General features: G+C 40.8%; 4 protein-coding genes across 4 annotated transcripts in view; 2 read left to right on the top strand and 2 right to left on the bottom strand.

Moving 5' to 3' along the window:
* The window catches only part of GLIPR2 (GLI pathogenesis related 2), a 25,869-nt gene extending 23,018 nt beyond the window's left edge, over positions 1 to 2,851 (top strand). Inside the window, exons 4-5 of the mRNA XM_027643890.1 lie at positions 120 to 197; positions 1,250 to 2,851. Coding sequence (XP_027499691.1) covers positions 120 to 197; positions 1,250 to 1,410 — 239 coding nt within the window. The 3' untranslated portion in view covers positions 1,411 to 2,851. The remainder of the gene's footprint in view (positions 1 to 119; positions 198 to 1,249) is intronic.
* A 24,683-nt stretch (positions 2,852 to 27,534) lies between these two features.
* Positions 27,535 to 31,509, bottom strand: LOC113947413 (interferon alpha-inducible protein 27-like protein 2B). The gene is made up of 3 exons (XM_027643945.1): positions 31,248 to 31,509; positions 28,310 to 28,456; positions 27,535 to 27,713 (listed from the first exon to the last, which is right to left on the bottom strand). The coding sequence occupies exons 1-3, from the start codon at positions 31,393 to 31,395 to the stop codon at positions 27,685 to 27,687; spliced, it is 324 nt and encodes a 107-aa protein (XP_027499746.1). The 5' UTR covers positions 31,396 to 31,509; the 3' UTR covers positions 27,535 to 27,684.
* Positions 31,510 to 50,321: 18,812 nt separating this feature from the next.
* ALG2 (ALG2, alpha-1,3/1,6-mannosyltransferase) lies at positions 50,322 to 54,826 on the bottom strand. Its single transcript, XM_027643944.1, has 2 exons — positions 54,419 to 54,826; positions 50,322 to 52,476 (listed from the first exon to the last, which is right to left on the bottom strand). Exons 1-2 carry the CDS (start codon positions 54,773 to 54,775, stop codon positions 51,577 to 51,579), a joined length of 1,257 nt encoding a protein of 418 aa, XP_027499745.1. The 5' UTR covers positions 54,776 to 54,826; the 3' UTR covers positions 50,322 to 51,576.
* A 162-nt stretch (positions 54,827 to 54,988) lies between these two features.
* Positions 54,989 to 60,462, top strand: SEC61B (Sec61 translocon beta subunit). Its single transcript, XM_027643946.1, has 4 exons — positions 54,989 to 55,143; positions 55,245 to 55,342; positions 56,003 to 56,104; positions 60,127 to 60,462. Exons 1-4 carry the CDS (start codon positions 55,141 to 55,143, stop codon positions 60,212 to 60,214), a joined length of 291 nt encoding a protein of 96 aa, XP_027499747.1. The 5' UTR covers positions 54,989 to 55,140; the 3' UTR covers positions 60,215 to 60,462.
* The last annotated feature ends 10,970 nt before the right edge of the window (positions 60,463 to 71,432 follow it).

Below are 71,432 nucleotides of genomic sequence, written 5' to 3' on the forward strand. Positions count from 1 at the left end.
TCCATGTTTCTAGAAGTTCTTGACAGCTTTTAACAGAAGATCTTGCTGGCCAGGCTGTAAGTGAGCTACACTTCTGTGTTTATGTCATGATTTCACAGCATATTTGTTTTGTCTTTCAGGAAAGGATGTGGCTGACAGATGGTACAGTGAAATAAAAAATTACAGCTTTCAAAACCCAGGGTTTTCTTCTGGGACAGGTAAGTTCAAACTGGGCACTATCTCTTCAAAAATACAGCTATTTTAAGAAGTTGCTTAGCCAACCTGTTTGATATGTTTAAAAAATCTACTTTTTTTCTTAGAAAAAATATTAGAAATGGAAAAAAAATTAGAATTTCCCTAAAGTTTTGTGTAAAAACTGGCAGAAGGTAAAAGGAAACTGAGAAATGAGAAAGTTAGCAAAATCTAGTGACTTTTTTTAGTACCATATTTTTCCTCCAATTCCTAAGTTTTTAACAGGCAACTTATTTTTAAGGCAAATTAATTTGTAGGAAGTACTAAATTGGAATCATATAGGTGTCTTACTAAATGTACTGTGGTGTTGTTTATATTGACATGTGACCTCTACTGAATGATATCACTCTGCTCACAGAGATCACTTGAGTTAAAATTTAGAGATCAGGAAGAGGCCATTGGCTGCATATTGACAATCTGGTGTGGAATGAACTTAAGGACATTGTTCCTGGAATAATGTTCAAGCAAGAGAGATACCTGAGCTTGTTTCAGATGAAGAAAATAATGTTTTTCTCCCACGGGATTTGTCTATGCATAGAGGGAACAACTGATGAAGCAGCACAATGCAGGGGTGGTTATTAAACTAGGCAGAAGAAGCCACAAAAACAGTGTTCTTTTGAAGAGTTGCACATGCAAACACATGGGGGAGTATGAAGTGGTTAAAGCAAATGAATAATAAGTCACTCTCAGAATTGCTGTTCACACTGCAGAGAGTAAAGACCATATCTTTGTCGAATTTTATGTCAAATACTTCCCAAACTACTTCTTTCGTGATTCTCCAAGTAGGTATTCTTATTTGGATATAGGACATGGAAATGGGAATAGTAGTAGGGAACCAGTATGGATCAGGGTTTTTCAAGACAAAATGCAAATGTAGGGTTCTTTTTCGTGTCCTTACCTGTTAGAAAAAGAAGCAGCTTTGTATTGTTTTTTTCTTTCCTAGCACCTCACATGGTAAAGGGGATGTTACAGATTTAGTACCTAAAGTGAATGCATATGTTTCTCTCTCTTTCTTCAGGTCACTTCACAGCAATGGTTTGGAAGAATACAAAAAAGATGGGAGTCGGAAAAGCATCTGCTAGTGATGGCTCAACGTTTGTGGTGGCTAGATATGATCCAGCTGGCAATGTAGTAAATCCAGGCTATTATGAAGAAAATGTCCTTCCTCCAAGAAAATAACTTTTTTTTTTAAGGTCATCTTATTGCTTAATGACAAGTGAACCTGGATTTGGACCTAACAGTGTTTGAAATGAAGCACTATTCGATGAAATTTCCTGTTTGATACTGCTGTTCACTTCTCATTACAGAGGAAGCAATTACATGTTGCTTGAGTCAATGTGCACATTAAGTCCCTATTGCTTCTGAGGGGGCCTCAGTTTATTTGATGATGAAGTATATGCATCATTTCTGAAGGGTAAAATTTATGGTGGTTTTTTTTTAAATAGTTTGCATGAACTCCATGTCAGCATGTGAGTAGGCACATGTTGGATGTCTTTATTTTTTTTAAACAAGCAAATTTATAGCCTTCTGTATACTGAAGATACCAGCTTGTAATTATATGATTACTCTCAATATTTATGAATTATATGAATACTCTCAGTTTTCCAGTATTTTTTTAATAACTGTAACTTCTTTCCTCTGTCTTTACCTCCTGCTACTATGGGACCTTTTCGCTGCAGATGGAACATATGCAGACTTCCTGTATGAAAGGCATACGTGTAAAATGTAGTGGCATTCAGACCTGTGTGTTTTGATTAAGAGGATCTCACAGAACACTAAAAGGTTGCTGAGAAATTTTATCCGTCAAGCAAACCATAATTAATGCATGAACTGAAATCGACCAAAATTGTTTAAATCCCATTTTAGGTGCTAATATATAAAATATGTTTGAGATGAGTGTACTTCAGATTCAAAGTCCACCTTACAGTTTACAGTATGTACCTTGTCTTATAATCAAATTGTTTACTTCTGTTACAGAAAAGTAAGATTCTACTTTTTGATATTTACACCAAAAAAAAAGTTTCTTTGACAGTGCACTTTGGATTTTATTTCTCAGTAACTTATTTTTATTTCCTAAGGAACATTTTTCACAGGTGTCGTGCTTTACAGAATAACATTCTCAGATCATCTCGTCTCCTTTAATAATGTCACAGTAGGAGGTATTCACATGGTTATAATTAAGAGATGTTTGCTCTTTGTGCATATCATTCAATAATAGCGATATTTCACATGCTGGATTGATGCTATGAAAAAAATGAAGACTTAATTTCCTTAAAAACAAGCCAAGCAAAAATGCTGAGGATACTATTTTCTCTGATGAAATGTGGATTGGGCCGTTTTGGCCAGGTTCATACACACCGCTTCAATTTGTTGTTTGTTTTTTTCTCTTCAAGTGTTTCTTTTGACTTTTGCTAAGATTCTGTATGCCATAATTTGGTTCATGAAGAGTGCCATTACAGAAATACTTCTTTTTGTTTACACAGTTATAATAAACTGCACTGTTATGGCTTGATTATATGTCACTGTGATGCTGTTTGTTACAATTTTTTGTTGTAACCAAGAATTTAATACATACCATGAACAACTGAAAAATAAATATTTTTGCATATGAACTACTCAAGCCTTTGCTGTTACCTGATTCATTGTGGAATAATCTTCAAATTTTATTTCTAGGACATTAACGTATGACATTATTACTTTAGGAACATGGGGCAAATAAAAGCAGCAAGTATTCTAGTCCAGGAAATAAAAAAAGAGGCCTTGTAAGAAAGGATAAATCATACAGCAGATCATAAATCATCCCTTCATATAAAGATTGAGCAAACAGTTGAAGCTGAAGAGGCGTACCTCTTTCTCTCTCAAACTCCTGCTTTGTATCTCATTTCATTTCTGCTGCTCCCTCTCTCGGCTGACGTGTTGCCAGTAAAGAATACCCACTCGACTCCCACTCAGGCTTGTGTGTTTCACTAACTGCAGCCTTGGGACCTTCCTTCCTTCAACCCTCAGCTGACAAGTGAGATGGGAATGAAAACAGGACTTTGTAAAAAAACCAACAGGCTTGCTGCAACTGACATAAAGCTAAAAGCAGATGTTAAATAAATTAGTGGTATTAAAATACTCTGGTTTTATCCTAATGACACTCATGCTATTGACCCTATAATTCCTTGAATGGTTGATGTAAAATGCTATTGGCCCTATAATTTCTTGAATGGTTGATGTAAAACTGTATGTATCCTAGTTGAGTGAGTCAAGTCAGAATCTTACTCTGCTGCCACCTAGGTTTTATTTTAATGTCAGAACTGGGAAGGTAGGTAAAGAGAGGACAAAACAAAACAAAGCCTGTAGTTATCTTTATTTAAAATGATAATGATGAATGAACTTCTGGAGGTTTTTAAACAGAGCATTTTGAGGGGGCTTCAGAGGTAATTAGACATGGAAGAGGCACAAAGCCACTCAAATAGCCTCAATGGGTCCATGTAAGTAAGTATGATTGTAACAATTAAAAAACCCCAAATCTAATTTAATTCTTCATAACCAAAAATTATGATATTGATACCTTCTACAAATGAACTCTGGCTTCACAGCAAGCCATGGTGCATGTAGGAGCCCAAAGGGAACGGTAATGTTGCTGATATGACTCACTGAAAAGCCATATGATTTTGGGGAATTGTACACTGACACTTGACTTAGCAGCCATCTGTGTTACAAGACTCTCTGTGGGTATATTGCTCCACTCTCTACCACATCTTGGAGAGTTGTAGAGATTAGGAGAAAAGAAAGGTTATCTCCTGTTGCGTTAGACCAAAACAAGATGTTTAAGAGCTTCCTCAGATGGTTATACAGATACAAGTCACGTTTGCCCTGGGAACAAAGATTAGGCAAACTGTCAGCTCTGATACTAGAGGAAAATACCTATCTCTAGAGGCCTGCAGATGGTTTCTAAGGTCTCTATGCAGCAGCAGAAGAAGAAGGAGGAGATGAACTGAGGTTCATTTCCAGTCTTCTGGGTTAAAAAAGCACTTGGGGAAGAACTGGGACTGGTCTTTAAAAGGTGCTGAAGAGGGAAGTCTGTATTAAACACTTTAGTTTGCCAGCTTCTCTCCTTTATATTCCCAAAAGAACAAAACCTCTCCCTGAGGAGACTTGAGGGTGTTGGTTGACTAGAAAACAAGACCCAAAAACGTGCGCTTGCAGCCCGGAAAGCAGCTGTGTCCTGGGCTGCATCAAAACCAGTGTGGCCAGCAGGTCAAGGGAGGGATTCTCCCACTCTGCTCTGCTGATACCCTCTCCTTGGAGTACTGCTTCCAGCCCTGGGGCCTCCAGCATAAGAAGGATATGAACCTGTTGTAGTGAGCCCAGAGGAGGCCACAAATATAATCAGAGGGCTGGAGTACCACTCCAAGAGGCAGGCTGAGAGATTTGGTGTTGTGCAGTCTGGAGAAGAGAAGGCTCCTGGGAGACTTTGTAGCAGCCTTCTGGTATGTAAAGGGGACCTGCAAGAGAGCTGAAGAAGGGCTTTCTATGAGGGCACGTAGTTATAGGGGTGATGGCTTAAAACTGACAGCTGGTAGGTTTAGGTTAGATATTGGGAAGAGATTCCTCACTGTGAGGGTAGTAACCCACTGGAACAAGTTGTCCAGGGAAGCTGTGGGTGCCCCGTTCCTGGAAGTGTTCAAAGCCAGGCTGGCTCTGGCTTTGAGCAACCTCGTCTAGCGGGAAGTATCCCTGCCCCATGGCAGAGGTGAGTTGGACCTAGATAAGCTCTAAGGTCCCTTCCAGCCCAAACCACTCTGTGATTCTACGATCAAATATCCCCTTACTTTAGCACTTAGTCTGCCTCTTTGACGATCGCCCGCGAAAACCCTGTGAAAGGACGGCCCTTCCCACCACCACCCTGCCCGCCCCCCGCCCTCCCAACCGCGGGCTCGGCTGGAGCACCACCCCCGGGGCAGGCCGCCCGCTCCAGCGGTGTGCCGGCCCTTTCCCGGGAAGCGCCGTTCCCGCCGTTCCACGGCCCGCCGGCAGGGGGCAGCCTCGCCCCGCGGTTCCCGCCTCGCGCCGCCCCTGAGGGGTGCAGGAATTTGACTGAAAACGTGGTTTGGAAGGGACTTACCTGAGCCCATCCAAAATACAGAGTGATGTGGCGATGGGAACGGGGAGTGAATTTATATTCAGTCCTTTTTTTTTTTTTTTTTTTTTTTTGGTGAGCACAGAGTCTGCACCTGTGGCTCAGGGTCTGCTGCTCCATCCACGCCTGCATCCAAAATTCACATTAAGCTTCAATGCCAGTAAACAAAGTAATAACATGGCAAATCATTACACAAAAAGCCTGTGTTTATTAGACTGTCCCGGCTAACACAGTTCCCAATGTTTTTTGTAGTCCTGACTCAATGGCTAAATGTCCTCTCTGGCCTTGGGCAAAGGGAGAAGAAGGTGCTGGATACCTGTACATATACAGATGGCTGTCTGTCACTGTGTTGGGAGTGGAAGAACACAGAGGAGGGAATCTGTGGTCACAGCTCCAGGGGGAATCACTTCCCCCTGGTAGCAGGACCAGGGCCTGGAACGCTGCTTCTGAGTGGCTTAGCTGGATCTGTAGTGCTTCCTCCCATTTGAGGGAAAGCAACGTCCTGCCTGGCCACATAGGGGATGTAGATGGCTTCCCCATTCCTTCTGCCTCCACTTTTCTTCATTTCTCCCCCTCCCCTTCCCCCCAATTTATTTAGGCTTTCTGCAAAATAGAGAAGAAACACCCTGCAATAGTGAGCTGGCTGTTGATGGGGTATTGCCAAGAAGGGTGTTTCATTTGCCTTATGACTCTGGCAAATCCCTGCACAACTCAATTATCTATCCTGTATGTTTCTTCCACAAAACAAATAGCTTACAGTGCCTTGCTTGCTTTGTGTCCATGTTGTGCATAGGCTGTCTCCTCAGAAGCCTCAATAAAAAAGCTATGACAATGTAAGAAGCATGAGAGGATTTCCCCTGTCTTTTCATCACAGATACATTACCAAATGCCTCACTCCAGACAGAGTTACGTTGTGGGAAAAGTATTGAGTCACCATCCCTGGAGATATTTAAAAGAGTTGTAGATGTGGCACTTAGGGACATGGTTTATTGGTGGACTTGGCAGTGCTGGGTTAATGGCTGGAATCAATAGTCTTAAAGGTCTTTTCCAACCTAAAAGGTACTATGATTTTATGTTTCTATGAATTGTTGCTCTAACAATCAGGCTTTTTCTCTCCTATATTTGATAATTAGTGATATATTGTGTCCCTTTTTTGCTGCTTGCTCACTTCCCTTAGCAAGTGTAGAGCTGGCATGTAAAGCTCAAGGAGACTTATTCAATTATTTTGGTTTGTGTTCTCTCCTTTTCTTAGCTGGGAATTGCTAGTGAACACAGTGCCTTCAGGCTGTAATTTCCTGTTGCATATTTTCTGAAACCATGTGAGGGATTGTTCTTGATGAGCTTTCCAGGAGCCTGCTACAATTGTACTAGTCTCATTATCAGCCAGATATTGCCTTCAGCTTCTTGCCACCCTTTTTCTCTTGCCATTCAGGATTGTTTTATAATCCCCTCCTGGGATTTGAATGCTAATATGGGTCATGGAGTCTCTGATGGTAGGTGTCACAAATTTGTCTGGGCTAGCACAGAAAAAGAGGCAGGAAGAGAGGGCTCTGAGCACTAGGAATGTCTCATAAAGGATTTATACAGTGCTTATATCCTAGACTGGGGCTTACCAAATATTGGTCCAGGAGACAGTGATGACTGTTCATGAGGTTGTACCACCCTTTTGCTACTCTTCAGCAGGGATATGATCGGGTGGGCAGAAGTCATTGTGAAATTCCTGGGGCTGAAGGTGGCAGGTGGCCCAAAGAATATAGTAGGATTGAGAAAAACATCAGCAGGGCTGCAAAGGATCATTCTGTGTATGTCTGGTTCAGGCAGAGGAGCAGACTGAGGTGATGGCCGAGCTGTACCTGAATTGAGTTAGTGATTCTTAGGGTAGAAGGAGCGTTCAGCAACATAGAGTTGATTTTGGCAGACCTGTGTACCAATATGCCCTGCCTACCACACCGTCAGCTGAAAGGTGCATCATTTCAAGGAAAGTGATCATAATTTCTGGAGACTGCTTCATACCCAAACAAAGCAGTGTCCACTACCATGTATGCAGGTGGCTTTTTTATGAGCTTTCTTCTTAGCTCAGCTGCTTATTCTCCCACTCTCCTGAGTGCAGTGCTTCAGGTTTTTTTTGGGCCATGCTACAGCGTGTAGAAGACTTACTAGAAGAGTCAGCCTGAAGGTGATGCTTTCCTTCTTTACTGAGGACTTTTTTAGAGAAAGGCAATTTATGATTGTGTTTGTGGAGCTACACATCTATCTGAAGGCTGATGTTGGGAACCTTGCCCTGGTTTTAAGTAGTGTAAATGGCCTGGAATGGTCTGTAAGAGCTTTGAAATGTCCTCTTCTGACTGCTGAGAGATTTCCTCCCTAAAACAATAGGCACTGTGGCACCATCAGGGACTGCAGTTACTCTGGATAAGGAGAGGTACTGTCATGAATTCCCACAAGCGCCATCATCTCCTGGATGCTCTGAGGGAGGCTATGATATTCAGAGCTTTGAAAGATCAGGGGCAACTTGAAAGTTTATAATTCTTTTCTTCAGCCCCTGGACTTCAAGCTTTGTGCTGTTGCAAAGCACCACTTAATATTGCTGTACCTTTACAAGGTAAAACATGGTCTGCTTGCCAGCGTTGTAGCTTTCACACAGCAACTCTGTCCCTCTCCTCTTTCAAATAATAGGACTAATGAGCAGAGCTGAGCATTTGTGTTTATGTATAAAATATTCCATTCATTTATCAAGGATGTGTCCAAAAAAATTAGAAAAAGAAGAAAAAAAATTTCTCTCTCTGTCTTGTAAAATTCTATACAACTGAATACAAGAATAACTCAGTGATTGTTTCTGCCTCACTGTAACGTGTTTCAGTGTGCCACTGTATTCAGTAAAATGTATTCTATATGTTAGTAATTGTTTCTCTATGCCAATCTCTATAGCTGAGGAGTTAAAATTGCTAATGATCTTTCCAGCAGCCTAGCTATTTTTCATCTCCTCGCTGAGGCCATTAATCAACATATCCAGGATCGCTTGAGCAACATTTACTAGCAATTAACCTATGCATATGGGAATTTTTTTCCCCATTACATTTCTCTTCTAGTTTGTACATCAAATAAAAGATGTATCCTAACACTGCTTTTGCTAATTGAAAAAACTAGAAAACAAAATTCTCAGACCTACATGGACCAGCTTGATATGAGAAAAGAGGGCATCCAATATGCTGGAAAAATGCTGCATTAAAGACTTTCCCAGATTGTTGAACATTAACTAACCTCTTGCTTTCCACTTGCTCTTCCTAACATTACATAGATGATAGAACAGACATCTGAGCTGTGTTGCAGTTAGTTACTGTGTATTTTAAAAGACTTATTGAAATACTCCCTTGGGAAGAAAAGTAACTGCATATGCGTTCTCCTGACCTTTACACTGCCCCACTGTTTCTCTGTTCTCATTTCTCAAGCACTCAGTACTGGTATCACCTCACTTTGCTCTAGCAAGATGCAGGACCAAAATATTTCTAGTGTTACTTCAGTAGTGTTAGCAAAGTTAAACCTGGGGAAATCTGCACCTCTAATGTATTCTGCTGTCTACAAACTCTATTTGACTGGCAAATGTTACTGTGTGGCTTAATAGAGTTTCTTTATGTCACGGAAGAAAGGAAGCAGGAAAGTTAGTGAGAATTGAAGAAAGTTTGCTGTCAAAATCATTGCAGGAGGCTTTTCTGGTTTACAGGACTTTGCAAAGATGGCAAATTAGACGTCCAAAAGAACACAGCATGTACCATAAACAGAGCTGGTGCATATCCCAGATGTATTGATATGACTGCAGAGGACCAGTATATCCTATCCTAGCATCTACTGGCAGTTCTATATGGAGATGGTCTAAAAGCCTTAATGTTGCTTAAAGCTAAAGGAATGTCAAGTTCTGTAACTGTGATCAGAAGCAGCTTAGATAAAGTAGGACATGAACCAATGGCCAGTTTGCACCAGCACACCCACTGTTGTTAGCCTTAGTGAGCAGTGAAGGGAGACTTCTACCCAGAAAGGAGTCTTTTTCCTGTGTACATCCTTCTGCTGACTGTGTTTCAGAAGTGCAAGAGGAAATAGTTCAGTCCTCTAGTACTGCCAGTAGTAGCTTTTAATCCTAGATGCAGAGGAAGGGCCAGTAAAAAAATTAATCACCTGCCATGCTTTACAGCCTGTTTGCATCACTAATATCTACTTTTAGTTTAATATTAAAAACTGGAGGATAATAATAAACTTATTACTAAAGTATCCAAAAGAGAATGACTTTATTTTTTTGTAAACCCAAAGTTTCATTTTTGCTGTTCATTTTCCTTCACCCCAGACCCGGTGGGGAATGTATTCATTCTCCGTCTCAGGTTAGACCGAAATTCAGCATCACCAATTTTTGCAGCATTTGTCATTCAGCCATGCAATATGAATACACAGGACTGTAAGAGAAGCCTAAATATAGTGACTGAATTGGCCCTAATTTATGTCAGAGACAATGCCAGTTTCTAGCCCACATCTTGTGGGGGAAGGAGGCTTCAACACGTGAAACGAAAGGAAACAAAAAAAGATGTCTCCAAACACATTAAACATAACTCTCTTGCTTTCATTTGGAGTATGATTCATGGATTTAAAATGATTATTAGAGCCTCAACTTCAATATCCACTCAAAACAGCCCTGTTACCTCTGATAAGAGAGGAGGATGTCACTTTACTGAGTGTAGTGGCCCTTCTCATGTGCACTGGAGTGAAAAAGAAGGCAAAAGGTGGGCAGGGCCCATGAAGGGAAAAGAGACATTTTGGTTCCCCTGTTACATCTGCTGAGCTCATTTAATATCTTCAGCTCTGGTGAGTGTGAGATTTGGGGCTGAGGGGCAGACCTTTCCGAGAGAGCCATACAAGCTGAGTTAAAGAAACAGAAACTGACACCAGGTCTGAGTGTAATGCAACCTAATTAAAATTAAGAGTGGTTGGAAATGTGTTTGGTTATATTCTGTAGGTAACAAAAGGCTATTTTCCTAAAAATACTATCTTGATGATTTGCCCAATTTATATTCTTGTCTTTTCATTTATTAATTACCTAAACCTTATAAAGCAGAGCTTTCTCCATCCTCATGAGGCAGGTATGTATACAAATGGCAGGTACTGATGAAATGTTTACTGAAAAGATTAGCTTGTCAATGAGGCAAAGGATGGATATTGATCCTCCTTCTATGTTTGTCAACCTGTAACCTGTTTAAGAAATGGCCTACGGCAATGAAATCCAATCAAGCACTCTCTGCAGCTCCAGTTTTCTTGTAATATAGGGAGGGGATTCAATCACAATAAAGGAAATGAACCACTTATCATATAAATGAGGGTAAGGCAATTAACAGGTTACAGGTTCTAAGTGAGGAGAGTTCTGACTGCAATACAGGATTAAACAACGGCTATTCTGTACACCTGAGCTTTTCTGTGGTCTTTCTACAGGGAGAGATTGTTATGTGGCAAAATATGTTGCAATGCTGAGTTAACAGTACTGAACACACTGTGTGTCTCCCCTAACTAAACCCCAGCTTGATAACTTTGTAATGGAAATGTTTTCAAAGAGGTGTCCAAAGCAGTCTTCTAAGTAATTAATACCACTTGTCAGTCCATAGGGCCACCTGAAAAAGAACTTTTTAGTTTTATGAGAGATGTGAAAGATTGTATAATTTTTATTTTATTCAAAATCAGAAGAAAATTGAGCCTTTCCTAATATGATCCTCCTAACCCTATCTCCCCCCAGGTCTAAGTTGTGTTTAAGACAAGTGCTGCAGCCATCAGGCTGCAGATACAGTCTTCAATTGCCTGTCTTTTTCTATTTGCATGAATGAATAAGAGGGCAACATAATTTACAGATAGGCTGACGTGGACCCTCTCTTCCCTCCAGTAGAGTGGATACCCATGTGCAACACCCAATTTGTAGGTTCAGATCCCTGCCCTGAAACAAAGGAAATGACAGCTGATATTGAAGCATTTGCCATTTGAGACGAGTGATCAATCCTTAGCATTCTTAGGTGTGGGTTTCCTTCTCCAGAATTACAATACCAGATGTTGCTGGGAAAAGATGAGATCAAGTAATTTTTACATTGAAGGTTTAGGTCTTGTTGTTTGTAGAGGGCTGACTTTGGCTGGATATCAGGTGCCCACCAAACTGCTCTCTCACTCCTCATCCTCAGCAGGATAGGGAGAGAAAATAGGACAAAAAGGTCATGGATCAAGGTAAGGACAGGGAGAGATTATTCACCAGCTACTCTCACTGATGAAAGAGAACTGAGGAAGCAAATTTAATTTATTGCTAATTAATAATAGAGAAAGATAGTGAGAAGACAAAAGTGGAAACTCAAAACACCTTCTTCCTGACTTCACCCTTCTTTTCAATCTCAATTTCACTCCTAACTCCTCCATCTCCTCTCTCCAAACAGTGCAGCGGATGGGGGCTGCAGTCAGTCCGTAACATTTTGCCTCTGCCACTCCTTCCTCTTCATGCTGTTCCCCTGCTCCAGCCTGGGCCCTGCCTACAGGCTACAGTTTTTCATGAGCAGCTCCAGTGTGGGTCTTTTCCACAGGTCACAGTCCTGAAGGCTCAGACTACTCCAGTGAGTCCCCTGTGGGGTCAGAAATTCTGCCAGCAAACCTGTTCCAGCCTGGGCTTTCCACAGGGTCACAGCCTCCTTCATGCACCCACCAACTCTGTCATGGGGTCATCCACGGGCTGCAGGTGGATCTCTGCTAGCCTGTGGACCTCCGTGGGCTGCAGGGGCACAGCTTCCTCACCGTGGTCTGCACCACGGGCTGCAGGGGAACCTCAGCTCCGACACCTGGAACACCTCCTGCCTCTCCCTCTTCACTGAGCGTGGTGTCTGCAGAGATGTTTCTCTCATATTTTCTCACTCCCCTCTTACAGATGCTGCCCAGTGTTCTTTATATTTTCTTAAATATCACAGAGGTATCACTAGCATTGCTGAAGGGCTCAAATTTGCCCACCATTGTTTCCATCTTGGAGCTGGCTGGAACGAGGGCAGCTCCTGGTGTCTCATCACAGAAGCCACCATGCAGCCTCCCATGCTACTAGAACCTTGACATGTAAGTCCAGTCCAGTACTTCAGTGTTTTCCAGTAAAAAAAGTGTGTCACTGCAAGCATCTGATCAGTGCTTAACCTAGAGAAAGTAGTATCCTGTATCTCCAGTTTTTTCCCTTTTCTAAAAAATATTCTTCCTGATGGATAGACTGTAATAGACTTCATTAGATAAGCATCCTTTAAAGAGGATATCGGTCACAGCTCATGCATGACACTCAGTAAAATGTGAGAATTCAGAGAACTCATCGACTTGGGGAAGGTGATGAGATACACAATCCTCAATCCCCACTCCCAGTGTCAGGTAGACATCTGTCTTAGGTACCTGACACAAGTCTCTTAAGTCCAACCCAACAGTTTCTAAGTTCATCAACTCAGCTGAAGGTGCAGAGAAGCCACAGCTGATCTAAAAGCATTTCTGAAAATGTAGCTTACACTGATCTGCCAGTGTGACCCCCAACCAGGGAGAAGAACAAGCTCTCACAGTAATCTGTCATCAGTGAAATGTTAGTTTAAATTTTCCAACAATTTACCTTGCTGAGGAAAATTGTATTTTAAATATTAGGAGCTGTTGTAGGTGTACAGTTACTGTGTATCTTAGCAATATCCACTCTTCCAGTGATGACTACTGCAATGTATACCCTCTTCCAGTTCCAACCTAAACAATCTCTTTCCAGTGGAGTAAAGAGTCCTTGAACATTGTCCCTTCTTTCACAGAATCATAGAATAGAATTACAGAATGGTTTGGGTTGGGAGTTTCAGCTCCCCTGCCATGGGCAGGGACATATTCAACTAGCTCAGGTTGCTCAAAGCCCCATCCAGCTTGTACCTGAGCACTTCCAGGGATGGGGCATTCACAACTTCTCTGTGAAACCTGTTCCAGTGCCGCATCACACTGACAGCACAGAATTTCTTCCAAATATCTAATCTGAACTCACTCTTTTGGTTTAAAGCCATTGCCCCATCCTATCACTACCTGCCCTTGTAAAAAGTCACTATTAAAAGCAAAATGATAATTTAATTATTAAAATTAGTAAAATAAATAAATGGAGCTATTTCTCATGAGCTTGAAACCTTAGTTTTGTGACTTGAATGGACTAAGACAGCAGGAATAGGATCGCAATTAAGAGTAAATTTGAAAAGGTTGAAATAAAGGGTTTAATCTTTCATATGCAGTAGTGCTGAATTTTTCATACGTAAGAAATTTAATGTGAAATAAAATGCTGAAAAAGCTGTGACATGGTGCTTCCTTTTCCAGGGACCCTAAGTACAATAACAATGCCTCAAAATTAGTGTAGATGTTGGAATACTGAGGATAGAATCAAACCATTTCAGGTTGTTATGGCATTATCTTGCGATGCAGATACCTTGCTGGTACCAGTACTATCTGGTCTGGCGTTCCCAGGTGGAGGTGTCTGCCACTCATTTGTAGGAGAGAGGAGAAACCCACATCTGGTTCCTTCTCTTCTCCCGATACCACGTTCCCCCGAGACTTACTGTCTGCTTTGTTAATGATTAAGAGCTAACTACAGAAGGGCACGTATCAAGTATGGACATATTATATTGTGTCAGAATTGAGGAGGAAGCCTCAGGCTTGTGTCCCATGTGCCTCTCTCCAGTATTAATCTTCTCAGTACATGAAATATTTTTCACCAATACATAACCTCACTTATTACTTCCTGCCATTAAGTGCAGCAAATACTCAGACACTCTTCTGGAACATTTCCAAATGAAATCTCAGAGTCATTACATTAACCTTTTACATTATAGAGCAGAAGGAAATTAGCTATTGGCACACAGAGAAATACTTAGAAAGTGGTACAATATTTCACATAATTGTATTTTTATACTTTCCAACAATGCAAAGAGTTAAACAAAAGCATTAAAAATCCTGCATGCTTCATTAAAAACTCTCGATTTCACTATTTTCAGCAAAATAAGCCATCAGTGTTAGATTCTATAATTGACACCATTGCTTAGGGAACAAACCTATGAATCTTATTAGAGACAAATTCATTACTTTAAGTCCACCCTTAGGATGCAGAGCTCATAAAAGAAATCTCTGGAGGGTTCAGCTTAGGGGATGAGACGATTTCAGGCTGCAAATCTACAGATTTGCTGTAATTAACCTGAACTAATTATTGTCAGGCGATGGGTCAGACATCCTGGATAAAAGCCCCTGACTGGTTTTGTGGTCTACTGGGTTTTCAGCAAGAGAGCTGCTTGTTAAACAAAGAAAAAGTACTGAAAGCACAGCCCTATATATTCTTAAAGCAAAATAAATCTTTCCACTGGGAGAGAATAGCAGAGTCTATTTAAAATGCACAGTCAATTGGCACACTGAAATATATCAATGTTTAATACTTTTGCTAGCTAGCTCGCTGCAGGCAATGATCAGTAGCAATGGTCAAAAGCAACTCCTGGGTGGGCTATGCTGGTCTCCCTCCATATGAAGCGAATGACTGCCTGCTTGCTTTTGCAGATATCACAAGAAGGGATCCATTTAAGCAACTCTTCGTGCACTGCAGGTGCACATTACAGTCCTGCAATGGATGCTGCCCTGTCACTATTCTTCTGCGGCTTACAAGAAACAAGGTAGATGCACAGGTGCACCTACAGAAGCTTCTATGGCTCACATAGGGCAGAAGGAGTAAGCTAACCTGTACAAGATATGCTGATAACTCTGTAATATAGATTATGGAGATTTAATTATCATGGCTTCAAATAGCAGTGACTATTTTTACCAGTAGTAGAAGAGCTATTTAGTTTTATTGTTTCAAACAAAAATTTTTGTATGAATTTAAATTTCTAAATTCTGTTGAAATCAGTGGCCATGACGTGTGAAAATGTTTTGAGACACCTTCATCCTTTGAAGTTTCCAAGACTTGGTTGGGCAAAGATGACATGGTCTAGTGTGGACTCCAGTGAGTCCCTTCTGGTCAGTGTTTCTATGACCCAGTGGGGTTAAGAAGTGGTTACAAGGAGAACTGTGTGCTCAGGTGCCATCCTCACCCTCTCAGAAGATGCTTATGGCTGCTCCTTGCTAAGGAGTTCTTTTCGCTTCAGTCCAGAGGTTTGCTGCCATTGCTTTTTCTCTCATAAACATACACCCCTTTCATCTCTATTCCTCTTTATTCTGCTGCTGTGTCTCAGCAGGTGGTCATATATTTTTACTGTATGTTTCACTGATATTGGGCAATTTGTTCTTCATTTCCTCTGTGTGCAACTGATACTGTGGGACTGGGTTTCTAATAGAGGACTCTGAACAAGGGAAGCCTATGTATGAGTGCAGCATAGGTAGGGCTGATTATGGCAGTGATCACCTGGATGGACCCTGGAACACACCAGTGAGGGAGCGAAGGGTTGAGCAGTGGGGATAGGCAATGAGTCTTGTCATGTGAGTGACTCAAAATATCGCTAGTCATACTTTATCACTTAAATGTAACCTAAATTATTTTAAATTTTGAGCCTCTGTGACTCCCTAAGGAAAAAAAGGTCTGTGTCAGTGCCACCTGATAAATCCCAGGTCCCTCCTGTACTGCGTGGCTGTAGAGTTTCTTCAGGTTTCTCATGCACTCAGTTGTTTCCAGATAAAATTTTCTGCCTCACAGGGGTACTGTGAGTGGAAAGGTGGCTCACATCTGCTAACTTAATGTGGTTTGTCGAGACACAGAGATCCTGAACTTGACAGAAATTGTGACTAGACCCTGGCCTGTTTTTCACTCTCCCAGGCCTGCACAGAAGCAGTGAGATGCGTGTCATGTGTCCGCAAAATGTAGGTAGAGGTCCCTCTATGTGACCCGGCAGATGATGAGCTCTGACTTCAGAGATCTCACTGCACTTCTGGGGCTGGCGTGGGCTGGATGTTATGAAGCGCTTTGTCGAATTGGTCTGTTTGAGCTTCTAAGGATCAATATTTAGTATGAGATAATCTTTTGCTTCTGAACATTTCTAAGTAAGTATTAAACATAGGGTTACTATGTATTGTTTCACTTTCCCGATTTTGGATTCCTTGTAATAACATTGTTTGGAGGGCAGGAAGAGGGATGCCAGATAAAAAGTGCCTTTTTGCCATCCTTCCACCAGGTCCTCTGCTGACCTAGCTGTATTTTGGTCTTCCTGAAACATGGGCCTTTTGATCTTGATGTAAACAAAACCTTCTTCAGTGCTGACTGCTGTTGACTGTGCTCCTGTTTACAAATAAAACCTGGTCCTGTAGCATTTGTTTTGCTGTGTCATGCGGTCCTTTTCCACTTGTACTTGGTTCGTGCCATCTTATTATTTCTGATATAAACTCTTACAACAGGAGGAAAGTCTCCAAAACCCTCACTTCACTGCCCTGATTAGCTGTGACTGGTGTTTCAGGTGTGGCTTCATTAAAAATCAAACATGACAGCAGAACTGAATTACCGAGTCATCCCAGATGGAATGGCAAGATGGGATGAAGGAGTCCAACTCCTTTCACATGGGTATACTTATTTAGCAAAATGAGAGGAAAAAGAAGAAATTTTGATGATAGTAGAGCAGGAGATGATACTCTTTTTGTTCTATCCTGCAGACAGCACAGTATCCATCACTTCTGGCCACCCTGGGCTAAAACAGGCAGTATCACTAGTCCTGGAGTGTAGTAAGAGTGGCAGCAGATAGTATTTGTAATTCTGCTATATGAGAGAAAAGCAAGCAAATCTTTCCTTGTTGATTTGGATCAATATAGGATTGTGCTTTTTTCATCTGGGATAGAGTCCATTTTCTTCACAGTAGTTGGTATGGAGCTGTGTTTTGGGCTCGTGCTTGAAAATGTGTTGGTAACACAGGGATGTCTTCATTATTGCTGAGCAGTGCTAGCATGGTCAAGGCCTTTTCTGCCCTTCACCCCACCAGCAAGGAGGCTGGGGGCGCACAAGGAGTTGAGAGGGGACACAGGCAGGACAGCTGACACCAACAGACTCAACGGATATTCCATACAATATAATATTATGCTCAATATCTAGAGCTGGAGAAAGAAGAAGGAAGTGGGGTACATTTGGAGTGATATCCTTTGTCTTCAAGGCACCATTAGGCATGATGGAGCCGTGCTGTCCTGGGAATGGCTGAATACCTGCCTGCCCATGGGAAGGGGTGAATGAATTCCTTGTTTTGCTTTGTTTCTGTGTGTGGCTTTTGCTTTCCCTATTAACCTGTTGTTTTCTCAAACCACGAGTTTTTTTCTGGTTTACTCTTCCAATTTTTTCCCCCATTCCACCTGGGGGAAGTGAGGCTATGCAGCACTGAGTTGATGGCTGGGGTTAAATCATGACAAAGACCCTTTGAGAACTGTTCTCTCCCTAATCAGCATCAGCTTAGGGCAAGAGCATTGCAAGCTTGCTCTATGCCTGCTTATAACGGATATTACAAATAAAAACTAGTTACCAGTGAATGGAAAATCCTGTGTCAGGAAAAGCTGCAGTTATCATGCGTCACCACTGTATGCCACTACAGACTAATTACTCTAGTGGATGCCAGAGATGAGGCACTGCTACAGCAGACCCTCAAGAAACACTTAGTTAATATTAAATTGTAATCCTATTACCTTTAGATGTTCTCAATGCTATTAATCTCATGGTTTCCAAGTCAGCAGTTTAAAAACAGATTATCTGAAAATCGCAACGCTATTAACCTCTTTGTGTGTATACCATTTTTAAGCACAGGAGCCAACAGGAGTAAAAATAATAATAAATTTATATTTTCAGTGTCTTTCTGCTTAAGAATATTCCATGTATAATTCAAAATTCGTCAGAAAAGCATCAGCCATGGAACAGATATTTTTCATAATCTATTCATGCTAAAGATAAAATAAACATGAATAATCAGAAATGAATTATCTCATCCACTGTCTTTTGTAAGTCCTCTATTGGACTGGTACAAAATTATAATCAGATTTACATTCTTGCACCAAAAGGAATAAATAAAATGCACTACAGAAGAATTATTGGTTGTATATCTTGAAATAGATTTCTAGAGTTAATTTACATCCTAATAAAATCTTTGTTGGAAACTTACTAGTGGTTTTGCAAAAAAATCTTTGCAACACAAACTAACTGGCCAAAGTCAAAATTGACTTCATGGTGAAGAACATGACGAACTTCTTAAGCATTTGTATATAAATGTTTAAGTAAGGTTGTAAGTTCTTAAGTTAATACTTACATGTTTTTTAAATCATATCCAAAATTAGGTCTCCATTTCTATTGCTTTCTCCTACAGGTGGAAATCTGAAAGAATATTTTCCTTTTTGGTCCCTTCAATTTTCTGATCATTCCAATTCATTGTTTCTGTATCTGATTATCAACAGATTTAATCAACTTCTTGTTTCTGTCTCTTAGAAACCTCTATTCTTCTGCTTTCTTCAGTTTTTATTCTGTCTGCAGTTTAAAATATTATTTGCTCCAGAAAAATCCCTATCAGATGGGTGGGAGAGGGAGAATGTCCAGGGCAAGGACTCCCAATGAGTAATTATAGAAATTATTACCTTGACAAGATGCATTATTCTTAGAATTTTTAGTATCTCTTACAGAAATTGTAGGGAATGTTTCCTTCATCTCAAGAGCAAAAGCCAAGTAACCTGGAACTGTAGCCTCACCAAGAATTGGGATGTTTAAATTCAAAACTTCACAACAAATTACTCTTTTAGAGGCTGCATCATCACCTGTTCCAGAGAAATTGCAGACACTCTCAGATTACCTCCTTTCTATTCCCTGGTCAGTGAGGAAGATGGATGGGGCAACTCATGGAGTGTGTTTCCTTTTATTGCTGAGATGCATCTTTCAGCAACCTAGAGACATCTTTGTTTTGCCTTTGTAAAAAGACTGTGTGACAGCAAGTTACCGATACACAAAATGGATTAATATTAAAAGATGCATTAAAGAGATTAAATGGCTGGAAAAAAATAAAACACGAAAAGGAAATCTTCTCTCTTTAAAGGGTATTCTTAGAAGGCTGAGAGCTGAACTTTATCACTAAAGTAACATCCATGAATTGTTTCAGTGCTGAAGATCTCCAGATGATTTTACAAGAGCTACTGCTAGGGCCTGATGATGCTACTTCTGCTACAATGCCACAGCAGTTGCATGGAGATGGCACAAACTGATGTATTATTTCTAACAACCATCCCTTGTCCTCTGGGGTTTCTCTGGGCATTGTGACCCATGATTGCTACCAGCAGACTGGATCCAATCCAAATATTCAGATCTAGATGTGACTACAATCATCTACTGAGTTATGTCTATCCAGTTGTTAGTAACTACCATTATGTTTCCCATCGTAGTTTACACATTTGTAACAGTTCCTTTTTCTGGCTGCAGTGTGATATTTGAGCTCTGGAAGGGGTTATTCCAAACCCATAAGTGAATGAATCCCTTCCACAAGAGTTACCCTCTTAAATTAATTATTGTGAAAAATGAAGGTGTGATCATTAGTCCAACAATGACTCTAGTGGAAGGAAACATAAATTGTCATAGTAGTTCTCTTACACATTAGATTAGGCAAATTAGGCTTCTTATTTTTCTTTAGAAACCTAAATCTATAGCAGTACTAAAACAGTGCAGTGCCGGATGTGAGAGGAAAATAACTATCAGTTGTGAAATATCTTTGGACTGTTTAGTAACATTACCATTCACAGCCACGGAATACATTATATTTTATTGTAAACTTTGTTCCTTAGAGAAGTATAAATCTTGAAAGTGTGTCAATACTTGGCAAAGTAAGCAGCCTCAGGAGGCAAAGAATGTTTAAGACCATCTATCAAGTATAAGAAGTTGATAGCAATTAAAATCAGGGCTGTTTATGTATAAACATAAATTGCAGAGGTAGCTTAAAACTGCCCAGTAAAAATCTTGGCTGGGTGAAAATTCCAATTGCAAAAGACTGCAAAAAGCAACATCTGAATTTTAAGAACTGTTTTTGTAGCCTACACCTTTTCTTTTTTCTTTAGGGATGATATTTTCTATGAAATTTTATTACATTAAGGGTAATCTATCTATTTATTTATTCTCACATCCAGGCATTTGTAAAAAAAACATCACAAGCAACAAAAAAAAAATCACTGAACAATCGGTAAAAACAAGATATCTTAGATAAAATATTGCTTGTATTAGATGAACACTAATCCAGGTTATATGTCAGTGTTCACTTTTCCCCCAAAGTGATACAGAGAAGGATGCGGAAGTTAATTACTGTAATCATGATGATGATTTTTTTATAAGGGGATGAGTTTACAATCTTTTTTATTATTGTGTATTTAAATGGAATTAACTGTGTCTCTTTAACACATGAGGTCCGAAGGAAATAGACCATTGTATGGGCAGCCTGCAAAATTTTATTGCTTTTCATGATGGTTACAACACTCAAAACTCCAGGGAATGAAAGCCCACAGAAAGAGTATTGGGATGTCTTCCTCTCCAGAAGAGGGAAGGGGCCAACCTTCATAACCGAGCTACTGACTACCTAGTTCCTGGTTTGAAAGGAATGTGTTGGTCTTGTTCCAGGTAGGCTGTCAGATCTTCTGAGCTGTGAAGTTCTGCCTTGGCTCATCCTTGCACTGTGTCCAGCAGAACATTGTTGCTGGCTGTCCCACACAGTGCTCAGTGCAAGCACACACAAGCTGTGTATCAAGAATAAGGTGTGCACATTTCCTGGTTTTGGTCTAGTGGTCAGTCTTGGATCATTGTGTTTGGGTCAGTCCTTGAAGAGGTGCAAGGAGCATAGCCAGAGCACTGGTTAATGGGGTGGTGGAGAGGATGTGTTGTGATGTAGGTGGACCCTGCCCCATCTACAAAAAATTCCATGATTTTGGGGATCTGTTAATAGGCACCCTGTTTCATATGGTAAATGGAGTCAGAGAGGCTGTCTTCTTCCTTAAACATGGGGAGCTGTCAATAAATCACCAACTTCAAATGTGACAGTCCTGAAGAAGCTTGAAGTGGAGGGGTACTCTGCCCACAGTGAGTTTTGCTGCAGCAGGCAACAAGGAGTGGTCTCCCAGTCCATGCCATGGACATGGGGAACCTTGCTGGGAGCAGGAACAGTGCCAGGCTGCTGGGTGGAAGGGAGAGACTCTGGCTACAAAAAGTGAGACTGAATGCTGTTAAACAGAGCATAATGTACAATGTTTATTTGAAATTAATGATGCTTGCATGCCTTCCAACTGCATTTTAATATTTAAATTGCTGCAAAAGTAAATTATTAAAATAAAGTGTCCGTGAATTATCACCCCCGATCTCCTAAGCTACAGTGCTAGAAAATGAGAGGGAAAGAGTGTGTAGGTCAGCTAAGTAAAGGAAAGATTCTCCCCTTCTCATTTTTAATTTCTTCCACTGTAAGAGAACCTCTTTTCACTTCTGTTCAGCTGTGGAAAAGTTACGTTAGGTGGTCTTAAAATGGAATCCAGATGAGGAACTGGTATGCGGCTGAGGGATTTTAGTGTTCCAGAAACTAATATCTGCCACTGAGGGAATGTAGTGAATCCACCCACATGAGTGGATTGATTCTAGCATTAGACAGGGAAGAAACATCCATGTCAAGAGCTTCCTCTCATCTTCCTTACTTCCAGAGGAAGATCAGTCCAGCAACTATTTCTACATCTCCTCCAGAATGGTGAAAGAGAGGAAAGCTTTGTTAAGTGCTTCCAGCTTTCCTAGAGGAAAACAGAGTCTGAAATTCCTCCCAGATTCACAGGGCTCCTGCTGCTTGCACATACTGTGGAGAAACCATAACACAGGTAAGATGGTGAGGCAGCATTTCATTGCAGATAGCTGTTAGACCTTGGATCTCTCCCATCCCTTGTTGGAAGAGTCCTTGGACAACGGAATACTCTTCATTTGTTTGCTTCCAAGAGCAGGGCTACTGATGGGTCCCTTAGTAAAACAAAGGGTAAAGGGAAGCCCTGGGAAATAACAAAATTGTTCTCATATTTTTAAACTTAGGCTTTCTATTACACTCTCTCCTCCAAGAATTTGTGAGAATTTCATAGAACAGGACTTGAACAAATCAACAGAGGAAACAGTATCTAAACCACAATGCAGGAATTTATTTTCTCCTTGTGCATTAAATTACCCAATTAATGTTTCCTGTTGCCTTAGCCTGTTCTAATAAGGCTTGACTGTCGCTTATCAGCCCCTAATCTTCTAAATGATGAGCAAGAACTGCAGCTGGATTTACAAGAGCCTTTGGGGCACAATACCAAACTCCCAGAGTGCCAAAGATCCATCCTTGGAATTATGCCTATTAGGGTTTTTAATTCGTTATCATTTACTTAAAACAGATACCCACTAATAGGATCAGATTGACTTTATTATTTATTAAGTACTATTAAAATAGATAGACTGGACAACCAATCTCTATGTACAAATCATTCCTCAAAAAATAAGACTTCTTCTTGCATAAAAATGTTATTTCAGATATCAATACTCCTTTGAGTTAACTGAGTTTGCCTCCTCTTTGGGTTTATTTTTCTTGAAATGTTGATCTATAGGTTCAAATATTTTGGGGTACAAAAAGATTTTCCAGAGTAAATGAAAGTGATTTTTATAGGCTGCATGCATGAGTTAACAAATTAGAATAATGGTTGGATAATATTGGCTAATGAGTAACTTAGATGGATAAATGATTCTTAATAGACAATGGCAGTGGCTTCAGAATGATAAATACTTTCCTGTTGTATTATAATAAATAAATAAATATATTTTACTAAGAGAGACTTCTTATGAACTGTGAGGCCAGCTGGGGGGAGGAATAGATTCATTTAGATAAAATGCTATTAAATTGCCTGCATAGTGTCCTGTCAGACAACTATCGACCCCATCCCATGGGAGAAATTGATTTTTGTGCGGAGAGCTATGCTGTTTTCTGCTGTGTCTTGCTCCAGCACTATTGCTCTGGTAATCACACACAGCTGCCTCTTTTCCTTTCTCTCTCTTTCTGTCTATTTGTTGCGGAAAGATTGATTGAAAGACGTAAGGGATTCAAATTGCCATATTTGTTGTTATTTGACCTTTTCAATTATATTCTGTTAAATATGTAAATAATTCATTTGTAGTAATGTACATAGGAGTTTGCTGAAGCCGTCTGCGAGGAAGGCTTCCAGGAGGATGCATGTACCTTTGTTCTCCTGCAGACCTATTAGAGCTGACTCAGTGAAAGGAATCCAGTTGTAGCTGAGGATGCTCCCTGCTTTGGTAAAGCTATCTAGGCTAGTTCTCAAGACAAAATCTAAAGATGGGAAATTAATTTAAACTAGTAACACCACAATTACATCAGTGCTGAAAAGTGAAATGGTACATGATTAAGGATCTTTGCTTTGGTTTCCTTTGTTTAGGCATAAGTACCTTCTTTCAGCTCTCACTAACGTCAGTCATTTTTTAATGAGACAAAAACACCTGAGGTCAAGTAATGACAACATTAAAGTTGAAATCCAGTTTTAAATCTCCCCCCTCTGAACAAGAAACAAGGTCTTTAATTGCCATGAAACAGTCACACATTTTTTCTCAGGTAATACAGCTTCAATTTACAAAATTGTTTGTCTGATGAGTTATGAATTACTTGACTTTTTCTACTATTTCTTCTTATTCTTACATTAATTTCATTCTTATGACTCATTTTAGCATCATCAGTGCTAAGCAGCCGTTTGAATGTCTGCCTGTGGGAATCAAGGTCCCTGCTGTTCTCTGGGTCCATAACTTGGCATTTGCACATGGGGGGAATCTCTGAATGGGAAAAAGCCAGGACAGACCTTCTTGCTCCAACTCAAGCCAGTGCTAAGGGCATAGAGGGGAAGAAAGATCTGCTGTATTTCATGGGCTGCTGCATTAGATCTTGGGAGGGAAGTGTAGGATGGTTTATTAGAGCCATACACTAGCCCAGACTTAAAGATCAGTGAACTGCTGGGTCCATCTTTGCATATATGCACCAAGGCACAAGTATCTGGATTCTCAATGCCTTTATTTTTATTATGCTGGTTGGACAAAGCTGTAAAAGCTGCATCAGTGGTCATCTATAACAATCAATAAAGACAGGATGCACCTTCTCCTTTGCCTTTTACTTGCCCACATCCTTCAGTCTGTAGTAAATAGGCAAAAAAAAGAGAGCTATTCAGTCAAAATCCCATTGCCTTACACTGACCTTATGCTCCTTTCTTCCTGTATAAAGAGAGGACAGAACTTTGATGAAGCCAGCACTAACGAGGAACAGTAAGTGCCTTAGAAAAATTTGGCTGTGCTCTTGGGCATGTAGCCTGCTTTCTCAACCTATACCCCAGTAACTCTTCAACAAAGCTGCCACAGCCTCTTTTAGAGGTGACCTGAGGTCGTGGGGCAGAGTCAAATCCAGCAAAAGTGCTCCAACATAGCTCTCACAGAGGGCAAACCAAGGCAACAGAGGAAAACAGCATCCTGCTGATGTCCTGCAGCAGTTGCGAGGTTGCTGCCATAACAAGGATGACTCAGAGGAGGCTTGAAAGAGGGGAAGGGGATTGCTTAATTGGAGGGTGTTTTGGTGGGGACGGTGGGAAAGACAGGTCTGTTATAAGTCTGTTGCCTTTCCCTCCCTTTCCCCTCCAGTGGCTGTTGACACCAGTTTCCAGATCCTATTGTTTGTGTCCAGCCAAACCTTTTGCCTTGTGCTTGGTGACTGGGGCATTCAAGGGTTGGACTTGATGATCTCAGAGGTCTTTTCCAACCTGGTTGATTCTATGATTCTATGTGTGGAAATCATTGCTGTAAAGACATGGCCGAGATCTGGAAAGATACTAGAGGAAAACAGATGCAGATTCGAAGAAAGGCTGAAAGTTACATCTAAAATACGATTTCAGAGCGTGTGCCCCACATTTCTGCACCAAATTCACAGACCCTAGAGTCTAGTTGTTGTCTGTGAATACTTCAATTTTTTGAATTGTTGTTCCTGAATACTTCAATTTTTTACTTCATAACAACTTTTTTTTTTCCATTTTACCTAGGCATGGTGCTCTTCACTCCTTCTCTTTATGTGTTACAAAGTACAACAGCAATATTACAAGTAGATAGATACAATTAGCAGTAGATAGCCAGCATGCAGTAAACGAGCAAGGAAGATTTCACATGCGTGTGAGCATGTAAACTACCACTCAAGTCAAATTAAAAGATGTCTGATCTTATATTTATAAAAATCACCATGTATGACTATGTTGCTGCATTTCCCTTGCAGTGAACAAAACAGCTCAAGATCCTTAACTATGAAAGCTAACATATAAATATAAGACACCGCTATTGTGTGAAGAAAACTCTAAGTCTGTAATTGTACAGAAAGCATGGGAAAAAAGAAAATGTCCATACCTGTTGATGTGACAGTAAGTGATTTGTGAATAGTGTGTTTGCTCCCAGCAGTAGCACTGGCAGACACTGAGATCTGCAAAGGATATTCCTAGTCCCATCTTCACTACTGAGGCCTGGGTTCCAGTTCAGGAATGAGTATTTATTGGTGAATCTCCAAAGTAGAAAACTCTAAAATACCTCATTACTTAGTACTTAAGTAGTATATGTACTTAGTGATCCAATACTAAGTAGTGATCCAATACTAAGTAGTATATGTACTTAGTGATCCAATGGATCCTTTCCAACAAAGGAAATCCTACTTCAACATATGGAAATCTCAACTGCGAAAGGGGTGAAACTTTTGAACAGGCTACCCAGTATAACATTAGGATTAACCCTTCCTCCAGGAGAATGTTAGGCTAGAGAACTGCTCCCATTCTGCTCACACCAAGGCCTCTTTGAAATGAAATTTTTCTATGATTTCATGACTTCAACTCCTGCTTACATTTAAGCATTTGCCCAAGATAGCTCCCTGCTAGGACAGCAGCTCCATCACATGAAATGAAGCCCTTATTTTTCACTTCCCTTTTAATACTTTGCACAGCACAGCAAGTGAAAGTACATTCTTCCCCTCTTCATTAGTCTCTCCTACCTGCTAGCATTCCTCCCCTCATCAAATAATTCAATTTAAATTTGCTACAACTGGAGGCAAGCACTGACTCTGCATGTCCATTCAGGAAGATGCCTAGGCAGCAGGGGAAAGACTGTATCCAAGAGCATAAGGTGCATGGGTACAAACACATTTCCCAGCTGTGGAGAGATGCAGCTGAGATGGGAGTGCTCAAGGAGGGTGACAGGAGTTGCTGGAGAAAATCAGTGACTGCAGCACCACAAATGAAGTCAAGCCTCTCGACTTCTGGCCTAAAGGTGTGAGATTCTTTTCCTCCATCTTGGGGTGGGGGAAAGGAAGGAGAAGCTGCAGTTTGTGGTTTTGTTAGAAATACAGAGGGAGGTTATAGGGCAGGGAGGGTGAGGAGGCAGGGAGGGTGAGGAGCCAGAAAGACAGAAGGAATATGGAAGTGTGGGGTAGTATGTATATGGGAATTTGTGTAGGTAACAGACAATGTTATTTGTATTTGGGGAAACATCATTGTACAAGTACATATGAAAGAAAGGAGTCAGGCGTGGGGAACAGGAAAAAGCCCCAAGAGTGACAGAGAAAAGGAGGTCTCTTCCCTGTCTGTTATCAGGTATTGGAAGTTTATAGGACTAGTTTCAGTCTGAATGGGACGAAGATGAGACCTCTCAGCAAACAAACAAACACTTGAAATTGTTGGGAAAGGGACCTTAGAAACACTAGCGGGATACCAATATGAACCGCATCTCTGAGTTATGAAATTTCTTGGGACCTGTTCTCATTTGCTTATGTGTAGTTTTTATTAAGTAGAATTTGATAGCTTGTTAGAAGTAGATCTAAATGGAACTGCTGGATGTCCCTTACAAGTGTCTCCATACTTCTTTCTCACAACAGGGTGACTTTTGCACTGTGATGACTTTTTGTAAAATAAACAAAGCAAGCTACTTGTATTGGGAGACTCTAGTGTTGCTAAAAGCAGGATTTTCCTAAGACAGCCTTGCAGTCCAAAGTACCTTAGCTTCCATTGGCTTGTCTTTGTATGTGCCTGTGCTTCAGAGGATGCTTAATCAAGGAAGGAACTGCCCCTCATGTCTGTCCCCACTAATTTAATGCAAGAATCCATCACTTTAACATAAACTTTATTTGTGCACATGGAAGAGGCTTTGCCTTTTATGTCATGAGGAGAGAAAAGAAGAGGAGAAGTTGTCAAAGCTGTTGGTAAAGAATGAACAGCTTGGGGAGCTTATTTCTGGACTGATGTTTTTCTTCAATTCAGCGTCTTCCTCCTTTTCCACCCATTGCTGAGGAGAAATACAGAGAAACATGTGAGAACAATTTAGAGCAATGTTGCAGTACAGGGAAACATTCAGACTATATAAGCATTGGTTAAAAATGTTCCCTGTTCAGAAATCAAGGGTCTGTGTTATGCTTAGAAAGACGCTTTTTTGAAATTAAGAACTTCAATCCTGTCTCCAATTCTCTTTGTAGCCCTATATATTCCTACTACCACAATTGGCGTCTTTACTGATGCATTCACATATAGACTAGGATCCCTCATACCTCGGTTTGTTTGATCTAGGTATGGGTTGCATCAACCTGGCAGGGTGATGAGGAGAATTTTGGGCTTTTTTTCTGTCACTGGGTGTTTCAGATTTCTGTCTCTGCTGTCCACTCATACCTTTGCAACTTTGTGGCATAGTTATTTCCATTAATTCCTCAGTTTCATCTTCCCACCAACTTTAAAGCAACAAACAGGAGAAATGTTGCTTCAGCTGCAAAGCAGCCACTTCTCTTATTTACATCCCTTCATCTAGTAAATGTACACTTCAGTGGAAGTACTACTGGCTTCTCAGAAGTCATTTGTTAATTCATCTTTCTCAGGAAGACTCTCACTTACAGATGGACTGGACAGTGGAAGTTGTACCGCCTCTGGGAATTCCACCTCCATGAGATCTGGCCTCCTGGGACATCTTGTTGGAGGCCAGGGATCCACTAGAGATCCCACTGCTGGTAAAACCTGACGAATGGGTTGTACCTCTGGCACCTAAAACAGTTACAAAGGAGTTGTTACTGACAAAAAAAGGAAGGAACCTTACAGAATAAAGTACTATATTTTAGAAAAATTTAAGGTTACCAAACATATCGAAAGACAAGGTGACTGCTCGTTACTTGACTTGTTCTGTCAGTATACTGCATTTTAGCTGCCACCTTGGCAAAGGACATTCTCAGTGCTTCTGTGGATGCTCCCAGAACACAAAGAAAATCCACGACTCTTACACAGATTGTTTCTGATAAACCTGGATCTCTAAAACAGTTTTAGAACAGTTTGCCTCTGCTGAAACTGCACTTTTCTGAGGAGCTGCCTGAGGACTGTGGAACAAACTCCTACAGAAACTAAGGATTGTCGCAGACCTCACGACTTACTTTTGCAGGTGACAGACGTTCCTTTCACTTCACTTTCACTAGCATAAACCTGTAATAGATACCTGTAAAATTCAAACACCACAAGCTGTAGTAGCCAGTGGCCAAATTATATGCATATTTTTCATCTCAGTAGAAATAAGCCCCAAGCAAAATATTCCATTGCAAACTCATCTTCTCCTGGGAAAGGTGTAAAGTATTAGTGATGACAAATGTTAGTGATAATGCTTAAAGCGTTCCTGGAGGATGCTCAAATATTTTGGTGATGAGCTTGTTATAACATCTTCTGTAAAGTGATACTGAACAATACTCATGCCCTGCTGAAGAATCAGCCGCTCCTTCGAGCATGTTTGTTCTGGGGGGAGGAAGGGTTACAGTCTAAATGAAAAGGTTAAGAAGATGTGTTTGGAGAGATTTCAGTGAGCACCTGCGGAAATGAAATCAGGCCCTTTTAGCTCTCAATCAGGCAAAGAATGTGTGGCAAGCTCTCCTGCTGCAGGGAGCCAAAGCTCACACCTGTCTTGGCAATGTTACAGAGCTAGCATTTTCCACATGGATAAAAGCTCTTTTGGAGTATCTCCTGTTGGCATAGTTAAGGTTTCATTGAGTCATGCAGATTTCTCTTCACCAAAATGGTGGTTTTCATAAAAGTCCGTGGTTAATACAGACGTTGCAAGAAAAAAACTAGGCATGGTTAAATGTTTACTCTGCTTTTCTCTATTATCAAGTCTTCAGTCTTTTAGTTTAGAAACAACAACTTCACATTCTCTATAAGGCATGACCACTGAAGTGTTTGCTACTGGTTATGAGTGTGCTGAGAACTGGTGTACCACCCTTATCTGTAACAGAAGGAAAGCTTGTGCAGCTGACTCCAGCATATGACTAGAGTAACTGGACTAGAGTGAGTAACTGTCTCCCCATACCAGGATTTCTGCTGCTAAGGAAGCATGGTGCCTGAGAGCAGCTCTCCTGCTGTAGTGAGTTTCTGTGGCTGGGTTTTGGTACTGGGGGGGCTACAGGGGTGGCTACTGTAGGAGGCTGCTAGAAGCTTCCCCTGTTCCATGGAGCCAATGTCAGCTGACTCCAGGACAGACTTCCTGCTGCTGGCCAAGGCCGAGCCAATTAGGAGTAATAGTAATGCCTCTGTGATAACATATTTAAGAAAAAGAAGATTGTTGCACAGAAGAAATTCCAGCCAGAGAGCCAGCCCCCCACCCGGTGGGAGTCATGCACAGTGTGTCTCTAAATGACCCTTATATCACTTATTCCCTCACTGTCTAGGAGGCCTCATGCTATGAATAATATTGGTAGCAGTGGAAATCATATCTTAAAGAAAAAACAAAAAACCAAACAAAAAACCCCCAACTTATTTCCCCTCAATCAAGTGTATCACATTTTTTACCATTAAAAGATGCCCCAAATCTGGACCCTGACCAGCTCATTTGCCCAACCACCAATTTTATGCCAGGAGCAGTCATGTTTAACTTCATCCTTCAGGAGATTGGTACTTTCCATAACTTATTATGGAAAGTACCAATGGCTGACCAATATGGCAGAGAATCCCATTTATAATGTCTGCTAGTTGGCATACTTCTGACACATGGGACATGTGGGTCCAAGACTCCTAAGGCAGAAAGAGTTTTGAAGCCTTTATCCAAGATCAGAGAGTTAATTACTGTGCTGCTGGGTAAAGCAGAATTGCATGGGGCATTCTTCTCTGTGGAGTCATGCCTGTTTTGAGGATGCCTGCTGAATCAGCTCACAAAGGCAGGTCTAGCAGGGAGAACACCTTGTGCATGAATCCCACTGGATATGGGGTTAAACAAGTGCCAAGCTGCTAAGAGTCTTCTGGTCAGGGACTGCTCTGTACCAGCAACAGAACAGCAAACACCTGCAGAATTAGCTGATATGAAAGGCAGCTATGACTTATTTTAGTACTTAGATACGTGCTGTCAAGGATGCATATACACTCCCTTCATGAATTCAACTCTTTGACTGCAGCTAATTTCCCTCTGCTATAGCATTTGCATAAGGTTTTACGAGTTCTCCCTGTAAGGATGTGTAGGATTAAAGAGCAAGGAAAATCTGATAATTTATATGAAATATAGGTACACAGATCATGTTCTTGCATAAGTGTGTCATTGCTTATTGCTACCATGACTCTCCATATTATTGATGATTCCTGGTAGAATGAAGAGAGAGCACAAACTTCAAATAAACACTGTCCAAAACACCCTTAATAACATCACACTCATAACCCACAGTTAAATATAGGAATCCTATATCTCCAGTGCAATGCAGGAATGTAGGAGAGAAGAGATTATTTGGCAAGTTTATTTTCAAGGAGAAAAAAATTGTTTGATCCTACGCACTGAACCACAAAACCACACACACACACACTGAATTTCTCATACCCATTTCCTGGAGAGTAGAAGTGGGGCCTCCAGAATGCACACCTCCTCCAGATGCTTTCGCTTCATGGGACATCATTGATGAAGCAAGCGATCCTTGTGAGATCCCAGAAGGAGTGAAACCAGCGTTGCGGACATTCTTGTCAGACATTTTTGCTGTCTGGTGGTGAAAGTCCAGTGAAGCACTGCAAAGCTCAGTGCTCACTGCAAAGCCAGTCTTTTTATACACTATCTAGCTAACAGTGAAGAAATGAAACTGCTGCAGTGATCAGGAAGAATAGAAACTGAAACTCAGTCGAGAAACAAAACTGAAACTCAGCCAGGAAACGAAACTGAACTTTATGAATAGACCTTTTTATTGCTGTTGCCAGGTTGAAATTTAGGCAAACCAACTAATTTCCTCTGAGGAAATGATACTAAAGGAAACTAGTAGTGCATGAATCATTGCTGAGCAACTGATGTGGCTGAAAACTTTGTTTCTTCATCCTTTTGCATTGCACCCTATTGCACAGAATTGCACATGTGGAAGACAGCCCCTTGTTTTAAGAATTCATACAACTCTGAGTAAAGTCAAGAGACAAAAAGGCAGCAAAGTGGCAGCATGCAGAAACTGCAGCTCGAGTTGGTTATGGCACCCAGAGTTCAGCTGTGGTACAGCTACCCCTAAAAACTACTGTTTTTACAGAGAGCTGGAAACCAGAACCCGGATAACAATGGGTGATTGGAATTAATTGCTATGTGGAAGGAACTGTGAAAGGACCTTGTATCATATGAGCAGATTGACACAGATGTTTTGTTCTTCCCCATACAAATCCTGTTAAAGCAGAGCCTCCATCTTTAATGAACAGGCCTTTGCAAATGGCACACACTCCTTTATCGCAGCTTTTTTTAGCCAGTAGTTTAAATAAGGCTCATTAAAAATCCATAGACCTCCTCCTTTAGGTAAAGAGGAATATCTGATTAGGTCACACTACCACAGGAATGGTTCTCTAAGTGGAAATATACAGAATAAAACTATAGCGTTTCATGGTAGTATAGTATCTATATCTTGTACATGGTGGGTTATAGAACAAAGTATACAAAGTCCTTTCCTCTCTTCTTCCCTGTGCTATTTATTTGAGCAATAGGATAACCCACATACCCCTGAGCAGCAGTGCTCTTTTAACACTTTTCTTTCATTCAATTTTTCTTTAATTTATGAATGTTAGTATCCTTCAATTTTAATGGGGTTTTTGTTTGTTTGTTTTCTAATCTGCTTGCATGAGGTCTTCCGTGATTATGATGCATCTCTAACCCAATAATTTCTCAAGTCCCTCATTTATAAGTTTTAATTACTTAATGCTATAAAATAGCTGAAGTTGAGGCTTAAATGCAGGTAAAATTCCATGTAAGAATAGGACAATGAATGCTATAGGCCTTCTTCAAAGTCACAATAAAACCAAAAATGCCGCATATTGCTACAGATCCTTTCTTTAAAACTGGTAAAATATTTTGGTGCCTTGTTGATATGATTTATTTAATTTTCGAAAAAGCCCATTAGGAAGTGATAGTAAAGTCTGGCAAATCCATGGGAAATGAAAGCTTCACAAGCTGCAGACAACATTTAATTCAGTCCAAAACCACAATTCATAATGGATACACACAAAGTTGTTTAAATAAAAATAATTAAAACTTGCAAATTTTATTGCAAGCAAAGTGCCTCGAGGCAATTCAGATTGTTGGAGACATCAGTAAATAAGCAGGGAAAGAAGAAATTACTAGTAGTCTCATGAAAACAAGATGAAGAAATTCAGTGTAATAAGGAGAAGGAAGGTACTGGTCAGGAAGAAGGTGGCTCTTAAATCTCCCATGTGGTTCCAGTGAGTTGGATGAGGCACATGTGAGCAGGCACAGATGATACAGTGCTAAGTGCTAAGCTGAGTTCTGCTTACCTCCCTGCTCTTACTGTAGTGGCACAGCAGATATAAATTATGAAGAAATTCTGACCTGGAAGGTGTTTGCTTTTTACTTGTTTTCAGCTTATTATGAAGACTAAGGACAATTTCTTGTACGAAAATGAATGAAAACAGTGTCAATCTCTTGCACCTGTGTCAGGGTTGAGTCTGCCACTAGGTCTTAACAGCTGTGGTCAGCCTCCTCTGGGTCTTCAGTCCCTGCCTGAACAATGCTGTCAGTGCACTTGTCTGCAGCTCCATCACAGCCATACTTCATTGATCCAGGCTGAGCTACAAGCCTACTTTCATGGCTTGACCTTGGACGTGCCTGGTTAGCAAGGATAGACTTGCCCAGCAGTCACTACTGACCATGGCTACTATCACCAGACCTGAACACGAATTTTTGATTCATGTTTCTGGCTTGACCTTGGAGCTGTCTTTACAAACTTGTCTGATGATTTGGACTCTTAGTTCAACCTGCTTATCATCTCTGAATCAGCTGGGCTCACCTCCCTTGGTGGGACAGTATCTTGCTGTGCCCTGTCAACATGTGCCATGAACATCACAGCCTCCAATTTAAAAAGACCCACTGTCACTGCTGAAGTGGGACAGGGAATAAGAACACTGTCCTTGAGCCTGAAGCTTCCAGGAGTCCTCTCTCTCTACCAATTCAGAAAGATGTGCTTCTCCTTTCACCTGCCAGCTTTATGTGAAATATTTATCTAAATGATCCCCTATCTTTTTTCTTTTTCTTTTTTTTTCTTTTTTTTTTCGTTGTTATACTGACATTTTTAATTAGAAAGGGAAACTTCCAAGATATTAGGCAAGCACAGTTGACGTTCAGCTGTGTTCGCAAGAGACTGGTACAGAAGCAGTAAGGCTTGTGGACTGTTTGCCAAAAATCCAAGCAGTGGTAATTTAAGAGCCAAACTGATGCAACTTCTAGTTAAAGTATGGAAGGAAAGAGTAAACAACTAATGTGTTTCACCAAGCCTGACATTATAACGGTAAATTAAACATGGGAGAGTATCTGGGTAAGCTAGCTTCCCCATTCCAGAAGGTAAAAATATGAGGAGAGTAGATTGGTGCTGTGAGCTGACCTGAAAAGCATTCAGTGGCCTTTCTAAGCCTGAGAGAACAGACAGCTAAAGCTATGAATACCAAGAGTAGGACTGTCTTTATTTTCAGTATCACTGCAATTTCAGTAGCCTTAGGTGCTGAGGCACTTAAATAGGTAGCTAATACAGTTTGATGTTTAACTCTCTGAGTTTCGGGTTCAAATGAAATCCTTAGGTGTAAAAAATCTAGACTGTGTGCTCTTTGAAATGATTTGGAAAAACAGAGACTTGATTGGAAATGCTCTAAAAATTTGAGCTATGGGGAACCTTCAATTTTAGGAAAAAGTCTTCTAAGTTGCAAACACTTAGCAAACCAATGCAACCAAATGTGCAGTCAACTCTTCTATATTTTGCTTGGAATGACCTTGATTACTTGCGTGTGTGGATATAAACTGCTGTGTCTCTTCAGAATGTTTTCCTTGCAGTTCCCACTAGCGTGCTATTAAGAGATATTTACCTTATAGTGAAGCCCAGCTGATCACAGACATTAATCTCTCCTTTTGGTAGCCACCTTTTTCATTCCAATAATATGTCCATTGAAGTCACTTTTTCATAAACATTTTCCCATAAACCTCTGTTTCAAAAGAGATTATTCAAACAGCTTTTAAACAATTACTCTTTTGAAGGGTCTAATTGAAGGAAATAAACCTGTAGAGAATCTGACTGAACCAAAGATCTTCAGCATCCAAGATTATCTATCTGTCACCCTCTGACCTATTTGGTTTACACTATTTTTTAATTTTTGTAGCAATTATAGTGTATATGGATAATACCTATTAGCATATTTATGGTCATTGCTTCATATTTATTGTCTGCACAACTCATTAATCTTCATCTAGTGTGTGAGGCTGACAGCTCAATCTATTTTGCAATCTCTGGGCAGCAGCCATAACCAAAAAGCTTTTGTTTCTCTGTAAATAAACTGTGTTCAGGACCAGAGGACAATGGTACATCATGCAGTGATTGACACAAGCCATGGCTGCTAATCAAAAGTAGATTTTATTACCAGCTGAGTCAAGTGCATTATGGGGCCATTGTTCTAGTGCTGTCAGGGCAAGAGCATACTTAGTCAGTCACCTTCTCAAGATGGGTTGATTGTTCTCCAAGATTAGACAGAGTTGCCTTATTATCCATCCCAGACAACAAGGCATCTCACCCAAACAGACGCCTTTACAGAAACTGCCTGTACATTGAATTCATTTGAATTGCTAATGCATAATCTGTCCAGCACAGATGTGCAATGAATATTTGGATGTTGTTTTGCATGTCAGTTGAGAAGACTGAATGATGAGGTGATGATCGTTCAGTGATGGGTACTGGACATTTGCCAACAATTGAGTTTGAGCACTTTCCCTGACAGTAATCAGATCAGCTTCCAAAACGTCTTTTCTTCAATTCACTGACAATTTATGTTAGAAGATAATGCAACTCTCTCACAGTTAACACAGTTGGCAGCAATTTGCATTTTTTTCGTATAATTAAATTTTCCATTTCACCCAAGAAGAAATGCATACAAGCCGCCTATAACTGATATACATATTCCAAGACACTTCCAAAGTAACTCCACTTGAATAAGAGGCCACCTAGATAAGCCAAAAATGGAAAAACTCCCTATAATACAGGTGGCACCATTTTCATTAGTTGTAAAGCCACATTTGCTGTGAAAAAATAGGAACCTTGTTAGCAAAACGTAAAAGCTAAGGTCTCCCGAAAAAACAGTAAAAGAAATAGCATTTAACGTATGATCATGGTCATGCACACACATTGTAGTGATTTAAAAATTTTCAATCTCTGTGAGGGTTGACATAGTATAAAATAAGAACAGAAATGAACCCCACAAGAGTGATATTATGATATCAAGGGACTGATATGACCTCACACAGTGGCATCACATGATTCATGTGAATGTGAAAGAGGTCTTATGTAGTCACAATCATAGGATCATACAAAAATTTGGGTTGGAGGGAAGGTCTGGAGATCATCCAGTCCATCCAAGGACTTACCCTGTTACTTGCTCATAGACACATTTGGTTGAGTTCTAAGTATCTCCACAGATGGAGACTCTGCATCTTCTCTGTGGGACTTGGTCCATTACTTGACTACCCTTACACCATGTATGTCTAGTCAGAATTCTTCAAATTATGTCTGTTGTCACCCTTTATCTGTGCAACCTCAGAGGAGATTGTCCATCTTCTTCAAATCCCTCATTACTTCAAATCCAAAAAGCACAGCTAAAACCTTACTGTTAGGACATAGATAGCTAAAAAGCTACCTATAGCTTAGAAATAGATATTTTAGAAAATAGATGGCTTAGAAAATCAGAGGCTTGTGGGCATACTTCTCTGATACCTAAAAAATTTATCTCTAATCATATAATGAATCACTTTTCCTCAGAAATAAATAATAATGCTTCTCAAGGACTTCTAGAGCTCTTTTTATAATATATATTAGTTATTGCAGGGTCGTTATCTGTCCTTCAAAGGTAAAGATGAGAACTCATTAGTGTGTAACAGGGGGAAAAATCACTTCCTTTAACTTGCCAGTCTTTCTACTAGTGAAACTTACTAGAGCCAGAATAAGAATGGTAAGTAATTAACCCAGAAATATTATAACCAAAGTCAGAAAGGAATTTACAGGTAAGTCATATAATTTGTTTAATTTTTCAGCCTTTTTCAGTGTTAGGCTAAGTGTATCTCATTTGGATTTTTTTCATAATTTTCATCTGTCAAAAGCAAGACATCAAAAGCAAGACATTACAGATTAAACAAATAACAAAGTTTCTCTGATGATTTTTGGGGAAATAAATTTCAGTTTTGGATGCTTTAATTTTTAGTGCTATTAAAAAGAGAACTATAGACGTGCAATATCTATATGCACTGAATACTCATAATATCAGCTGAAATTCCATGGATTTTCCAGCTAAAAATTGAGACACAAAGACTTTGAATAAGTAGACTGAGAAGATTAAGTTTAGAGCTTAAATGGATTTAGGTGGCAAAAATCTTACCAGATGTCCACTTTGCACATCCAAATTCTAGTCTGTACTCCTCAGCAATCTCCCCAGCTGGATCCCACCCCACACTGTCACCTCTGCTTTTGACTTTAATATTATATCAGTGAGCACAGTCAGTCTTGATGTTGTAGCTTATGCTAGGACTCTACTCCATACTCCAAACATACCAAAAGAGACCCTGCTCAAAATAGACTCTGCAGAAGTGGGAATGCCTTGAATGCTTAGGCTCAGAGGATTCACCCAGATCAGGACTCAGCCCTTCAAGAGTGGTACCATAGGAACCAGGAGTAGAAGTACCACTCAACGGAGTCATGTTCCCATTTGTTCTTTGTCTTCATGGAAGTCTTCATTATTACATTGGGCTTCCCACTGATTCTTTGATTTCCTATCCTGAGCTGCCACATGTCTCTGGCAGACTGAAATGGAAGCCTAGGCATTATTCTCAGGGCTGTTAGTTTCTGCTGTAGAGACAGTGGTACTTGAAAGGTGTCATGGAATAGCCTATGCCTGTGTTCTTAGTGAAGTGATTTTGTTGTCCCAAAGACATTTAACACAAGCCTGCACTGAAGGATCCTTTCCTTAGGTTTAAAAGTCTTATTTATCAAAACATGGAAAGTTAGTTCAGCTGACAAATAAGTCAGTAGCAGGGTCTTTGATTTTTGGAGCCTGAAAATAGAGGTAAAGATAAAGACAAATTGTTCCCTTATATATTATCTGTAAAATGAAATGCATACATAAGTGACAAAACTGTGTCATCTACTGAGTTAGAGTTCCATTTGATCTTGAGTTTACAGTCTTCCTATGTACAGTTATATTAACAAAACCTCACAATACAGGAATACAGACTATTCTAGACTGTGGGAAACGAAAGTGTCAATCAGTTCACACAGTTTACAAGATGTATAGATGTGAGGGAAAATTGTAAGTCTTTCTGGAATCTAGGCAGCAGGTTCATGAAGACAATAGATTAAGTATATAAGCCACTAATAGGTTATACCTCTCCCTTTAGAGGAATATGAAATGATTTCTTTTTCTGGAAGAAATGTGGTGAAAACAAAAATAAGAAGTAAAGAATTAGAATTAATGGCCAAAGTGCTATTGTTAACAATACCGAGTTCCCAGTGCTATTCAAACGTAATCACAATTGCTGCCTTAATAAAGCCATTTCAAAATGCAAAATATACAAACATTAAGTATGTATATATAAGTATGGGAACCTTTTCTAGTTCAGGATAAACATGATATGTGCTCCAGGGTAAGTGCTGAGCAGTTCAGAATGGCTTATATCCCTCAGGGCAGCTGCTCCATCAGCCAGGGAACCTGATCCAGCAGATGCTCCTAGGGCAGGCCTGGTAGGTTCAGTTCTACACAGGAGCAGCTGGCAGAAAAGGAGGCTGTGATGCCTACAATCTATAGTCTGAGACAGAAGACATGAATTCAGTGATGGTATCAGCTATGTGAGTTGTCAGCTGTCCTCCTCATCTCCTGTGCTGCAGCTTCTGCATCCCAGGATTGCACTCTAACCGTGTGAGTCTGGTCGGCATTGCAGGGTCCAAGTCCTGTTTTCAGAAATGAAAGTGCAAATCTTGTCAGAAGATGAAAGGTGAGCACAGAGAACTTAAAATATATGGACTTCTTGCTTGTATTTTCCTATTGCCAGGCCACATATATTATGCTACTCAGGCATTATGTTAATAAGCATAGTATAGGCATTTAATATAGACAAAGAGGTTTCAAATGCTAATTCAAGTGAGTACCTATGAAAGCATAAGTGCTGGAAATGCTTTTACGTGTGCTTTGAAAAACAATTATTGACAAAGTGGCCAATCTATTACGTGGGCAATGGGGCCTGAAGAGCAGATGGCCTGATTTACTTCTCAGTTCTGCAAGATGCATGGATAGGTTCCAGGCATGCTTAAAAGGACTGAGAGGTTTCCTTAGAAGAGCAGTAAGATTGGCTGCTTCTTTTAGACTCTTCTAGACCTTAGCAGGCTGTTTCAATGTTTCTTGGAAAATTTTTGCATCTGAAGGATGTTTGGATTTGGTATTAATCCAAATCTTTCCTGGCTGGAGAATGCAGGCTACACGTTTACGTGACTTACACCTTTATGCTGAAGAGTGAATGCCATCTAATTGGAGCTGGTGAGTTTACTTACTGTCATTGCTACAAATAAATGTAATGCAGAATCTGAGATATTGTAAAGGATGAAGCAGCATGAGTAAGGGTGAAGTACGTGAGAAGTAAGTGAGAAAAGCACGAAGTGAAAGCCCTCTATGTAAAGATCATGGAGCTCATCATCCATAACTAAGCATGTGAAAGGTGAGAAAGCAATCATCACTATTCAGCATGGATTTGCCAAGGGCATGTTGTCTGTGGCTAATCTGACTGCTCTTTGTATCAAAATGCCTGGTATCCCAAGTGCTGTGGAAGCTTTTGTAACAGAAAGAAAATAAAATTTTGGAAAAAAAGAAAAAAAAAACTGTTGGTAAAGAAGTTTGCAATTGTAAACAAAAGAAAAAGCTTCCTCATCTCTACAGTATTTAAGGAAACATGTCTGCCCATGGACAAATGCCTTGAAGCAAGAGTGGCTGCAGCAATTAGGTAGCTTTCCTCATTACAAAGAAAAAAAAGCTGTCTGTAAGCTTCTGAACATCACCCATTTATGACAATATAAGGCAAGCCTTACAGAAAGGTTCATCAAGCAGATCTAAATCCTTGTGGCTAGTTCTTAAATGGGAAAGAAAGTGCTTCCCTATCTATAATGCTAAAGCTGCTGGGCAAGACACAGTGGAAGACTTAAATTAAATGTCAAATCACAAGGCACTAACAATAACTAATGAAGAGATTTCTCTTGCTTGTGGTAGCTGTAGATAAAACACTGGATAAACTATTTACTGAAGGTTGGTTGAGCTGTCCTAGATGGATCATTCTGTCCTAGACAGATCATCTGTGTGTTTTGTTACTTGGATGAGTGAGCAGACTGGTCTGAGCCTGTGCTGCCCACATCTCAGGGCTTTTATGGTCCCAGGCCCTGTCTGTACTGTAAAGTAGCTGGGGGTGTGCCAAAATTTCAAGAGTAAACCCCTCTCACCTCTTCTCCTTATGTAGTATAGGCCCATCTACTGCACTTGCCTTCTCTTCGTGCCTGCATCATATGATGATGAGAGGGGCTACTGGGAAGTCATCCTGTGGCATGGTTTATCTCTATGCATCAGCACTGGGTAGACACTATTCTGGAAAAAAGTAGGCTGTAGGTCCTGTTTAGTTGCAAGAGATCACAGTATCCAACAGAGTATGCTTAGTATGTGACTGTGAGGGGAAAGAAGCTGGAAATTTCCCCATTGGCATATGGACACCCTGACCTAGTGATACCTAAATTTATCTGTTTCTTGTCAGTATCTTCCTTTTGTGCTCAGGTCCACACTTGTCAGTTCGTTCTATTAAGACAGTGGCATGAGAACATTGACGTTGCTTCTTGGGCTCAAGAATCTGCACAGAAAACCCAGTCCTGATGACAGAGCATAGAGTAACTCTTTATTCCCCACAGCAGAGTGATATTTAGGAAGGTGTCTCCATGGGAAAGCCATGAAAAATTCAGTTTAAATAGCAGCTATTCTAAGTGAAAGAGAGAATTGGACATGCTTACAGAGTGCCAATGAAGCAGCTGAGAAGAGTTAGTGTCATGGGAAAAAGCTGAATAAATGTGTAGTATTTGCTGGCTCTTCTTTGGTACAGAGGAATAGGACTCGAAATCTTATTTGTTCCACAAGATTTTGACACTTGTCAGTTCCTGCCATGGTTATGTCACAACTCATGTGAAAGTGAGTTTCATCAGCTTAAATGAGATGTTGTCTGAAAGTCTATGGATAACTTTCTGGCTGTAGGCCCACCTCCATCCATTTCTCGTGCTCTTTTCCTCTGTAGGGGTTGAAATACTCTTTGCAAAGAATTAGCAGTAGCTCCCTGTTACAGAGGGAATACAAACAACATCGCAAATTGGAAAAAAATGGTTTTATCCTTCCTGTTCCTGTTCATCAAGACCAATACCAGTATTATGTGTACTTTGAATATTCGGGGGAAGTGAGAGCTTCAAATGTAAACTTAGCTATTTTGCTCACCTTGTAAAGGCTTGGAGTGAGTGTGGTGTAGCCTGTCATTTTGCAAGCACTTTAAGAATCAATTGCTTGGCTTTTTGTGTATCAATTTTTAACAGCACAGTTCTAAGGTGAACTTTGAGCCTAGAATCACTATGGTGGAGGAATAATGTAGAGCCCGATTAAAAGGAAGTGCTTGTCTTGAAATCCACTGTGGGAGTCTATCAGACTCAGATCCTGCCTTAGTTTTGTCTGTTTAGCCCTCTAGAAGTTTTTTTAACTTGCTGAAGCTACAGCCTTTGTTATTTGTTCTAATCAATTTTCTATTGCCATTGTAAATGACCTTGTTCTTTGCCTGGGTGAGAGAATCTGATATAAAAGGGTTCTAAAGGAGAGAGCTGAAAACTAGATGAATCCTGCAGGCAAGAGAGAGGAGATTTGAATTAAGTTATAAAAGGAGTTGATCTTCCTGCCTGTTTATCATCTGCTTATTATCCAAACGAGCTCCCATCCAAGCAGCTGCAATACTGCAGTGACTATGTACTGAGCACCAGGGCTCTTTTTTTTCACATTTATACCATCGTAGTTGGAAGAGGTCTCATGGAACCCAGTGTATTGTAGATTTAATCTTTCTTTCACTCTTCTGCAGGGCTTTCACATGCTTATAAGAGAATAGCATCTCAATGCCACATACAATTACAGGAAGCATTAATCACAACAGACAGCAGTTTCTGCTCCTTTCTTCTGGCACATGGTGACCATGCAGGCCATTCTAGGATGAAACTGAGATGGGGAGAACAGATTCCTGAGTATTTTGTAATAAGAAGGTGCCTCTTGATACAGAGATAGAGAGATTGAGGAAATGAAGCCTGATAAAAGCAAACAGTAACTGTGTTGCATGGGGTGGGGAGAGAACATGAGAGATAGCAAGCACAAGGTATCAATGCCAATATAGCCACTACTTACCACAGTGAGACTCTGGACTTGAAGTGTGGCTGTGAGTGATGATACATCAGCTTCTAGATGAAGATAGGAAGAATATTACTGCATCAGCTGAGTTCACAAGAAGATCTGCTATTAAATATTTTCCTAAATCAGAATATATTTATCTACTCGGAATTTAGGTTGAAGAGGCTGTGCTGTCCTCCAGTTCATTAAAATAACCCAAATATATGTACACACATGTATATAGATTCTGATTCATATTACTGTGAAGAAAATTATGTGTAATTTCTTATATATATCGATGTTTTTACTCCAAATTAGTCCCTTAAGAAATCAGTAACCACCTTAATCAGTGGTTAAGACCTATTTTATGTCTGATTGAGAAAAATGCCTTTTAAGAGACTGTTTCAAGGAGGAAGCCACCTTCGCCAGACAAAAGCACATTTCTTGATGAAAATCCTACCTTTGTTAGGATTGCCTGTGGAAGTCTTGGTTTCTCCTGAGTCTCAGTTTGAAGAAGATCCTGGCAAAGAGTGTCCTGGCACAAAGGCCTTTGCATGTCTTCCTAATCCTTTTTATTAGGTATTTATTTTAATGTTTTTGTGATTGCTTTGTGATCAGTGGATCTGCTTCAAAATGGATCTTTCTTTGAAATTTGTTGCTCTTCAGTGTAAAATGGTCTCAGGATTCACTTTCTCTTGACCTTTTATAAGGATTGAGAGAATAATGAATCATTTTGTGGAAACTGCAAGGTCTGGAGTAGACAAAACTCTCTCCTTTGCTCAACTATAGATTTTTGATTTAATTTACTTTTTGGGAAAATACCCATTCTTGGAATCAAATAAAAATCAAGGAAGCTTCTACAAACATAGGTGCCAGTTTCTTTGTATCTTAAAGGAAGGAATGTTAATGTTTCTTCGTTCCTATCGGATTGATGTATGTTTTCTAATCCTTCTGGACTGCTGCCTATTAATCTTTAATAATTCCACCTCTATTATTCCTCATCTTTGAGATGACCATAGTTGATAGTTTTTTTCATTTATATGTTGGAGAACCTTTTCACCTGTATGAGTCAGAGTGTGTTTTTCCTGATTTTAAACAGGTACATAATAAAAATCTCTTCTCCTTGTCAAATATAGAAGTTTGTTAGAGCTGTAGGGTTAGACGACTATGTTAACGGCTCACTGCAGAGAACACTTCAAATTCAACTCTAATTAATATCTGCTTCAGCCTCTAGAAATGTAGTCTCACTAACAACCCCATAACCTCGAAGTTCTAGGAACTGACTTCCCTTTAAGAATATATAGGCAGAAGGTAAACTTATGTCAGCATTTCTATCCCTATGGAGGACAACCTGGACCGGGTCTCTGCACTCAAAAGGTCAGATCTCCACAGTGGGTTTGTGTATATACAAGTGCTTGAAACTTGAGCATCCCAGATTATTTATGAGATATAAGAGGAATGCAAGATAGGGAATTTTACCCTCTCACCTATCATGAACTTTCATATAGCTTTAGTCATCAAAAATTCATAAACGATGTTTTGCAATACTATTCACTTTATTCACAGTAAATCACAAATTGGTATATTAATTTAAAAGTGCCAATTTCTTGTCCTCAGTTCCAACTAAAGTGTTAGAAGAATACTTCTATGCAGAAAATTAGATGCTGATGGAATAGGTGATAAAGCACTATTTATTAAATAATAAATAAACCATTTAATAAATACTCCTTTAAGTATTATTAAATCACACACTGGCACTGGGTGAATGGAACATCCCCTCTCAGTAGAATTCTCTTAGAATATTGTTTTTTATGACAATGTATACATTTTTCGTGAGACAGGAACAGTTTCAGGAAGGGAGTCGTCTATTTTCATGTCCTTCAAGCACTCTTTGTGTGTTCTGTGGCTGCTTCCTTGTTTCATTTTTCCATGGTTTGGTATACTTAGAGATAGAGAGGTTCTGCCTAAGAACAGAAGAGGTCCTAATACGGATCAGAGATCAGATCAGATTTATATTCTGTTTTCAGCAGAATCTGAAAGGAGATGCCTATGTCTAGTATTATTTGTGTTATCTAATAGATTTTCCAGCTCCTAATTACCAATTATTGACGGACTTGCTAAAAAATTACTGTATTTGGACCATCACTTTCATTGTTTGTATTTTATACTCCATATTGGTCTGAGCTGTGCGTATATCCATATTGTTTTTATTAAGCCAATAAAACCAACAGCTACATGACCAGTTCATTCACCCAGTTGATATAGCAATTTGCCTGGAGCAAAGGCTACTTTCTGGTTTCCTTTCTGGTAAGTTCACAGCTGGGCAAAAGCTATGCTCAGTAATTCACACATCTCTAGGCCTGCCCTGCTCACCTTGCCTGAATACTGTGGGATCCCCACCTCATGGCACACGGATCTTGGCTCCCTGTCCTTAGTGACCAAACAGTCCTTGCTGCTCCCTGGCAGTTTAGCTCTATCCTGACTGGATCCAGACAGGTGGTGAGAGGTAAGAGAAAGGTTTGACTGGAGGTAAACTAAGCTATCTGGGGATGGAGATGGTGCTGGATTTCTCCACGACCTCTTTGAATGTCATTTCCTTCATTAGCGCTGAAGATGGTTTCATTCTCCCTGACCACTGCTGAGCCCCCACTAGAACATCAGGTATCTTCATTCAGCAGCTGTACTGCCTGCACTGCTCTGGTAGGAACTCTGCTTGGATCTCTGTCACCTTGGTGGAGGGTCAATTGTCCTGCCAAACTGCAATCACTAGGTCCTGTCAAGCTGCCCTTTGCCATGTGAGGCTTCTTGGCTTTCACTTTTCTAAGAAAAGGAGTTTAAGAAGGGGATGAAGGAGGTAAACAGTCTGCCTCATGTGGCAAGTGCTATAAGACGGGTGACAATGAAGGGCACATTCCTGCTAGATTTTATGCTTCAATAGTTCTCTGTCCTCTTGTCCTGTGTTCCTAGAGGAGGGGATGGTCAGGATCAGCTGTAGGTTTGTTTACAGGGCTAATCCTAGGCCAGGATGAAGATTAAAAAGAGTAAATCAGACAAAATTTTTGTCTTTTACAAAACTTGCTATACAGTGCAAGAATTCTGTGCATAATTGTGAGGGAAAAGTTCATTAAGTCAAAATATGGTGTGTACCTGTAGTTGTAGAGTAGGTTGTTTGAAGACCAATTTCCCAGAGATGGATTATCTTACACAAGGGTTCTTAAAGTTAGCAAATTTTGCTCCCTGTCTTCATGTAAAACAACTCCAAATGAGTTCTATTTCCTCAGGCATTATATTTTTTCTGTCTTTCAGTGCACAGGAATTGGAGTCATAAAGATACTGTAATGTTAATAGATCTGTCCCAGAGTTCATGAGGTCAAACTTGTTGTTCTTATCATATGACTAACAGTGCAAAAACCTGGAGTCAACTCATTTAATCTTGGGCATAAAATAATCGGCACCAAAGAACTGCATATCCATAAATCAATAGAGACTAACCTCTAATTCATTTCTTTTTGGGTCACACGTTCTACTTTCAGCTCAAAAGGAGATAAGGTAACTATAATTAAAATGTCTATTTCCTTCCCTACTATTTGTGTTAACATTCATGCTATTGAATATACCCCTTTCATAATGCTATATTTTTTCAGTATTCTACAGTTATTGTTTCATTAAAAATACCCCTGTGATATTAACTGTATAATAAATTACAATTCAAAATAAAATATGAGCCATTTCATCTATGAGAGAGAATAATAAAGCCGTAATAAAAAATAATAAAGTTTAGCAATATGATAATGTAGCATGAGGTTTTTATAGACTCCATGTAAATATTAAAATCTATAAATTTTTTATATTGTGTAAAATTGTAAAAAATAGTAGTGAAGGGGGAGGGGAAAGGAAAAAAAGCAGCAGTAGCAGGCTGGCTTAATCCTGAAATTTTCTGATTTCTTTTTATAATCTGAAAAGTAGTGTATAAAAATTATGCTTATTATTTGTTTCTGGCCTATCTGATTGACTAGAGATATTAAATGTAAACTGAGGAAGGAAAACTCCCTCTCTGCACTTTCCAGCCCACCGTATTGGTAAGCAAAGAAACTCTAAAGCCCAATCACCTCTCTCCTTGCCTTCCTTTGCTCACACCTAGTACCCTTGTACATACTCTGCCCTTATTTTTCTAACTATGCTTTAAACAACTTCTTTATTTGGTTTCTTTTTATGTATTTGGGATTTAACAGAACGTAGCAGATTATGCAAAAATGGGAAGAAGAGAAGAGGAGAGGAGAGCAGAGCAGAGCAGAGGAGACATGAAATACTCCTTGCAACCATTTTCTTCTTGTTGCATCACCCTTCACAGCACACTGGTGGGATAAGAATTTAAAGCCTTAATTTCCTTGTAGACTAATGATAATTTATTTAATTGTACTAGTCCAATACTTAATATTTCTTCTGACAGCAGATTGCACATGACATATGCAATTTGATTTAAATAAAAAAACTGTCTTAAATGTTTTTTATTTAAATAAAAGGGGAAGGAGGGAAGATATACAAAAAAAAGAGTATGGATTTCTGAAACAGGTTCAAAACAGGCACAAATAGTTATTGTTTAAAAACCTGCCTTTTTGGAAACTTGACACTGGTCAGCCTTGTTTTCTTGTATTGTGTTGGTCTAGAGACAGCACAACAAAACGTACTTGATATACCCTAGAACATGCTAATTAGTAAAATATGGGGGTACTTGCTGTTCTCTTATGATGGAGCTGCTTCCATTCAATTAACAGGCAGCTTGTCACTGACAAGGACATCGTGGACTCTACGTTCATAATCGTGATTCTTGTCAGATTTCTAGAAAGGAGGAGAGGAAATAGAGAGGAAACAAAGCTACATTGTCATAAAATAAGGAACTAGCTAAGCATCTGCATTTCTGAAACAAGAAGTCTCTTTCTTCTGTAAATTTAAAACTTTGTTTACCATGTGTGGGTCTTTGAAAGAGCAGTATGGAAAGTCCAGGTTGGATTGGGCTTTGAGCAACCTGGTTTGGTGGAAGGTGACCCTGCCCACAGCAGAGGGGTCGGAACTAGATGATCTTTAACATCTCTTCCAACCCAAACTACTCTATGATTCTATGACAGTATGAGACTAGATAAAGAGATGCTCAAGGGAACATAAAAGTAAGAGCCACAGCACGTAATCTGAAAACATTTAAGGACAACCACAGACTTAATCTATTGTTCTGCCACACTACCTCCACTGCCAGTATTCCACACTTTTTGTCAAAAAGAAGTATGGGGGTTCCTAGTCCTTAACAGGAGCCTGCCAGCTTAAGGTGGCTTCAACCTATCTGGGACCAACATGCCAGCAACTGAGGTCCACCAGGCATCCCAGGAACTCCACCTTGTGCTGTTGAAAAGAGTCGATCTCTGGGGGTTGGTATGGAATCACCACTGCTGCAAGTGACTAAGGCTTCCCTGGCATTCCTGTTGTGCCTGTTGAGCGCTGGAGGACATGAAGATGCCAAGAATGCCACTACCCAGTTACCAAGAAGGCTCTGCAGCACATTATGTACAAAATGATGGAAGTGGTCAGAGACAGGAGAGACCAAAAGGTATCACAAGATCCTCATAGTACCTGTATCTGGTTCAGAAAGCAGTTTTCTGCTCGTACCCTTCCAGCATGCAGGAAGTGCAGAGTTTGTTAGGATTTGCCAACTTCTTTTGTTGATTCATAAGAGGGTTTCCCAGCATCACGGCTCTCATAACAGCATCTACTTGAAAGGGGCCTCACTTCCTATGGGCATGAGAAGCACACACAGCTCCTGAGGGACAGTCATTCACCACAGCTTGCGTTACTGTCCTGCTGAGGTCTTGGCTGGGATTTCATTATGGAAGCAAATGTCTCTGGGCCATAGGGGTCATACTCTCCTAGAATCTGGTCCAAAGCAGGAGCCATGACCCTATGTTTTTTTCCCTCTGGGCAGATCACTCCCACAAATAGGAATTATGACATCCAAGATAAACAGCACCTGAAAATCAAAGTTGCCTCTGAGGAGTGGTAGCGCACTCTTGAGGCAGCAGCAGAACCAACAGTGGTGCTGACCTATCCCCAGAATACAACTGAGGGATCAGGTGCTGCTCTCCTCACCTTGTCTGATAGACTTCCCTGTCTCCATAATTTAATTGTCCATTAACTGTCACTAACTTTGGTTTCCAACCCAGAAGTCTGCCAGCCACACCAGCTGCCTCATATGCGCCTGCACCAAGTGACTGTCAAAGCAGGCAGTCTGTTGATGCAACTGACAACACAGTTGCCATTTCTACCACAATAAAGCAACTGCATTTTCCCCATCTGTGTTCTCATTCTTGGGCTGAGTGAGGTGGGTGGTGCCTATGTCCATATCCCCCTGCTCTGTGGACAGTATGGAAGGTAGAGCAAAACATGATGGAGATCTTCCAAAGGTCTACATATGCTCTTCCTGGCAGAGACAGGTGCTTCTCCAGTGACAGGGCAGCCTGGTAGACTGCCCCAAGCTCTAGGGTAGGTCAGTCCTAGCCATTTCATTTTGAGGGTCACAGACAGACAGACAGACACAGACCTTAAAGGGCCCTAAGGGGCTTGCTCTTCGGACCTATTTTCCAGAGTCAGCTGATTTATGTATTTAGTGGCCAGCTACTCCCCCTGATGGAGCTCCAGCATTTCAGTGTGCCAGGTCACTGCACAGTTGTGGTCCCCCCAAAAACTGCTTCGAAGCAGTAAGTCATCTGGTTTTGGACCACAGGGCCATTGTCTTCCGCATGGTCACAATCCATTCACAGGTTGCCCTGGGAGATTGCTGCTGCTGAGCACCGGATGTCCCTTAGCATATACAGCACCTTGATAGGCTGTGAAGATTAGCCACGTCTAACAAATAAATCCTAATACAATTGCGCACTCCCACTGAATGGTTCTGCAACCACTCAGTAACCACAGAACTATAGAATGCTTTGGTTGTAATGGACATTTAAAGATCATTTAGTCCAACCCTTCTGCCATGGGCAGGGACATCTCTTACTGAGGTTTCTCAAGATGGGGAGCAAGAGATCTTGAAGCAGCCTGCAGTGCTGTGTCATACCTCTACACACTGTAGGAATCTGAGGTTAACCTGCAGATGATGGGGAGCCTGAAAGCCAGGCTCCATCATAGTCAGCCTAGGACTTGAGTTGGCCCATGCTACCTGCCACGAAGCAGCAAGACTGGGGTTGCTCTGCAAGCGATGACAGTGAAAAGCTGGAGGAGATCACATCACAGGACAGTGATCTCACCAACCAGGGCACAGCACCCAAACAGGGCAGCCTGGTGACAGTAGCAGCTGTTGACAGTCCCAGGGATCACCAGGTAAACGTGAGATGGCAGGTCAAGTCTAAGTGCAATCCATGAAATCCAGTGAACAGAAGCTGCAGGGTACAGTGTTAGGCACATGCCTGCCAGCAGCACAGCTCAGGAAAGGGCTGGAGGCCAAGGCTGGAGCAGAAATGGAGCTACCCCTTGTAGCTATGCTGGTGAGGTGTACTGGCATGTATCTTAGGCTCTAGGTTAACTCCAGTGCAATCAGGAGAGATGAATGTAACACAAACATCGCCCCAGCGATCTTGCACCTTCTCACTGGAGCTTAAAACCCAGACCAAACATGTCTTGAGGGCATTCATCTGACCACAGATTATCTTCACACTCTCTCCAGGTCCTTCAGTCACCCATTGCTACACCCATCCTGAAAAAGTTGCACAAAGATTTAGGAAAACTTTTAAGGGGTGAGGAAGGAGAAGAAATGCAGGAACAGGCAAGAAAGATGATAGAATTTAGGCTTGCCAGTTCTGACATAAACAGAAACACTGGAAATAGGGCCTGTGACACCACCTGCTCCCACTCCATAATGAATAAGAATTATAATATCCCAACTTCCTGATTAAAGACAAGGACAAACTTTGTTTGTGGATTTTTGTTTACTTCAAATAAAGGCCTTAGAATTATACTAAGACCTGGGTTGTAGTCCTAAGTAACAGAAAGAATGGTCTCTCTGTTGTAAAGTACTAAATGCAGAAATGCCCAAAACTACCTTAAATAGAAATTGCAGATTGCAAATTGTGTTTCATATCAGATACAAATTGTATTTTATAGATAACGCTGGATTTCAAAGAATGAGGAAACTCAATCTATTTTCAGACTTGAAATTCAACTGTGCGGATTATGTAAGTATGTCATAAACAAACAGAACAACCAACTAATAAAGATGTTCTAGAAGAGAGGTAGATGGAAAAAAAAATAAATGAAGATATTCCTTGCCCCAGACCAGCTATTACACTTGGGAGGAAAAAAACCAAACACATTACTGTCACATGTGCACTCACTGCATTAGGAGAGCCTCAAGTTACCACTAAATTAGGCAAAATAAAATGTCTTTATTGCCCGTTCCAGATTAGGACCTTTACAAAAGTGTGCTGCCGTTAAAAATGAAATGTTAAATATAGGGGATATCATTTCAGTCTCTACAAACCAGAAACTCTCAAAGTAAAACTACATCTTTAAGCACTGCAGATATCAAAGAAACAGAATATCAGCACTAACGTTTTGAGGTAGTCTGATATCCTTGCTGTTACTCTAGTCTCAACTTCCTTCTGCTCACACACCTGGATGTTTTTTTTATGACACCCAGTGTGACTACATAATGCAATTTCACAAGTACAGTAATCATTTTAAAGCCATACCATTCATATCCCTAACAATGTTCATTTTTTAAAACGCGCAGCTGGTTGGACTGTGCAATTCTCTCCTTAAGTCGGCTGAGACAACTCTTTAGGAATTACTGATGAACATTTTAAATACATAAAGCTGTGCCTGTCTTATCTGTACAGATCTACATTTTGGAAATTGAGTTAGCCATACCATACCATATAGTAATAAAGTAAAACATGCAGTAATTTCCTAGTAAGTTACTGCCATCTAACAACGCATTTTTCCAAGGCACAGTACACAAAAGAACTCCTGCAATGGCAGATCAATGTACCACATGAAAAATTTAACCTTCTAATGAGACAGTGCTACATGTTTTGCTCATTCTTTGTGTCAAATGACATAAGGCAGCATAAGCAGCACAATGAGGAAATTCAGACATCCCTGGTTCTTCATCATAGTCACAATGAATACTGGTCGCCTACACAAATGAGAGATACAAAGTTGTAAAATATAGGAATATAATTTTATTCTGTTAATTTGCAAATGCATTGGTACAGCTGTTCTGAGAAAGCTTCTGAGGAAAACTTTTCCATAACTCTCACTCTCCCAGCTGCTCCCATTGTGTCCTTTAAGATAGGATCTCTCACAATTTTTTCCATTGCTTCAGCGAATTCGGTTGGTTGAGGATCACACAAAAATCCTGTAACACTGTGCAAGATTGATTCTAAAGGACCACCTGAATTAACTGCTATAACTGGACATCTCATATACATTGCCTCCAAAGGGACAATACCAAAATGTTCATTGCTTGGTGTATAAAGCACACATACACAGTTACTAAAAAGGGAGATTTTCTGTTCGTCTGAGAACGATCTCAGAAAAGTCACATGCTCATTAACACCAAGCTTGGCTGCAAGTCTCCTCAGCTCTTCATAGTGCTCCACATTTTCCAGAACTCGTTTATCATAACCACCTGCCATAACCAGGTGAACTTCATTCCACTCATGAGAATCAAGTCTTCCTCGAAGTTCATGCAAAGCTTCAAGAGCCAATGCTAGATTCTTTTTTCTCTCATATCTATTAATGGAAAGAAACAAGAACTTCTTTTTCGGTATCAGGTCAACTATGTCTGCAGGAACGATTGTTTCAAAGCTATTGATGTTGAGTGATGGGTAGAGGACATCTGGGTTTATGTGAGACAGGGACTTAAATGTGTCTTTGAACACGCTGGCAGTAAACTTGCTGTTCACAACAATACAGTCTGCCATGCCAGTCGTGTACTCTTCCAGCCAGTCGAGTGGCCATCTGTAGAGACGCTTCAGGAAAGATTCTCTCTTGGTCAGAAGCTGGTCAGGAAAGTGACAGTAAAACAAAACCTTCTTACGGGTTCTGGCCAGTCTAAGTATGGGAATGCAAGCAGACACCTAATGCAACCAGAAGAAACAGGACAAGAGGAGATATTAATTATTTGTGTTAGTGCCACCGGAGCGTACACATGATTTCAAAGCCACACCCTGAGGGTCAGTCCTTTGCAAGCCAAGTGCCTTCTCCCTCTCTCTTCCACAAGCATTCCCTCACCCAGGACCTCTTGTTGAGGCCCTAGATCTCCTTCCTCACAAAGACAAGGCACCCTGCTCCCCACCCAGGCCCCACCAAGCCTCAGGACTTCTCCATGCACTTCCTCCCTGCCACTACCATAGGAGATGGGAATGGAGCCCAAGCTGCAGCAGCATCCTCCCTCCAGCTGCCCCAGAATGCAAGAGTGTTGCAAAATGTGGAATATGTCAAGATTATCTTAGGTGAGGACACTCTTTGATGTAAGGTCTTTGTATACTCTCAAGGCTAATCAGAAAGAATGGAGACCTAATCAGTGTAACAGGTAGAAGCCAGCATCCCTTAGTGCAAAGACATCCCGGAACTAACAAGTTTTACGGACGTAGTAAATCAAGATGTTGTTGCATGAGAATAGAACAGATAGCAGCTAGCATCCCTTACGCAAGGACATCCTGGAACTAACAAGCCTTAAGGCTGTAGTAAATCAGGATGTTCATGTATGTCTATGTCATTGTCATTGTTATGTTTATGTCATTGCTAACGTGGCAAAATACTCAAGGTCCTATTGCTGAACTATTATGTTCATTATAATACTAAAAATCATGCCTACAAGACAAAAAGATCCCTACCCAGGTGAAGATCCTTTCCCTGTGCACACGTAGAAGTTAGCTGGGGTTATGTAACTTGTATGGAATCACAGAATCAATCAGGCTGGAAAAGACCTCTGAGATCATTGACTCCAACCTATGACTGAATACCACCATGTCAACTAGACTATGGCACCGAGTGCCACATCCTGAGTTTCCTTAAACACCTCCAGTTACCTCTCCGGGCAGTCCATTCCAATGTCTAATCACCCTTTCTGGGAAGAAATTCTTCGTGATGTCCAACTCAAACCTCCCCTGGTGCAGCTTAGGACTATGCCTTCTCATCCTGTCGCTTGCTGCCTGTGAGAACAGGCTGACGCCAACCTGGCTACAACCTCCTTTCAGGTAGGTGTAGAGAGTGATAAGGTCCCCCCTGTGCCTCCTTTTCTCCAGGCTAAACACGCCCAGCTCCCTCAGCTGTTCCTCACAGGACTTGTGCTCCAGACTCTTCACCAGCTTCGCTGTCCTTCTCTGGAAATTATCAACCAATCATAATTGAGAGGCTGCACTTAGAAAGTGACTAACTCTGAATCTCTGTATAAATAATGGTGAGGAAAGCCCAATGGGATGATCTTGATTTGTGGAACACCACTGGGCAGCCAGTGGTGCACAACTCTGAAATAAACAATCAACATCTTCCTCTCTCTCTCGTGTCTAATTATTGGCTTGTTGCACACCACGTAACGAATATGATTTTGTAGGGATTTGATGCTCCAGAGATCTGGAGCATCTCTCTTACAAGGAGAGACTGAGTGCAGCTCTCATTAACGCATATAAATATCTCCAGGGCGGACGCCAAGAGGACAGTGCCAGGCTCTTTTCAGAGGTGCCCAGCGACAGGACGAGGAGCAATGGCCACAAATCAAAACACAAAAAGTTCCACCTCAGGACGAGGAAGAAATTCTTTACGCTGAGAGTGGCAGAGCACCGGAAAAGGCTGCCCAGGGAGCTCGTGGAGTCTCCCTCTCTGGGGGGCATTCACCAACCCATCTGGACTCACTCCTGTGGGCCGCCTGCTCTAGGTGACCCTGCCTGGGCAGGGGGGGTTGGACACGGTGATCTCCAGAGGTCCCCTCCAACGCTAAGAATTCTATGACACTGTGAACAATCTGTCGGTCCCGCGGCGGCGGTGCGCCCGTGCCCGCGCCCCCGCCCGTGCCCGCACCTGGTCGCAGACGAAGGCGTCGCAGCTCTCCCCGCTGAGCAGCAGCACGTACAGCGCCAGGCAGGCCATGCGCAGGGCGGCGCACAGGGCGTGCCCGCGGCCGCACAGGGAGCGCGGCACCCAGCCGCCCGCGCTGCGCACCGCCAGCCCCCGCGTCTCCGCGAAGCAGCGCCCGGGGTCGTAGTGCGCCGTCCAAATCTGCACCCGGCAGCCCCGCGCCCGCAGCGCCAGCGCCGCGTCCACCACCAGCCGCTCCGCGCCGCCCAGGCCCAGGTCCGGGTGCAGGAACAGCACGGACGGGCCGTCCCCGCCCGCCTCCTCTTCCTCCATGGCGCTGCCGGGCGGATGGGATCGCATGCGCAGGCCGGCAGTCCCGGCGGGACACGTCAGCCTTCCTGCCGGGCCTTCGCGCCCGCCCCGCCCGCCGGGCGCCCGCGGCGCTGCCCGGCCCGTCACTCCGCTCGGTCTCGCTCCGGTCCGGCCGCTGAGGGACAGCGGGCGCAGCCGAACCGTGGCGCGGGGGCAGCGCGCTCGGGAAGCTGCAGCTGAGAGAGGGGGAGAGGGGATAAGGGGCCGGTGCTGCTCAGGCATTACCCTGGGAAGCCGCGCGGTGCCGGGATGCGCGGCGCGGGGGCGGAGCCTGCAGCGGGCAGGGACGTGGCCAGATCTGCCGTAGCGGAGCCTGTGTGAGACCGCGCCGACCCCGAGCCAGCGCCGCAGCCATGGTGAGGGGCTGCCCGAGGCGGGGGGGCAGCTGGGGCGCCCCTGCTCCCCTGGCCGTGCCCGCCGCCTCTCACCCTCTCCCGGTTCTTTCCTCTCTCCGCAGCCCGGGCCCAACCCCAGCGCCACCAGCGTCGGCTCCTCCGGCCGCTCCCCCAGCAAGGCAGTGGCTCCCCGCGCCGCGGGATCCACCGTCCGGCAGAGGTGGGTGCCCGCCGCGTCTCCGTAGTGGGGGCAGCTCTGCCCTCCGTCGTGCCCTCTGCTTTCCTGGCTGCTCAGGCTGGTGCCCTCTGCTTACGTGGTAGCACAGACTGATGCAAGTCCAGAGGTGGGCAGCGGAGCTGGCGAAGGGTCTGGAGCACAAGTTCTATGAAGAGCAGCTGAGGGACCTGGGGTTGTTTAGCCTGGAGAAAAGGAAGCTCAGGGATGACATCGCTCTCTACACCTGAGTGAAAGGAGGTTGTAGCCACGTGGGGATCGGCCTGTTCTTCCATGCCATGAGCGACAGGATGAGAAGGCATAGTCCTAAGTTGCACCGGGGAAAGTTTAGGTTGGACATTAGGAAGAATTTCTTCATAAGGGCTATTAGACGTTGGAATGGGCTGCCCAGGGAGGTGGTGAGGAGTCACCGTCCTTGGAGGTGTTAAAGGAAAGACAGGATGTGGCACTCAGTGCCATGGTCTAGTTGACATGGTGGTGTTTAGTCATAGGTTGGACTGGATGATCTCAGAGGTTGTTTCCAACCGAAATGATTTGTGAAGTGTCTTGCTTCTGCAGAGTCTCTTTGGGATGCCTGGTGCTAGAAGCTGGCAGACTGCTAATGTGTTTTGTTCGGTCTTTGTTTCATTCTGTTGTCCCTTAAAGGAAGAATGCCAGCTGTGGGACAAGGAGTGCAGGCCGTGCCACGTCCACAGGTACTGGTGGGATGTGGCGATTCTACACTGAGGACTCACCGGGGCTCAAGGTGTAAGTTGGATTAATGTGTGGTGGCAGGCATGGGGTCTGTAGAGTTCTTCTGTTTATATAGTCTTTCAGTCTGTGAATTATTAATAAACTATCAGTATCCTGGTATGCATGGGAAAACATGCTGAATTGGTGGCTGGACAACACGTTTTATTTATTCTGTAAACCTGGAGAAGTAGTTTTAAATTTATACTGGTTTGAAAAAGGTAGGTACAAGTTATATTTTGTAATTGCCTAGGCTTACTTTAGGTGGTCTTTGAAGACTGCAAAGTTGCAGTCTTTGAAGTTGAAAACTTAGGCATCTGTGTGCATGCTTTTGTTCTCTTTTAATTAAAATTTTGGGATTTTCTTTATTAGTAGCTATATTGTGATCCTCTGCACCCACTTGAAAATACAGTATAACTGATATGCTGTATGGTTGCATAATCTCAGGTGTCTCTATTAAAAAGCTGCAGATAGACAACTTTAGCTAAGCTTGCAAAGCAAATAGCATTCCGATACCTTGTATATCATTGTTTTTACAAGATGAATATTCGAAGATTATGGTCAAATAGCTGGTGTTGTCCCTTAAACTCTAAAGAGAGCCTTAGTTTTTACTTTTTGGGCATTTGTAGTTATTCAGATCAGTTTCCCAAACAAACTTTGCAGCCTAATACTTCGGTAACAAAGGTGGAAGGTGTATTTCAGCTGACGAGTGCATGCTAAGTCATACCCTGAGTGGGAACTTGTGCTTCTTGTAGAGTGATACTTCATGGCCTCTTGTTCTTACTGGTTTGAGGAGTCTCAAGACACTCAGGGCTGTTTCTTGGTTTGTTTTTTTTTAAAAAAATTCATTAGTATTTACTTTTGGAGCTCTTTAAGAGGACTTCTGCTGGCTGCAGAAACAGAACATTTGGGTAAGGGTTGGCGATAGTCTAGTTAATGATAGTTCCACAAGTAATCCTTCTTTTGAAGTTGTCTTATGTGTTTTCATATGTGCTTGACACTTTAAAAGCCAAAACCTATACAATAAACAAAGTAGTGATGTTGTCTTGCTTTCTCCATTCTGAACCCAGAGAGGAGACAAGGCAAAGAAAAGAAAAAGACAGTGAGCAGCAATAGTGTTCTAGAGCAAATCTGTGCAGGTAGGAAGGGCAACTACTTTCTGTGTTATTGGTCTACTAAAGCTCAATTTAAAAAATGAGTGAAACCAAACTGAGGAAAAAAACCAGAAGGGGGCTACCATTAGGTAGATTTTTAAAAAAATATATGTTTGATGCAAACTGTCAAAGCACCTTTAACAATTTTGATAAGTTTCCTTGTGAATCCTTTGGTTTCCCTTTTGATATTGAATGACCACTGAGTTTAGCAGCCATTCAACATCAACTTGAATTCAACATCAAGTTGCTTGTACTGAGCTTGCACTCAAGCTCAGTACAAGCAGGTCAGTAGATAGATTTTCCCATCTGTTTCTGTTGCAATACATTGGTTCCCAGTTTTAAGGCTTTGGAACACTGGGAGTGTTTCTTGGGTTTTTTTTTGGAAGCTGCTGTGGGTAGCTGCATGGTCAGGCTTTTAGTGGAAGAATTAAAAATAAAAGTGAGTTGGTTTTACAAATCACTTGCACATTAGAAGTAACATTTTCTGAGCTGTGTCTTGGGAGCAACTTTCTTGCTTACAGCTTTCCATGTATTTTTCTGTATGTTTTTTTCCATAGCAACCAATTGTTATGATCTCTGTCCTATTTAGTAGGCTTCAAGATGAAAATGGCCTGTAGTGGGGTTGTGGTTGCCTCAGGAAAGTGCTTCAGCTGAAGTTGTTTTTAAAAATGGTTGTGATTACTACTGCATGAAGTAATGTGAAAACTTAGCCTGATAGTGGTGAGTGGTTGGTGTTTTTTTAAATTTTGTTTAAAATATGAGGTCCTTACTATGAAAAAATACATAATCCACCTGAGAACAGGTTAATTCATACTAGCTAAGATCAGGAGAATTTCTAGAAAAAAAAAGTTCTATATTTCATATTTTGCGTAATTATACTGATGCTTCAGTTATTTATTATCTGTATTCAGCATCCAAAACAGTAAATATGTTGAATAGGCAAGTTAGTTTGGCCTCAGGAAAGATCATTTCTCTGTAGTACAGGATGCTATAAAATGTATGTCTTCAAAAGCAGTATTAGCAAAAGGGAGTTGTGGAGTGTCTGGATGAGAGTGGGATATGACATTTTTCTCTTTAAAGCTCAGATCAAGCATCACAGGCTCTGGAAAGAAAACTAAACCCAAACTTTTCGCTCTTTTTGTGGCACTTGGTACTTGGTTTCCTGTATCTTGTCGTGGGCTTTCTTGCTTAAAGAGGTATAGACAGTGTTTCATGTGGATAGGGACTCAAATTAGGCTTGTGGTATAATATGCAGCCTTGTGAAAGATGTTCTGCAAATGCACAGTACCAAATCTTTAGAGGTGCCTTAATCCATTTATTTATTTAAACTGCATGGTGGACTGGGAAGGTGCAGGTGCATGGAGGAGAACTGCAGGGTTTCATCGGGTTATCTTTGGGACTGAAGGAAATGAGGTACATGTATCTGTATTGGAGAGCTGGTTATTCTCTAGGGGTTCAATGTCATCTGCATGTTTAAAAAACACACCGAACACACAGTAAATCCCCACTGTTTGTTTTCATGTGGCTCTGTTCTGATTAGTGGTGCTCCTTTATTCCTGTGTGCATTTGTCAGAGCAGCTTATGTATTCCTACTGCTAAAGGCTTGGATGAATTACGTAGTAATTCAGATGCAGTGTAAGGACTTCGTGCACTTGATATCATTAAGATTTACATTATGTGGGATATAAACTTCAAATATGTATAGAATGCTGGTGATTGAGAAGTACATTTTGTTGCTCAGTGAAAGACACCCCTTGACAGGGGTTGCTTATGTAGTCACTGTGTGTTCAGACTTTGTTTATTTTGCTCATTTTGCTATTGGTTTATTTGCTAAATACTTTATGTCTGTGTTCAGGGTTCTCCCTACTCAAATAAGTCTGGTAGATAATAATTGAGTTTTAAAACTCAATGTAAGATTACAGTTATGACCATTTGAAGTTTGTAGACCATCTTCTCATAGAAAAACGTGTCAGTTCCAGTCTTTTCAGTTTCTTTCTTTACTTTCTATTCAGATAACATTTACCTGCTTATAAAAAGTAACCTGTAGGATAATACAGGCTGGATAACAGATTTCATGGTGTTTCTCCCAGTAGCATGTTGAAAATAAGAAATGAAATTGTATGAAGTGAGTGGTATGAAGCACTGTTGAGTGTGTGTAATTGTGTAATAGTGCATGTAATTGTGTCTCAGAACAGCATGAAATAGCTGATTTAATCTATCAACATGCATCCTAAGGTTAACCTGTTTTTTAAAAACATCTCTATACAATTTCTAAACAATATATAAAAGGGAAAAAAAATAAGAAATTTGTTAATTATACATTTTAGGTAAAGATTTAATGTTGTTAACTTTCACACTTCATGTATCTTTTTCAAGAAAAGAGAAGTCCCTGTCTCTCACCCACTGCTGATGTTGTTTTCAAATGAAATAAAACCTTTAGAAAAACCCAGCTAATGCAAATTTTATGCCAAAATTTTAGTAGCCGCTAGAGGACTCTGTTGGTTTTTGTATCAGAGTGTATCTCTGCTCAGGTGGCTATCTGAGTAGTAAACATGGATGATAATTTTCCAGAGATTTTCACAGTGATGCGTAATAACGAACCATTAAGGGCTTTTTAAATAAGTGGTGTTTTTGTTACTCTGTTGCACTTTATTGTGTAACGTTTAGGGTACTGAAGACTGTATCTTTAAAAACAAGAGCAGCAGCAGTTTTGAATGGAGATGGCTATCTCGTTTCTATGTACTTTAAGTTATTTCTGTGGGAATGGAAGGAGAGTTTTCTTGTACAGTTGCTTATGAACTGATGAGCTCACCTGGCTGATAATGACTGGCCTTTGGAGAAAGCAGATATTTTTTTATGTTAATGCATTTTTTTCTTTATTTGTAGTGGGCCTGTTCCAGTTTTGGTCATGAGTCTTCTTTTTATTGCTTCTGTGTTTATGCTGCACATCTGGGGTAAATATACTCGTTCCTAGACTCAGCTGCCAACTTAAAGCATACATCTTGGACCAAAACTGTGGTGGATCCTGGTTGTTCTTGGAGAGAGACTGGGGAAGCTTCCTATCACCTGTTGAAGTCCTGTCAACTTTGGCTATAATACCGAATTAATTTCTCAGTTCACTACTTGGGCAGCTTTCAAGTCTGTCATGGGTCATTTTATATTTGTATCTGTACACTTAGAATACAGGTAATGCAATAAAAGTTGTATATGGAAATAGAAACAGTCTTAACTGTATTTTTTCATCTTCCAGCATACCTCAGCTAGCACATTATACTTGTGGTTTTCATATATAATCATATTTCTGAGTAACTGTCATTTGACAGTTCAAACCAGATTCTTCTATACTATACATTCCTATATAATTTTATACTAGAATATCTTTTTTTTTTTTGAATGGGAGAAGCAAAATAAAGTTCACAATTACGTGAAGGTAACAAATGTACTCATTGAAATAAAACAGGTACCTGAGCTGAGCTGGTCATGTTTGTCTGTTAACTCCAGAAAAATAGGCGGATTTATTTATTTCCTAAACGCAAGTTAAACTTTAGTCAGTGCTCATACATAAAAGTTATCTATGTATGCTTGTTTTTTCAAACAGTGCTTGAGGAACAACATGAACTGGTACCTAACTGATTTAAAAAAGAATAATTGCGTGGCTGTCAAAGACATGTTTCACTTTCAGGCACATGGTGTGATTCTTGGGGCTGTCCTGTGTGGGGACAGGAGTTTGGACTTCGGTGATCCTTTTGGGTCCCTTCCAACTCAGGATATTCTGTGATTCTGTGACTCTGCAGGTCCAGACTCTTTCAAGGAGACTTAAATGGAATGGGAAGACTGGAAAAGCAATGACTGTATTTTAAATAAAAGGACTTGCAAACATGTTGAGATACAGCTAAGTGACTCTTCAGATAATCACTCCAGTTTACTTCTGGGTGTTATTTTCCTTTTGAACAGTCAGACATTTCTTCCTTCTCTTTTTAAAGGTATTTACGTATTTTCACAATAGCATTTCTCACTGCCAGTAAGGTCTTGAAGTTGGATAGAATTATTGTAGCCTGTTTTTCATCTTGATTCTTGTTTGACTATCAGCTTGTAATGGCAAAACAATATTCTTAGTTATGCAGGCTTGATACAAGTGTTGACTGCATGTTGTAGAAGCAGCCCCTCTTACTCACCACCTTCCTTTAAAGCAGTTCTTAAATTAGCATTAATTCTGAAAAGACCAAACTGTTCAGAACAAAACCAAGAATAAGAAATGTGATCTTGGGGCTAAAAAGATAATTGCTTTGAGCTGTGCTTATGCCATGTACCTAGTGTAAATATAGAGGGAAAGCAAGAAGACTTGGAACAGAAACTGAAAATTGTTTTACAAAATGTAATAGTGGGAAAGTTATGTTTTTAGAGGGTCGGAAGCTGAGGAAGAGGGAATTCTGGTGACTCAAAGGCAGTAGGGTAGCAGAATACATTAAATTGGTAGAAACTGAGACAAATAAATCGTTTATCAAAGGGAAAAGGATCCATAAATTATTTACCGCTATGCATATGGAAGTTAAAACACAAGGGAAAATAAAGCAAGTAAGGGGGTTAGCTCACTGCTTCAGAAGGTGGAAATAAGTATCTCTTACTTAAATGCTTTGCTTAGCAAGAAAATAAAATCTGTAAAGTCAGCGATTTCGTCTTAAGGCAAGAAAATGCTAAGAGAAGACCAAATGCAAGTCAGTTGTTCTGCTGACCATGTGAATGGACTGTGTTACTGACTTAATTTGTGGGGCTCAAAGAAAAAGGAATAAAATATTCTAAAGTAGGGTAAGGGTAAGGAATAATAAGTAACAGGAATATCAAAGTATGTAAGCCCTTCTTTCTTATTTTTTCTAATGCACTGTTTAACTGCTTTCTAATACAGCAGGCAGCAGTTTACTTTGAAACACTTCCAGTCCTTAAAAGCTGTTTTCCCACACCAAATAATTCAATTTAAAGCCTTCCATATTTTTGATTGTTTGGTATCCTGCTGCTTCTAAAGATCAGTATCAATGACAAATTCAGAAAAGTGATGGGGGACTGATTATTGCTGTACAGCTTTTTAGTATGTTTTTAATGCATTTAAATACATTTTAATGCATTTAATTCAACTGAGTATAAAAATGTTGACGATTTTGACAGTGCTGTCCTTGCTTAAATAATTTGTTTTCTAGAATGGCCTGTATCATACATTTTTGTATGCAGTGTCAAAAGAGTTTAATATCTCTAGTTTTGCAAAAATTAGTTCCCACCCCTTCTCGGCTTTATATTTTGTGTCAGCTTAGCTGTGGTGATACTTTAGTTGGATACAGCTGGGTGAAACATCCATAGCTTTGTTTTGTATTCATTGTACTTGATTAAAACACAGATTTCTCTATTGTATGTTTTCAATTTGGGATTATTTTAATGATTAGCATAAACCTGTTGGATATTCATGCTCACAATTTTAGTATTTTGTGTGCACAAGTTGTAGTGCAATCTTGCAGTTGATGTTTTTCAAACTTCAGCTCCACAGAAGTACAGACAAAGAAATGGAGGTTGCAAAGACTTACCAGAAGTTTGACTGATAATGAATGTGAAATTCTGTTAATAAATTATAGCCATACTAATAAACAGTAGCTAATTCAGTGTGAATCTAAACCTGATGCAGTTGTAGGGCCTGGTAGACCTAGCTTTCTAATTTTGTTCCATTGTTTCCATACTCCTTGCTGAAAAGCTTTTTTTAATTACCTTTTGTGGTGTTTTGGGAATAATTTAAGAAAGAAAGAAACAAAAACTTTACAGAAGGTTGAAGACTCATCCATGGAGGAACTCACAGCAGTGGATAGAGTTGGAGCCTTTCTCTCCTCTCTTCTAGTTGGAATTAAATAATACTCATCTCCCCTTTGTCTGTGTGCAAAATTACCTAATGATAGGATTGCTTTCACTGAATGAAAGAATTTGCGGAGTGAGAATGTCTCTCTTGTTTCTGAACTTAGAAAGAACCTCACAACATCTTTGGAAGGAAGAAAAATGTTATTGCTGGTTCTGCTTCCAAGAATATTTTCCACCTCCAAGCTGAAATTATTTCTAACCACTTTCTGCCGCCTGGCAAACTCAAGAACAGAAGAGAATCAGATAGGGCCTCTTGCCTCAGACCACTGCATGAAGATTGATCACTTGGAGGAGAAAATTTTTCAGTAAAATGACTTCTTGCACCAAACCTTATATCTCTGTTGTTTAGACTGTTGTAGCTATAGCAGTGTAACTTCTCTGAAAAAGCATCCATGTTCTGCAGAAAGCACAGAGGTATTTTATTTGTCCTGGTGTCCAAGAAAGGTGGTTCACCTGCAGCTATTCCTGATATTTAAGGAATGACACTACTTCACACAGTGATAGCCCTTTCTCTCCATTTTTTCCTGGCTTTTCTTGAGGATAGGTATCTTGATGAACTCCTTTTCTCTGTGTGAGTGACACTGAAATCTCTCCTCTCTAAGGTGAGATTTATCTTCAGATGAGTTAACTTTTAACAATGTGTCTGCTAATGGTTTTGTGCCTTTTGTAGGCACTGGTGACAAAGCTGCATTTCTAGCCTTTAGTTCTGCTAACCTGTTTTATTGTCAGGTGAAAAGGTGCTATATAGGAGCCTGTACCTCCAGGCAGTTGAAGAACTTCGGACAGCAACTCAGAGTAGTTGGAGCATTTGTCAGTGTTATAGGTGTCAGACTGAGATGAAATCCAACCCTTCATCCCAGCTGCTGCTGACAGAGCTACTGATCTTTATTTTGGTGATGAAATTATCTGAGAACGTCCAGTGGTGATGAAACTCAAAAACCTCATGAACTCATACTTGGCAAATTACATTCATCAACAAAGACTTTACGAAGAACAGAAATTGTAGCTCTGCAGACCCCAAGAGCAGGTTTGGTGAAAGCAGACAGCCTTCAGAAGTGACTTGGCAGGAAAAGAAAGATGGCAGTAGATGTCCCTTTCTGCTTTCTGAAGGCATAAGTAAATAAGGCTGGAAATTGTTCTTTTTAACCTCCCCCACCCCTTTCAACCACTGGAATCTGCTTTTCATCTGCCTTAGAAATTAAGGCCTCTTAGCCAAGCCTTTTCCCAGGAGAAGTAGAGAAATTGTGAAATTGAGAAGTTCTGTCCAAAAGGATGACTAGAAGAGGTTTTCTTCCTTAAAAAAAATTCATTTAAATCAACAGATAATTAACAGTTTGGTGAAGGATGTTTTCATGTTCAATAGCCTCAATTTATGTCTCTACTGCACTCTCAGTAAATAGCCATGAAAAGACAGAAGGTTGTTGTAACTTAGAGTATATGATAGAGTGAAATAAAATAAGCCACATCTTCCCCCAAAGCATGTTCACATAGTAAAAAAATTAGTCTTCCTCCTAAAAAAACAAAGTTAGCACATATGCATGCTATTTATAATGCTATTATAAATTTATGATCTTTTAAAAAAATCTATGTATAAAATTGATTAAATGTAATATTAAATATATATTTTTAATTTAATATGCTTAACTTTATATAATCTAAAAGTATTTTTTTTAATGTTTAATTTTTCTGGGTTTGTTTTGGTCAAAGTTAAAATGAAAAGTAATTCCCAAATGCCAACATTTTCCATGAACTGGAAATTCATGTTGGAACCATCACTTAACACTGGATAGCTAAGACAGTATGAAATAGTATTGGAAATACACGTGTAGGTCATAGCAAAATGAGTTCCTACTTTGGTAGGAACTCGTGGTTGTCTTTGATCTAGCCCCCTGCTCAGAGCATCAGGACTTGATCAGGTTGCCGAGGGCCATGTGCAATTGCATTTTGAAAATCTCCAAGGGAGGCGATTTCAGAGTTTCAGTGTTTGCCTGTCCCTGTGCTTAACCACTCTCTGGTGAAGATTTTTTTTGTTATGTCCAATTAGAATTTCTTTTTTTGACCTTGCAGTGATTGCCTTTCAACCTTTTGCTGTGCATTGCTGGGAGAGCTCTAGCTCCATTTACTCTCTAACTTTGGCTGAGGTCAGCAGCTAGTGTTTTCACCTTAGCCCTCTTGAACTAAACAAACCTGGTGGCCTCTGTCCCTATATGTCATGTGCTCCAGCCTCCCACCATCTGGGTGGCCCTCTCCTAGATTCTGCAGTTTGTTAGTGTTTCTTTTGTATCTAGGGCACAAAACTAAGTACAGTTTTCCAAGTGAGTGTCTAATAAATGAGTATCTCTACGAGAGCTTCCCTTGACATGCTCGTTGTGCATCTTGCTACGTGGTTAGCCTTCATTGCCGCAAAGGCATGCTGCTGGTTCATGTCCCACTTGTCTGCTAGGACATTTTATGGAATTGCTCTCTGGTGATTTGGAACCTGTCTTACTGCATGGTGTTGCTCCATCCAAGATGAAGAACTTGGCATTTGTCTGTCCTGAGCTTCAGGAGGTTTTTGTTGGTTTATTTTTCCATACTGCTAAGGTCCCTCAGATTGCTGTGCTATTCTCCACTAGCTACCACTTTCTGAAATGTGGTGTCCTCACAAACTTGCTGAAGATGCAGATAAAGAGACAATTGCCTTCCTGCCAGCAGCACAACAGTGAGTCTGCATCACTGCAGGAGTACTTTAAGCTTCTGTCCCTGTTTATGACCATCCTCAAAAAAACCTGATATGTCTGGGCTTGAGTGTAAGCCTGGCACTGAGATACTGGATTTCACATAAGGACAGGCTCTAGCCTCATGCATGGAGGATGCAAGTGAAAACTCAGACGTGCCTGAGAGTGCCTTCCCAAAATTCGCTAGGCACTGTTCCCAGGCCTTCTGCTTATTCATTTCTCACTCACCACCTGTGCATTCAGATCTATCTGCTGGCTCATAAACTGATTTATATAAAGTTCTTACTTCTCAATAGTCTGTACCATTTCTGTTATGTGTAGATATCACACAGGCTATCCTAGAAGATGCCTACAGCATGCACTAGGTGGCCAGACCAATATGTAAAAGTTAATTTCTGGTAAGATTTCAGTAAAAAAGTGTGCTTTTCTGAATTTCCTCTCAGCATTCCCAGTGATCCCAGTAGAAGGAAGAAAACTTCCAGTTATATACTCATCCTTTATTCTTCCGTCAAACTAATTCTCTGAAAGGAAAAGGGACTGTAGGAATACAACTGTAACCATTCTACCAGGCACTTCTTTGCCAATAAAAAAGGGGTTTTAAGATATTTCATTAAAATGAGTTAAAGCCACTGCAAGCTGATACCAGTTTGTTCAAATGCTCCAGCTGGTGGACAGCTCCTCTTCCGTTTGTCTCCAAAGACACAAATTTTTAGGTAACTGTACCAGTGACCCTGTTCCCCGTAGCTCTTATGTGCTCTCTGGCTTAAGAGTTGGTCCCACCCTATGACATCTGCTTCTGAAACTGATCTCAGGGCATTAAGGGGTGTGTTCTTTTTTCACATTAATGAAGAAATAAATAAATGTTTGTCTCAGGTCAGACTTGCTGAGTTTGGATGAAACTTGAATATAGATTTCATGTGAGATGTATGCTATCCTTCCATGGAAGCAGTGTAGAAAATAAAGAATTCAATCTTCTCACAGCACTTGAGTGACACAAGTCAGGCTAGAATTCAGGATTTCTGGGGTCCTTAAGTTATAGATATTCCTCTTGGCATAAAAGTATGAAGTCCATCTGAGTTATCTTATGCATGAGCTGTCAACGCTAGGAGATGTGGGTACCAGAGAGTAGCATTAGATGACCTTTCAAGGTCTATTGCAACCCAAATTATCCATTGACCATATGACTCTTGTGGAGCCTTTTTGATGCTGACTTGAATGCATCCTCTGAAACTTGTGGTGTTTCTGCTGCACAGCAGTTGATGCAGAGAGCTGAAGGTAGAGCAGAACCTCAATAAAAACCTACTTCAGATTTTCAAAGGTCTTGTAGAGTTGTAGAGAATAAGAAGATTCTTAGTTTTATCTGTTATTTTATTCAGTCTTTGGAGATTGAATTTTTGATTGACTGAACCAAGTAGAGATAGTTTCATGATATTAGCTAAGAAAACAGTATTTTTTCCAAATAAATAAAACCCGTGTCTGCAGGAATCATCAAAACTGTACATGCTACTCCATCTGCTGGGGAAATCAATAACAACTTCCAGTATTTAGAAGATGGAGACATTCTTCAATCACAAAGGCAGAGTATTTCCAATCTGTTTTGTACTTGTAGGCAAGTGTCTTTGCTTTTGCAATGCTCACACTACACAGGACAGACAGGAGATCTTAACTTGTTTGAAGAAATTTTGGTTTTTGAAAAATTCTGCAGGTATAATTACTAGTTTTTCTCCTGTTCCCTTTATTTCAAGATAGCCCAAATAGATGTGGTTGACAGTTTTCAAATAAAAGACAGTCCTGAAAAGTTTGGCCTTCTCTTTTCTGTGCACTGTAGACTCAGAACATGAGAATGTTTGCTAAAATATCCAGAGCAGATCTCAGACGTCAGTCTTTGTGGTCCAGGATTGCATTCTGTCTGTTTTTGAAGGGCTTAGCTCAGTGGTCCCTGATAAATACCTCTCAGCATCGTCAGCTGGAATTTTCTTTGCCAAGTTCTGTAATGACTCTGCATAGGGGTAAATGAGAATGACGGTGTTGATGGTGCCTGAAAATAACATGAAGCATGTTAGCATGAAATTAAAACCTCATATGTTTTTGGAAGGTAATAGGTGTAAAGGTCTTGCCTCTTCCTTGAGCTATGAGATTCCATGTCTGATAGTAACTTCTCTCTTGAAATAAGAGAACCTTATAAGAAAAAAAAACGTGAAGGAGTAAAGTTATGTGAATTTCATTACATAGTTATGTAATTTCTTTACATAATCATTAACAACCATTTTTTTCAAAGTAACACACACATTGAAATGGAGAGAAAAGTTAGAGACAGTGAGCCACAGTCTAAATCTGCATTTGTGTTTGGATATGCAGGCAGAGACTGAGGATTATCTTGACTGTCCTGAAGACTCACATCTACTGTTTATTCTTATATTTTTAACTAGAGAAGGAGTAGTGAGCACCTTTCAGGAGTATGATCGCTTCATTTTGGTGAGAAGTGAGCTTTCATTTGTACTGAAGAGGGTGTTAAAGTGCTCTTCGCAACCATGAAATCTTCAGTTTTGCTCTTCTTTTGCAATGAATAAAAATGTGTGTTTGTTTCCTGTATCATGGCAAATTTGTAATTCAGACATTTGTCATAGAGACTGACTGATAAGTAATGAAATCTAGTCCCTTCTAATTTAATCTGAATTGAATATTTGATCTGGAAGAAAAAGGGTTTGCGTCACAGTCCCTACCACTTGCCAGAGGTCCACTTGATCTGAAGACATGAATACTTGAGAGGTTTTTTCAAGCTCAAAATTTCACTGGAGATGTTTCTGTTGTAGACTTTCAGATCTCCATCATAAGGCCAGCGTTCAAGGAAAAGCTGTAGCCTTGTAGCCAAGTAGAGATGGTCTTGCCGTTTATTGTAAGATGCCACAGGCTTTGTCTGAAGTTAACAGTGGAGACCTCTGAATCTCTTGGGCTTTATATGGACTTGTCTTGGCCTGCCTGTAGATTTATTTTACCTTGTTTACCTGTATTAGTGACCGTCTAATGACCAGGTAACTATTACTTACTTTGTTTTAGCTTTTGACCACTTTGTACAACTGTGTGGTATAACATCTAGTGTTATATATTTTTTGTAACTAGTAGTTATTAATAACAATTCTCTGTAGAATGAACTGTTTATGACTGATCCTAGAATAAAACACCTCATGAATAGAGGGACAGGATGATACCAGAAGCCCCAGGGCTATGAACAACTCACAGAGGTCCCTTGCTAGCAATCAGAGGAAGGCAACCTTTAGAAATGGGTAAAACCGGTTAGGGATAACAAGAGAACATATACTAAATATCCAACAAATGTAATATGCACCATATGTACATGTGTAACAGAGTTGGAGAAGATTGAAGGAAGACCCAAGAAGCAGACCATGTTTGAAAACATGTAAAAAGGACTCCAAGCAGATTCAAAATTGAGGAGGAAGAAACCATCAACATCATACTGGCAATAAAATTGAATACTAAAAGCCCACTGTTCCCCTCCCCCTGCACTGAAACTATAATTGTTAAGACCCCGAGGTGCAGTGGAAAGGTAAGCACACTGCCAAAAAAATGGGTAGGTCATGCAGCAGATTATCCTGAGTGCCATTACACAACATATGCGAGACAAACGCGATCGGGCCCAGCCAACAACCTGGATTTATGAAAGGCATGTCCTGCTTGAGCAGCCTGATTTCCTTCTGTGACAAAGGTGACCCACTTAGCAGATGAGGGAAAGGCTGGTTTATCTAGACTTTAGTAAAGCCTTTGACACCATTTCCCACAGCATTCTCCTGGAGAAACTGGCTGCTCATGGCTTGGACAGGTGCACTCTTTGCTGGGTGAGAAATGTGCTATATGACCAAGCCCAGAGAGTGGTGGTGAATGGAGTTACATCCAGCTGCCAGAAGGTGACAAGGCATGTCTGCCAGGGCACAGTATTTGGGCTAGTTCTATTTAATATCTTTACTGACAACCTGGACGAGGGGATTGAGTGCACCCTCAGCAAGTTCACAGACAACACCAAGTTAGGTGGGAGCGTTGATCTGCGGGAGGGCAGGAAGGCTCTACAGAGAGATCTGAACAGGCTGGACTGGTGGGCTGAGGCCAACTGCATGAGGTTCAACAAGACCAAGTGCTGGGTCCTGCACTTGGATCGCAGTGACCCCATGGAGCACTGCAGCCTGGGGGAAGAGTGACTGGAAAGCTGCCCAGCAGAAAAGGACCTGGAGGTGCTGGTTGGCAGCAGGCTGTGTGCCAGGAAGTCCGGTGGCATCCTGACTTGTCTTAGAAATAGTGTGGCTAACAGGACCAGGGAAGTGATTTGTCCTGCTGTAGTCAGAACTGATGAGGCCGCATCTCAAGTACTGTGTCCAGTTATGGGCTGTCCTTTCAAAAAGGACATTGAGGTGCTGGAGTGTGTCCAGAGAAGTGCAACAAAGCTGGTGGGGGGTCTGGAGCCAAAGTCTTATGAGGATCAGCTGAGGGAGCTGAAGGTGTTTAGCCTGGAGAAAAGGATGCCTGGGGGGACCTTGTTGCTCTCTACAGCTCCCTGAAAGGAGGCTTTAGTGAGACAGGTGTTGATCTCTTCTGCCATGTCTCAAGTGCGAGGATGAGAGGAAATGGCCTTAAGTTGTGCCAGGGGAGGTTCAGATTAGATATTGGAAAAAAGCTTTCACTGAAAGTGTGGTTAGGCATTGGAATAAGTTGCCGAGGGAAGTAGTGGAGTCCCTGTCTCTGGTAGTGTTAAAGAGGCATCTGGATGTGACACTTGAGGCTATGGTTTAAGGGTGATTATGGAGGTGCTGGGTTGACAGTTTGACTAGATAATCTTTAACGTCTCTTCCAATCTTAATGATCCTGGGATTCGGTGAAATTAAAATGTTTCTGTATATACAAATTTAACCAATATAATTTGAACTGTGAAGCATTAGTGTCATTGTAACTAGATGAGTAATTATTTCATTAGACTGTTAAGATTTCAGTTAGACTCACAGTAAGCTTATGGCTTTGTATATATGGTTTGTTCCCTTTGTCCTTAACTTTTCAAGTTTATCAGACTGATGGGAATTCAAGCAGTCTATAATATAACCTAAATGCAATGATGTGGTAGCAAGGGTTAGGAAACTGTCAAGAGTTGTGTATCCTTGACTGATACAGCAAAAGTATCTTGGGATGATTTGCCATGAAGTGGTACATACCCACCTTTTGTGGATATGTTAGCTGGAGCAGATGAATCTGTTTCCAGGCAGAAAAGGGGAAAGCTGAACTCAAGGAGGGAGTGTGGTTATGTCACGAGTTGATCTCATCCTAGAGAGGCAAGCTGTATGATTTTTTCAAGTCTTTAGGAAAACACAGCTTACACGCTTCTCCAGATGACACTACTGGATTTGGCTTTCATGCACTTGACCCAAATATAGTGAATATGTGGTTTAATTTATGAGATATTATTTAAGGGTGGTTCAAGCAGTCCATATCCTCTGATAACAGTATCTACCATCTTTCAAGAAAACCTTTAAGTACTTCTAGAGTCAATCTGGTGAAGTCGTCTGCTCTTGAGGCTTCTTAGAA

Source organism: Corapipo altera, unplaced genomic scaffold (genome assembly GCF_003945725.1).
Source record: "Corapipo altera isolate COAL_440 unplaced genomic scaffold, ASM394572v1 24b, whole genome shotgun sequence".
NCBI classification, from domain to species: domain Eukaryota; kingdom Metazoa; phylum Chordata; class Aves; order Passeriformes; family Pipridae; genus Corapipo; species Corapipo altera.

Excerpts from the sequence above, each read along its gene's own strand:
- ALG2 (XM_027643944.1), bottom strand. The coding sequence starts at position 54,775 with ATGCGATCCCATCCGCCCGGCAGCGCCATGGAGGAAGAGGAGGCGGGC. Across the intron at positions 52,477-54,418 it reads ACGCCTTCGTCTGCGACCAG|GTGTCTGCTTGCATTCCCAT; the intron begins GTGCGGGCACGG and ends TGGTTGCATTAG.
- LOC113947413 (XM_027643945.1), bottom strand. The coding sequence starts at position 31,395 with ATGTCTGACAAGAATGTCCGCAACGCTGGTTTCACTCCTTCTGGGATC. Across the intron at positions 28,457-31,247 it reads TTCTACTCTCCAGGAAATGG|GTGCCAGAGGTACAACCCAT; the intron begins GTATGAGAAATT and ends TAACTGTTTTAG. Across the intron at positions 27,714-28,309 it reads TTCCACTGTCCAGTCCATCT|CAATGGGTGGAAAAGGAGGA; the intron begins GTAAGTGAGAGT and ends ATTTCTCCTCAG.
- SEC61B (XM_027643946.1), top strand. Across the intron at positions 55,343-56,002 it reads GGATCCACCGTCCGGCAGAG|GAAGAATGCCAGCTGTGGGA; the intron begins GTGGGTGCCCGC and ends TGTCCCTTAAAG. Across the intron at positions 56,105-60,126 it reads GACTCACCGGGGCTCAAGGT|TGGGCCTGTTCCAGTTTTGG; the intron begins GTAAGTTGGATT and ends CTTTATTTGTAG.